At 45.5% G+C, this 66,836-nt stretch overlaps 2 protein-coding genes and 1 pseudogene across 2 annotated transcripts; 2 read left to right on the top strand and 1 right to left on the bottom strand.

Moving 5' to 3' along the window:
* The first annotated feature begins 9,555 nt into the window (after positions 1–9,555).
* Apmap (adipocyte plasma membrane associated protein) lies at positions 9,556–34,544 on the top strand. The gene is made up of 9 exons (XM_006985531.4): positions 9,556–9,739; positions 17,632–17,748; positions 22,278–22,393; positions 27,118–27,210; positions 28,316–28,432; positions 29,515–29,689; positions 30,179–30,313; positions 30,668–30,860; positions 33,448–34,544. The coding sequence occupies exons 1-9, from the start codon at positions 9,648–9,650 to the stop codon at positions 33,655–33,657; spliced, it is 1,248 nt and encodes a 415-aa protein (XP_006985593.1). The 5' UTR covers positions 9,556–9,647; the 3' UTR covers positions 33,658–34,544.
* Positions 9,746–17,625, top strand: LOC143273021 (small ribosomal subunit protein eS19 pseudogene; annotated as a pseudogene).
* Positions 34,545–37,462: 2,918 nt separating the features above from the next.
* Cst7 (cystatin F) lies at positions 37,463–46,856 on the bottom strand. The gene is made up of 4 exons (XM_006985532.4): positions 46,696–46,856; positions 40,547–40,719; positions 38,665–38,781; positions 37,463–37,973 (listed from the first exon to the last, which is right to left on the bottom strand). The coding sequence occupies exons 1-4, from the start codon at positions 46,784–46,786 to the stop codon at positions 37,896–37,898; spliced, it is 459 nt and encodes a 152-aa protein (XP_006985594.2). The 5' UTR covers positions 46,787–46,856; the 3' UTR covers positions 37,463–37,895.
* Between the last annotated feature and the right edge of the window lie 19,980 nt (positions 46,857–66,836).

The raw sequence follows: 66,836 nt of genomic DNA, 5'->3' as shown, positions 1-66,836 counted from the left end.
CATTTGCCTCTGCCTTCTGAGGGCTGGGATTAAAGGTGTACACTACCATGCTCCTGCTTGTTCTGTGTTATTAGTTTTCTCTTTGTCCTTTAAACACACTATTTTTTTGCCGTAAAGTATATTTTGTATGATATTAGTATAGTCATGGTTTGCTTTGTTAACATTTTTAGGAAGTTTTCCATGCTGTTAATTTTTTTTTTTTTTTTTCGAGACAGGATTTCTCTGTGTAGCTTTGTGCCTCTCCTGGAACTCACTTGGTAGCCCAGTCTGGCCTCGAACTCACAGAGATCCACCTGGCTCTGCCTCCCAAGTGCTGGGATTAAAGGCGTGCGCCACCACCGCCCGGCCCATGCTGTTAATTTTAATCTTTTTTATATTCTTACATTTTCATATGTCTCTTTGAGGCAACATGTAGTCACACATTTTTGTTTATTTGCTGTGTTAGTTTTTGGTGGTACTGGGGATTAAACTCAGGGCCTTATGTGTTAGGCATGTGTTCTACCATGGAGCTATATCCCCAGCCAATCGTTTTATTTTTAAACCACTCTGATAATCTTTGCTATTTAAATAATATATTTAGTCCATTCATATCTAATGTAACTATTTGAGTTAAAATCTGCTGTCTTACTTAAAGCCTTCTGTTTCTCTTGCCTAATTAATATTTCAGTTTTTGACTTTATAGTGACTATTTTCATTAATACTGTGTCTTTTCCTCTCCCCATTACCTTGAAACTACAGATGCTTACTAATTATAAACTGTTACTCTAGGTTACAAGTTACACTCTTGATTTATCAAAGTCTGATTTTAATTACTACCTTTAAGGTTTTTTTGTTTTGTTTTGTTTTGTTTTTTTGAGACAGGGTTTCTCTGTGAAGTTTTGGAGCCTGTCCTGGATCTGACTCTGTAGCTCAGGCTGGCCTTGAACTCACAGAGATCCACCTGGCTCTGCCTTTCAAGTGCTGGGATTAAAGGCATGCACCCCCCCCCCACCCCCCCAACTCGTTATTTGTATTTCTTTCCTTTATACATATCCACGCTTCTCTTCTTCCTGTCTGAATCTTTTATACCTTCTTTTAGCACTTATGTTTGGCAAAAACGTGCATTCAGTTTTTATCTACCTAGTAGTAACTATTTACTCACACTCTTGAAAAGCATTCTCCCTGAAAGAATAACTTGGACCTGAAATTATTTTCTTCTAGCATTTTAAAGAGTCCATTATATTCCCTTAGTTCTTGTTGCCAGTTATCAGATGTCAATTAAAGGTAACCTACTTTTCTCTAGCTGCTAATATATTTTTATTTGTTTTTATCAGTTTTATTTTTATTAATTTTTAAAATTAAAAAATGACTAATCAACATACAGTCCAACCTAGATGAATATTTAAAAAATGATTTATTTTTATTTTATGTGTATATGTATTTTGTCTACAGGCATCTATGTGCACTGTGTGTAAGCCTGGGGCCTATGGGCCACAGGAAGGTGTTGGATTCCCCTGGAACTGGAATTACATATGGTTGTGAGCCACCATATAGGTGCTGGGACTTGAACCCAGGGTCTCTGGAAGAACAGTGCTCTTAGTCACTGATCTCTACAGCCTTTTGATTCCTCTTGATTTACTCTGCCTAGGCTTTGGGTTTCTTGGACCTCCAGCTTGATATCTGTGTGTGTCAGTTTTGGGAATGTCTGAATACAGTCATTGCCAATTCTCTCCGGTTTTTTGTTTTTTTTTTTTAGGACTCTTGATATCCCATAGCTGGAAAGACTCACATTCTATTTTCTCTATCTCTTTCTGCCCTGAAAACAGATTCTGAGATAAAGGGGTAAGTAATTTAAGAATACATTCCAGGAACAAGTATGACACATGGCAGAGGGGGATAGGGAGGGTTCAGAGCAGGCCAGGGCTTGTGGATTGGAAGAGAAAACCTAACTAAGGCTCCAGCTTGCTAGACTCAGGATCTTATCAAGTGTATCTCAAAACTCACTCTCTCATAACTAGCTGTTGGGACCCTCAGGGCGAAGGTGGTTCCAAACAACAGGCCTGTCCCAGATCCTAGTCTGATTATGGCCACTTTACGGTTTTTCTGATATCTTTAAACAAATGCTTAAAATATTTTGTTCATCACATGACTCTGGATTATCTGTTCTCTGTCATCTAAGGAGAAGGTATTACTAACATGGACTTTTTATTCCTTTTGAGGTTTTACACTGGAGCTCAGGCAGGCCTGAAATTACTAAAGCAGCCGAGGCTGGCCTCAAATTTGCAGGACTTATCCAGCCTCAACCTCCCAAAAGTTAGGCTCACTGTAAAGCAGCCATCAGCTGTCCAGAAGGTTATTATTCACCAGTGAGAAGATGGAAGAGGATAAGTTTCCAGATCATGACTTTTCTCTCCCGTTTTCCATCTAAACCATTGGATGGAGATTTCTGCTTTAAGTCATTAAAACACTGATGCTAAATTAGTTCCATTTCCTTCCCAAACTAGCTCTAACTCAGCTATTCGATGATTGCTACTCTCAGAGTTACAGGCATTTAGGGCCCATGGGCTTTTCAAGGCCAAAGTCCCTTACTTGGTCCTGAAGGGCCTGCTGTCTTTGGAGCTCGTAGAAGTTCCTAGGGATCATATGAGATCCCCTGTCTCCCCAAGAGAACACAGTTCCTGGATTTATTCTAGTCGCCAAGACTGAATCTCACAAGGCTGGGTCTCGAAGTCTGTGCTTTTAATGACTGTTCAGTGAATTACACAGTGGGAGACCAGCTTTTGATGACCACCTATGAAGCTCAACAAGACGTTGGTTTCCTTCCATTTTTAAGACAGTGACCCTAATGAAGAGAACTGGGGTCATATGACAATGCAAGGGGAACCACATGAGAGAACAGGGCAGACATGTGAAGGTCACAACAGTTGGGCCAAAGCTCTGTAGCTACATGACACCAAAGCCTTCCTGTCTACTTCATCAGCTCCAAAGGGGGGTCCGAATGTCCTCACCAGCCTTGTTCTCTCGAGGGCAAAGGGGAAACAGGGAAGGAGCCTCAGTTTCTTTCTCTAGGTTAGGGATAAGAGCCACTGCTTTGATAGATGTTGGGCTTCCTCGTCCCCCTTTACTAAGGATGTGGGGAGACTCAGGGAACCCCAGGCTTGTTCCCCAATGAATCTGCTGGAGGCATGCTGTCACCCTCCACACTGGCCATGTGCAGATCTCTGAGTGTGCTTCTGGTTTTGTCACACTGGCTGTACTCTTTCTGTGCCATCATAGAAATGCTAGTGAAAGCACAGTAGTGATTCTGGAACTTGGGGCACGGGTGTCAACATTGGCCAAGGAGGTTCTCTTCCTCTCTTCCTATAAATCTGTGATAGTTTTGTCACCATTTCCTTTCTTTCCTAAAGATAGACATTACTTAACCTAAACCATGTATCTCTTTATCCCTGGGAGTCACAGAAACAATGGACTCTTACAAATGTCAATCAGTTGCTTCAACAAAAGACTAAAAGGCAGGATAGTAATCATCAAAATAAAAATGATCGCTTGCTTTTAAGAAGTCTCTAAGCCAGGCATGGTGGCACATGCCTCAAATCCCAGCACTCAGGAGGCGGAAGCAGAGGGATCTCTGTGAGTTTGAGGCCACGGTGGTCTATAGAGTGAGTTCTAGGACAGCCAAAGCTACACAGAGAGATTCTGTTTCCAAACAACAAACAACAACAACAACAACAACAACAACAACAACAACAGAACAGAACACGGCTTCCAGGGCCTGAGGATATGGCTCAAGGGTACAGCTTGGGTTCCCGGCACTGTGGGAAACAAATTATAAAACACAAAACCAAAATGGTTTCTTGGTGTAATTTAACACAAGTAATGAGGAAGTGGTGCCACTCAAAACCTGTCAGCGCTAAGGGAACAATGGGGCTGCTCAAGCTCACTTCCAGATGGACGAGGGAACAAACAAACATAAATACCCACTCCACTGGGAGGCATCACCTGCTGAATGTGCTAAGCCTCTGGCTGCTGAGGCTGGACGGACTGAAAGACTAGAGGACAATTACAGCAATTTTCTTTCTTGGCAGCCCATTTTCAGTCATGCTCTTGTTCCCTCTGGTTGCTCGGGGGAGCATTCATCACTCAGCATGCCGGTCTAGCCCTGCCTGCATCGGCAGCGTCTTGTCTGCTCTCTGGGTTTTTCATTGCATGTTCTGTGGGCCACAGAATCCTACTGGATGCTGCAAAACAAGATGTTCTGCCCAGGAATATGGGCTCGGGCAGAGACTTGTGGGATACATGAAATGGAGAGCCTCGGAAAGCTAGATTTGAAGCCATGTAAAGGGTGTTGGTGTGTCAGACGGTATGTTCTCAGGGGCAGCGTGAATGTCTCTGTTGACTGGCTTAGACATCAGGGACCATTTTCCTCAGCTGGCAAGGAACCTAGAGTTGGTGACGCAGGCACTGGGTTGGTATTCCTTGGGTCTTTCTGTTCTCAATGATGTTGGTCCCATTTGTCTCTCTCCCTCTTTTTTTTAATCAACAAAGCAAAATTATTGCTTTTAAGAAGGACTCCCACACCTCTCTATTATTTCATGGCACGATCTGTGCCCGTGGCCCCATTCCTGCCACAGACAAGAATGGCAGCAGTTGAGATTTCACTACTTCACAATGGAAGGAGAGGAGCCGAACCGCAGGCTTTGCCAAGGAAGCTTGGGGCAAATGCAAAGGTCAGAGCTACTGGGGCTTGGCAGTGAGTCGGGAAGAGGAACTTTGCTCTTGGTCATCGATGTTGTCTCCTCCACCTCCTCTTTCTCCTTCTTTTCTTCCTCCCTCCTCCTCCTCCTCCTCCTCCTCCTCCTCCTCCTCCTCCTCCTCCTCCTCCTCCTCCTCCAATTCTTCACATCCCCTTCCAGTCCCATGAGACTTGGCTACTCTTTCTATGTCCAGGTTCCATAGCATCTCCCCTTGTCCTGCTACTCAAGGCTTCCTGATTGTCTTTTGGTATTTATGTTTGAGATGGCCTTTGATGTGTTGCCCAACCTGGACTCAAAACTCCCAGGCTTCAGTGACTTTCCTGCCTCAGCCTCCTGACTAGTTGGGAATACATTAGTGTATCATCATGCCTAGCCTTCCTTCCTCTTAATCTGGCTCATGTGGCTGTCTGTTTCTGTCAACTGAGTGTAAGTTCTGTGTTCTGGAGCCTCATACTCTCTTCTGCCCTATCTGCACTGAAACCAGAGCTTCTTATGACATGGGAACTTACCTGGAAGCTCTTTCTCACTAGGCCACTGCTATTTCCACTTAAATGTTATTTATTTAAGCTTGACTGTGGTGGCACATGCCTTAAATCCCAACACTTGGGAGGCAGAGGCAAGTGGATTTCTGTGAGTTCAAGGCAAGCCTGGTCTATAAAGTGAGTTCCAGAACAGCCAGGATTGTTACACAGAGAAACCATGTCTTGAAAAAAAATGATGTATTTAATGTGAGTGGTTTGTCTTCATGTATGTATGTGTACATATGTGTGCCTGGTGCCCAGAGACTAGAAAAGTGCTTTGGATCCTCTGTAAACTGCCATGTGGGTGCTGGGAAGTGAACCCAGGTCCTCTTCAAGAGCAGCAAGTGCGCTTAACCATTGAGTAATCCCTCTAGGCCCCTCTTCCCACTTTCTAATCATTTGTTGTCCCTTTCAGACTGTTTTTCTTTGATCAGTCAGTGACCCTGAAGCCTAGCCTTGGCCATCATCCCCTTGTTCACCCATCTCGGGGCTCCTCAAACCCTCCTACTTTGTCTCTTACCCTTCTCTATCCTCCCAGCTCACTAACCGGAATCTTACGTATGCAGAGTTGGTGCACAAGCTCCTCTGGGTATTCCTCTCTGCCAGCACAGCTTCTGCCTGAAGGCAGCAGTCCTTTAAAATCCTCTATAACAGTTACCACGCTTTCTAGCATCCCTCCCCATTCACGACAGTGAATATTGGTTCATCTTGGGCCCTTTGTTTGTAACAGCACTTGAGACCCGGCGGGCTTGGGAAGTATCTGTATAAGGAATTGAAACAGTGTGGGATTAGGGGGAGAAAGCCTAGGACTAGAATTCAGGTTTGTTTTTTATTTTAGTTTCTTTTTTCCAGTTTAGCACACGGGGAGCTGGCTGTTCTAGACCATGTACTTCTTCTTCCATGCTGGGATAGCCCCATTTTGTTGAGATAACTGCTGTCTGTGTCGGCCAGTGCTTCGGCGGATGTAGGCTGCATCTGAAGTCCCAGGATGGGGAGTGGTCTCACCCAGTGTTTCTCAACCAAGGGCTATTTTGTCCCTTAGAGGACATTTGCCAAGGTTTAAAGACATTAAAAAAATTATCATGTGTTTGTAAGCTCTTGTCACTAGAACAAATACTCAGACAATCAACTTATACAGAGAAAAGATTTAGTTTGGCTCAGGGTTTTAGAGGTTTCAGCCCATCATCAGCTGGCCATAACTGCCTTGGGTCTGCGGTGGTACATTATGGGAGAGGGATATGGTGGAGCAATTGCTACCCCAATGTGGAGAAATGAAAAAGTGAAAGAAAAAAGGATAAGGTTCCATATTTTTCATCAAGAGCATGCCTCACCAGGCAGAGATGGCGCACGCCTTTAATCCCAGCACTCGGGAGGCAGAGCCAGGCAGATCTCTGTGAGTTCAAGGCCAGCCTGGTCTACAGAGCAAGATCCAGGACAGGCACCAAAACTACCTGGAGAAACCCTGTTTCAAAAAACCATTAAAAAAAAAAAAAAAAAAAAAAAAAGAGCATGCTTCAGTGACCTGAAGACCTTCCAGTAGGGACAATTTCCTAACACAATGATCACCTCCCAGTATCACCCACACTGAGGACCAAACTTTAACAACACACACTAGGTGGGGTGCTCCTAGCATCTAGAGGGTAAAGGCTAGCAGTGGTGCTAAACATCCTCTACTGTGCATGACAACCCCCACCCCACTTCTACAACAAAGGATTATCTAGTCCGAAATGTAAACAGTGCTGAAGTTGAGAAACCTGACCCAACCAGGCATGGCGCTTCCATTCCTCTTTGTGCAAATAGTTGTCACAGTGAGACAGTGAAGCTGACTGGCTGCAGGGCTGGAGGGTAGTATGGGACAATAGAGCATGAAAACAAGACGCAACAAGTAAAATGGACTTTTCCGAGACTTGCAAAAAGAAAACCTCCTAAGCTGTGTTGCATAACATAACACAAATGATCGAAGCTCAGCCTGTTCTAACCATGGCTCAGTCAGACTCATGTGCTCCAAGATAAGGCTGTGAGTGTATCCCCCAGTAACTCTTTGTGGACTCATGGGTTTCAGAGATATGGCCACAGGCTTTTACAAACAAGGGCTTGTGGCTCTTACAAACAAGAGCTCTTACAAAACTTACAGACACCTGATAATTTTTTCAACGTCTTTAAACCTTGGCAAATGTCCTCTAAGGGACAAAAACAGCCCTTGGTTGAGCAACACTGGGTGAGACCTCTCCCCATCCTGGGATTTCAGATGCAGTCTACTTCCACTGAAACACTGGCCCACACAGGTTTGTAACATGAATCTTAAAAGGTCTTATAATAAAAAACCCAGAGCCAGATATTGGGGTGAAAGCTGAAAGATCAGAGAAGCAGAAGAGCCAGCCATTAGCTTACCTCTATGAAGTCCTCAGCCTCAAGAGAGCGAGTTCCTGTTTTTTTCACACCATATATACCTTTCTGTGTCCTGCTATATCACTTCCTGGAATTAAAGGCATGTGTCACCACTGCCTCGTTCTGTTTTCTCATGTAGTCCAGTGTGGTTTTGAACTCACAGAGATACAGATGGATCTCTGGCTCCCAAGTGATAGGATTAAGGGTGTGTGCCACCATTGCCTGACCTCTATGTCTAATTTAGTGGCTAGCTCTGTCCTCTGATCCCCAGGAAAGCTTTATTGGAGTACACAATATATCACCACACTGGCTCTTCCAGATGCTCTCCTGGTTTATGTATTCTAACCAATCCCTTTCAAGACCATCTCTAACTTGAGCCCCAAATTTCATGAGCAGTCTTCCATAACTGCCCTCTTTTGAGGGGGCTCACGGTTCCTCTGGTGAATGCCTTTATGCAGCCAGTTCAGTGTATTCAATTCTTATTATTTTCAGTGTGTATGTTCCTGGTTGTTTTGTTCATGTGGTTTCACTTCACACTGGGCATGGGATACACATAACTGAATAGGCTTCTTGTGACAGTTCAGGAATATTCAAAGAGACTCCTAGAGAGGAAGATACTCGGGGGACTGAAGACGAGATTTTCAGCAATAATACTTGAAGTGGATTCTGGATGATAAAAATGGCTTAGGTGAAGGTGAAAGAAAAATGTATCATAAGGAAAAAAAGAATAATACTCCAAGGTGAGAGACATGGAATCAGAAATGGCAAGCCTTCCAGGCAAGCAGGAAGGTGCCAGACCACATCGCATTTGTTAAAATTACAGACAGTATAAGATATTTATACTGTCTGTCTTCAATGATGGAATCAAGTACAATGGTGCCAGGGCCTGAATTATATAACCCTGGATCTCTACAGAACCGGGTAAATGTAAGAAATCTTCACTTCCCTCAAGCTCCCTCAAACGGGAAGAAAATAGAACATTAAGATGACATTCTACCGCCATCTAGTGCTGAAAAGATAATTGCATGTCTGTTTCTGCAAAACCTCCAAGAGCAGCGAGGAAACTTAAGTGACTGCACTTTGAACATGTGTAGTATCCTAGAGAGCATTCCCAGGGCCCTAAGGAACAGGACTTGGTTTCTGCTGCCTGAAGGGGGTTCTTCCCCTTGCCTTTTCCTCCCAATCCTGCCCCCATGTCCTATTCCTTCAGTGGTCAAATGCTTCCACAAAGTCAAGTTTCTTTCTTTAGAAGCCATCACTGTATTAAATTTTACATTTACTGAAGTCATGGCTCCCATTGGTTCCAGAAAGGAGGGGCTTTACCTGTGGTCTGCTGACCTCCACTCCTGGAGTATGTTTGACTCGTTGTAATACTGTGGAAGCACCACCTGCTGCTTCCTTCATGATCCCTACAGTTTTGCCACTAGTGGTCTTTTCTACTTGGGCCTGTCTTTACCTAAAGGTAACTCCTTTTAGATTTTTATTTTTTATTTTTCAAATGTCTGTTGTATAGCCACCCGAAGATCTAGTAGTCAACATTTGATCTCGACCAAAAGGAAACATTTTGAATTTTTCCGGAAATCACGATCTCAGAAAAGAACGATTTTCAGGCGGGGATGATTGCACTGCAAGGGGATGAACGCGTAATTTTTCACACAGTTCGTTAAGAATCAGTGGCAGCCTCTCTTTGCACGCGTGTTACCGCAGACATCACCGCCGGCGCAAAGAGGTGAGGCAGACCCCGGCTGCGGCCTCAGCATCCAGACTTGGTGGGGTGAGGGAGGCCTCCCCCCCATTCCCCAGCGGCCGTTCGCGGAGGCCGGGGGTGGTGCCGTACCGCTGTGCCAATCTCCCGAAGTGGGAGGGGCCGGCATGCAGCTCGGTCGCCAGGCATACGTCATTTCCGCGCGCCGGGGCGCGGGGGCGGTGCGGGGTGGGGGGCGGTCCTGGAACTCGTGCGACTCAGTGCCGACTGAGGCGGTGGAGCCCGTGGTGCGGCTGCAAGATGAACGAGGCAGATGGGCTGCGGCAGCGCCGGCCCCTGCGGCCGCAGGTCGTCACGGACGAGGGCCAGGCCCCGGAGGCCAAGGAGGGCAGGTAGGCCGAACCTGGACTGGGACCCTCCTCTCCGTGGACGAGAACCCTCTTGGTTAACCCCACTTTGACCGAGGACCCGGGTTCTGACCTGCAGGACGCATCTGCCCGGCGAGGGCTCGCGCGCACCCGGGCTGTCAGTGCTCGCGGGCCTTCCCCGTCCCTTCTTACACCCCAGCCGCTGGAGCCATCGCCTTTTGGCATCTTCCCGACATGTCCTTGCTGGATCCTCTGATACTCCTGGGACAGCCACCTGGCCACTGCCCTGCCTGCCACTTTTGTGTTCCCGTTTTTCCTTTTCTTGAAGGGAAGTCAGAAAAGATGCGGGATCTTCCTTCTGCGAAGAGCCTCTTCTGCACCTACTGCCGCCGCGCAGTCTGAAGTCCTCACCACGGAGTAGAGAACCGACATGACATTGTTGGCAGTTTTTCTGATAGGGACAGTAGTTACTGACGATTAGTATATCTCTAAAGGGTCCCCCCTCCCCCCAGTCTTCCTGTATTTAAGAATGTTCTATTGGCCAAAAGCTGAAGCATGCTCCTTAAACCCTAATATAAGACATTTAAAATTCACTTTTCAGTTTTGTGATGTGGATTTTATATTTTGAATTTCTAGATCAGCCTTAAAAGTGGTGGAATTAACTTACGTGATAGAAAAATTGGAAGTATGTATTTGGTCACTAGCAGTGTCATGAGGGGTGTGGTACATACTGGATGAGAGACAGTTTTTGCTTCTGATGGTCAGCTTTATTGACTAATGATAATAAGATAAACACAAAACATGCTTTGGCTTTGGAAAGGAGTTTGTGAAAGAACCAGAAAGTGATAGTATGGGTCTTGACTAAGGAGACCAGCCATCTTAGGTTGCCATTATCTAGGACGCGCTTTACTAAGTGTGTGTAGCTTTGGGACAAATTGTTCACCATGCTTGTTGTGGATATTGCGAATTAATTACTAATTAATGGTGAATCTTTAGGATGGATAAGCAAGGAGTGGCCAAACCTGACTGCAGAAACTAGGAGAAAAAGGATGGAGTAGAGTACCCTGGTACTCTGAGAGGTACGGTGCTTTGAAGCCTGGCGCACCCTGTACCTGGGGGCCCTTGGTAGATGGGCCTACTATCTAGAACAGCTGCTGTGACATTTGTGGCCTCCAGGCAAAGGGACATATTTAATTATCTTGATTTTATTTTTAAGGTTCTCTGTGGGGATATCTTCCTTTCTGACTACAAATTAGATGCAAATTGTCTCTTTCCACCTGATCTTGTCTAGCGTCTTCCATTTGTGCTTACACTGTTTGACTTTCTGTTTGTAAATATGTTTCTTAGTATTTTTTCTCTTTCATTAGTGATCCTTAATGGTTGCTTCTAAAGTGAGTTCTTGTCAGCCACCTTCCTTTCTGCCCTTACTATTATAACATTCCTGTTTTCAGCAGCAGCAGCTCTGTATTTTTGTAGTAATGTCTGGTAGTTTGTCCAGTTATCATCTTGATTACTGTAAGGGTCTAGGGTTGAATGTGAGTCAGAGAAGTTTTGTGAAGTAAAGAAATCTGGAAGTTGGGAGCTCATAGGTAGGACGCTTATCTAGTTCACCTAAGGTCATGTGTTTGTCTTTTAGTGCAGAAAATAAAGACAGCAAGGAATCTGAAGAAAGTATAAGCAAACAGAAAGTTAGAGCAAACTTCAGACTTGCAAAAACCTGCAAGCCTAACGCAAAATTATGAACTGACCTAAAACATTAGGAGATTTCTTTCTTTCTTTCTTTTTTTTTTTAAGTTTGATTACACAGTTGAGTGTGATCTGCAGATGAAAATGAGGGATTGCAATGTTAAAATGCTAGACATGCCTCGGAATGGAGTGGTGGAAACTTGACTGTTGAGTTGTCAGAATAGAAGAAGGAAAACAGATGTAATAGTGGAGGGGCCCTGCGCAGTACTTTGGAAAGTTTCCCGGCTTGCAGGAAAAGCAGCATTGCCATTTGACTGGAGCGGTTGTTGAGGTCACTGTGAGTGAGATGGTATGAACGAAGTTACAGTAACGAAGGGTGGAGCTGGCAGTTGGACAGTGACTGAGAAGCATCTTTTAGAACCATGCCTTCAGAGTGGGCTTTGGTGTTAAGGCTTCTGAATATCTGAATGAGCTACACATCGGAATTTGATTGTTCAGCCCTTTTATTCAGTGTGGGACACAGATGAGTGAGGCATTTCCCATGCTGCTGCCCTTCAGAATCACTGTTTGACATTGGTTCCCCAAATGCTTCAGGAACTGTGTTGAAAAAGTGATCCTTACACTATGAAATTATCTTTTGAAACACCCTTCTATCAAGGAAGAGAAGGCCTTAGTTTTTAATGCATGTACCCAGGAGTGAAGGATTCATTCAGAATTTGACAACAGTGTTTTCAGTAAGCTTCTGAGGCCTTTTAGAGTAAAAGTGTCTGTCAGGCCTAATTCCCGTTTTCCAGTTTAAGACTGAGAACAGGGGAGTTGGGGGAGATGATGATGTTTTCATCCCAGCATTGCCCGAGTGTGTCTTCAAATGGGTCTTCTAACTTATTTTTCTTAATTGCTCAATTAAGGCATTAATTTCTTGCTTTTTAATGAAAAAATGATTCTAGGAGGAAGGAATGTGAAAAATGAGCAAATTTGAGGTTTCATCACTTTAAAAGATGAGACTTGTTGCTATTTGGCTTTTGAGCTTCCTTGGCACCCAAGGTTGCTCGAACCCCATGGATTTGGAGCCTATAGATTTTTTTCTGCAGAGTTCACAGTTCATTCTTGGATTCTTGGTGTCTTTTTATCTGATGGTGGCCTGGTGTGCACATACAGGGAGAGTTAGAGAATACCCTTCAAATTGAGTGGGTGAAATGGCAGAGGATTTTGTAAGTTATCCAAACTGGTTGCATCACGGTGACTGTGCCCTTTCCCATAGAGACTGCAGGCAATTCAGGATGCCCATGTCCTCAAGGGAGAAGGCATTGCTCTAGGCTCTTCTTAAGAGATTTGGACAAACAAGTAGGTTGCTCAAGCTGCACTTGGAAAATAAGTTGCTAGCTTTTCTGATTATGTGATTATAGGCTGGAAGTGTGTAAGTGAAAACAGAGATGAAGAGTGTAGTTCTTTCTTTAGGCTAAAGTTATGCAGGTGCACAGTTTGAGGAAAGCCAACATGGAGAAAACATGGAGGGCTGGAAGTGGACTGAATTCCCAGGATCAGTAGTGGGGATATCTGGTCAAAAGTTAATCTTAGGTTACAGTAAGTGTGTGCAGAATAAGAGTGCAAGAGCAGGTTGCCTCATTTATGTGACAAGCTCTCTCCATCTCAAGTGCTTCGTAGCTATGCCTCGTTAGTGTCTACTTTATTTTCATCGTGGTGCTCAGAGTTTTCTTAAAACTTGACCAGCACAATTACTAGTAGAAGCTGGATAATAAAGTCCAGGAGGAAGTTGGATAAGATTAGTGGTGTCCAACTGTTTATCAGGAACAACTGAGGGAAAAATGGGTTTCCAGGCCCACTCTGGCCCCATAGACCAGAATCTCCAGGCATTGTTTAAAGCGGTAAATATGTCAGGTGCATGCCTTTCATCCCAGCACTCTGGAGGCAGAGGCAGGTGAATCTCTGTGCGGTTGAGGCCAGCCTGGTCTATCTATTGTGTTCCAGGACAGCCAGAGCTACATAATGGAGAAGCCCTGTATCAAAACAAGCAAACAAACAACCCCCCCAATCTCCCACCAAAACCAAACCAAACCAACCAAACAAACAAAACTGTGAAGATTGTCTTCATTGAGGAGTTCAGTTGGGAACACCCAACAGGGGACTTCTAACTTCTCCAGTTTTGATCCTATTAACTGTAAGACACTGGCAGTACCAGATCCCAGCAAGTCTTGTCAAGGGGCTGGTGATGTCACTCAGTGGTAAGAGTGTTGGCCTAACATGTAAGAGGTCCTGGGTTCCATCACTAGGACAACAGAAAGAAAATAATAGAAGGTGCTTGCCCAGATCCTGACAAGGTGGGAGATGTGGGACACTCATTGTGTGTCATCTCTGGAAGTTTGGCTATTTTTCCAGCTGTAAGCCCGGGTGTGTTGAGTCCTGGCTGAACTTACTTTGGACACAATTGAACCTTTTGCCATGATGTGAAGGGACAGTGACCCAAGCATATTGTCACATACTCCGAATCAGGTCACTAAGTTAAGAGTTTTGAAATGTAAGATACAGGACTGGAAATGTACCTTAATGGGACAGTGCATGCTTAGCATGTGCATGGCTCTGGGCTCCATTCCTAACACCCTTCTTCCCATGCTAGGAGCAGTGTGGTAAAGGAGTTCGTGTAAGTCAGACACAGATTAGGAGAATTTGTTTTGTTAGGCAGTGAAAAAAAGAGACTGTACTTTGTTAGATTTTCATGCTTATTGTGGTTAATGCCAACCAAAAACCACAGATCTGGGATTATAGTGTTCCCCCGCTGTTTCAGATGAAGTAGAGGATTGCATCAGCATCCTTTAAAGGACAAGAAGAATATCCTGGTTGGACTGTATCGTGTTCCCTGGGTGCTTTGAATGTGTTTGTCTCTCTTTGGGACTCTTGTTTTTAACAGCCGTTTTTTCTGTCATTGGTACTTGTAACCAGCCCTACTTTTTTGAACAGATACCTCAGTTTATTTCTATTGTGGTAAAAAGCTTTAGGCCGCTTCAAGAAAATCACTTTGATACAGTGCTCCAGGCTTTGGTATGGGTTTTGCATAGAGAAGTCACTGATTTTTAGTTTCTTTTCCTTTAGTGGGAACAAATCATGTTTACTTAAAATCTCTAATTTAGTGTTTTTTGTCTTATAAAGTGATGGAGTTTTGCAACAATTTACCACTGTATAAATTTACATCTTTTTTGTTGAGATGTAATTCATGAAACACACAAGTAACCATTTTAATGTGTGAAGCTCAGTGGATTTACAGTGTTTGCAGTGTTGGTCAGTTACTTTCATCATCCCGTTAAGACACCTTTTATCCAATAAGTAGTCACAGTTACACTATGTGAAAGAACCCATTTCCCCATTCACTCACAGATGTCCATAAGTGAATGAGTATAACACCAATTGCTAAAATGGTCTTATAAAAAACCTGGAGCCAGATATTGGGGTAAATGCTGAAAGATCAGAGAGACAAAGGAACAAGTCACAGCTACTTCTCACCTCGCCAGCTCCACGAACCCTCTGTTTGAAAGCCTCTGAGTCTTCAGCCGAAAAAGCTCTCTAGCCAAAAGAGCTTCAGACGAAAAGGGCTTCATTGGAAAGCCTCTAGTTGAAAGGACTTCTGCCAAAAAGACCTTAGTTCCTGTCTCCTCACGCCTTATATACCTTTCTCCACCCAGCCATATTACTTCCTTCCTAATGCTGGGATTAAAGGTATGTGATTCCCAAGTGCTGGGATTAAAGGTGTGTGCCACCACTGCCTGGCTTTGTTTCTCTCCTAGACTAAGTCAATCTCATGTAATCCAGGGTGACTTTGAACTCACAGAGATACAGATGGATCTCTGCCTTCCGAGTACTAGGATTAAAGGTGTGTGCCACCACTGCCTGGCCTCTATGTTTAACCTAGTGGCTTGTTCTGTTCTCTGATCTTTAGGCAAATTTTATTAGGGTACACAATTTATCATCACAGATGAGTAGATAAGCATGTTTGGTACATACACACATACTGGAAGGTGGGTTGTCTTATACCAGTAAAAACAAAAAAAGGGGGTAATACTGATATATTGTATAACATGAGTACATGAATGAACCTGAAAGATCTTATGCCAAGTAATAGAAGTTGTCCCTTTCCCCTAATGGGCAGCACAGAGACTCCATGATGCCTCGTGTTACTGTAGAAGAGTTAAACCAGAAGGAGTTCATCAGACCCCTGATAGCTTTCCTCCAAAGGTCTGGGAAACTAAAGGTCCCTGAAGAGTGGACACAGGCAGTCTGATCAAACATAAAGATCATGCTCTGAGAACTGGTTTTACACACAAGCTGCTTCCACACTGCAGCACCTGTAACTCTGGGCTGGTGATAGCGTTGGCTCTAGGACCAAGATCTATGGAGGACTTAAGAGAAATAGCATCAGGCCCAGCCACATCAGTAGAGGCTTCAAGAGTGTGGCCTGTCTAGTCCTTCAACCCCTGGAGCGGCTGATAGTGGTGGAAAAGGACCAACATGGGGACTGCAAGCTGACGCCTCAGAAACCGAGAGAGCTGTACAGAATTGCTGGACAACTGGCGGCTGCTAACAAGAAACCATAGAATGAAGGATTCTGGGTTAAAGTTGCCTCATTGCAGGTCAGAGAGGGAGGCTGGTTACTAAAAGTCACACGTTGTGTGGTTAACATGACTCTTGAAGAGATATAGCGTCATGACCTTTTACAATGTTTTAAACCCTAAGGGCTCTGGGTCCAGGCATCTTCCACTCTGCTAATTGCTAATGGTGAAAGCAGGCCTAAAGTCCTTTCTGCTCTGCTGATGTCCTTCCAGTTTGGCAGTGGACATTGCTTGTCAAAGCCAAAACCCTTCCTTTCAATCTGTTCTATTAAGTAGGACTCCTCATTTTTCTTTTTAAGTCTACATTTAAATTTTACAGATAGAAACTTTCTAATAAGCTCATGATTTTAGTTTTTTTAAATTTGCTCAATTTAATCTTTTAAAAAAGAATGTGGGGCCAGGTGGTGGTGGCCCACGCCTTTAATCCCAGCACTCAGGAGGCAGAGGCAGGCGGATCTCTGTGAGTTTGAGGCCAACCTGGACTACCAAGTGAGCCCCAGGAAAGGCGCAAAGCTACACAGAGAAACCCTGTCTTGAAAAAGCAAAAAAAAAAAAAAAAAGTGTGTGTGTGTGTGTGTGAATGAGTATAGGTATGTAGGCATGCATGCCACAGTGTACATGCAGTTCTCTCTTTCTGCCCTGCGGGTTCTGGGGATTGAACTCAGGTTTTCAGCCTTGGCAGCAAGAGCCTTTACACACTATATTGCCACCCCTTTTAAGTTAACCTTGATGTCAAGTGTTTAATAAAATTACAATGTAATTTATATAAGCAGATAATGATTCTATGAGGTTTATGTAGCAAGAAGCTGAAGATTGTCACTTTTTAAAAACCAGATAAGAATGACAATGTGTGTGAGGAGTTCTAGTTATTGCTGTCATTTGTCTTAAAGCTACCCAGATTCCAAAAGCACCTCTTAGACTGGTAAATAGCTTTTTGGAATTTTAACTGCATAATCTATATGAATTCCCCAGGAACATCTACCAAATTCCACCAAAGGAAGAGCAAGGATTTTCTTTGATTCCTAAAATGGGGTGGTGCAAAATGTGCCAGATATTAGGGGCTCAGAGAGTTGGCAGGACTCCTGTTCCCTTCATGAAAATCTCAGTCCACCCTCCTCTCTCTCTTTGCTCATCTTCTCTATATGTGACTATGTCCATCACATCACTGAAAGTCTTTTCTCCTATCTTTTCTGAGTCAGGATCTTGTAGTCCTGCTGGCCTTCAGCTTATAACCCTCCTTTGTTGGACTTCTAAGTGTGACCTGGGATTACAGTTTTGTGGGCTGTGCTGGCTCTCCCATTTACATTTTGTATTCGTCAATTTTTTGAGTTTTTCCTTGAAATTCTACTAGAAGAAAGAATATCTGGACTATAAATGACCAGAGTGTTTCACAGAGCTGCAGGATTTTGCACAAAGAAATAGTCATGTCTGCCAAGGTTGACAAACCACTCAAGTTTAACCATGCATCACAAAGTCAGTGACCTTGCAGTGGAAAACTTGGTGAGCAGAGGAACTGGGTGAGCGGTTTGCTTCGGAGCAGGCATCCAGAGTTGACAGGTTTGTCACCGTGTGTGGCTGTGCTCACTGCCACTCTTGTTTTCTTTCTGACAGCTCCTTCAGTGGCAGAGTTTTCCGAACCACCTTCCTGATGCTGGCTCTTTCCCTTGCCATTCCCCTGCTTGGAGCTGTGATGCTCTTGGAGTCCCCTATAGATCCTCAGAGTATCAGGTAAGTGCCCAGCAGTCTTGGGAAGGGTTCCCCTACCAGTGGGGGTGTACAGTAGATCAGTGTGGTCTGGAACTTGGTTATGAGTAGGAGAGCTCTACTTCTTTAGTATTTGGGTTTCATGTTGAATTAGCTATAACTCAATACCTGTGAAATCGTCCCTGCCATTGTGACAGAAACCAGCTATAGAAATCAGAATTAAAGAAGCTGAAGTGTTAGAAATAACTGGCCTTAGTTCATTTGAAGTAGTAGAGGCACACTGCAGTGATTTAAATCCGTTATGTAATTTTTGTTAATAATTAATTTTTAAGATCTGTAATTAGTATTCTGTTTTTGCTAAGTTATAATTCACCAGTGGAGGTCTGTGAGGAATCAGTCTATTGTAACTTGGAAACCCCTTAACCCCTTACTCATGTTTGTAGTCAGAGCAGGACAGAGTCAGGCTTTTATTGGTGTTTGCTGATGTTGAACTTGGGCTGGTTGTAGAATGGTTGTGTGGTTTGGCCTGGAAAAAATGGAAGGAGGTAGGTTGAGCTTTTTGTGAAGGAGCTCTCTCAACTCCCTTAGCCTCTAATTTCCTAATCATTTTGTATCTCCCACCTTTAGAAATCAAAGGAAATCTTAGCTCTTCCATTTGGTTGAGTAAGTTTGACAAATTCACATAGGAAATTCACACAGATTCTGCAGTAACAAAACTCCAAGTCATCATGCCAAAGCCTTTGGAGATGCTAGTGGGAGTGAAGCCATCTGTAAATTATTTTAGATGAGTTAGTACTTCTTGTAAAGCTTTCAAAAGGACTTCATACAAGAACTTTGTCTAACTATGGAGCAAAGATAATATATACAACTGAATAATGTGTTGGTGTTTTATATATAAAAATTAAGATTTTATAGTGGATTCAACTCACTAAGAATATGTTCAGCAGCTAAGGTAGGTGTCTACCAGATTTCTGAGATGAGGGAGGACACAGTTTGATCTTAGATGAACATGTGGGCAAGAGTTACCTTGTTTATTGGATTTAGAATTGCCAAACTTTAGTAACTAAAGGGCCTGGGGGATATGGATAGAGTACTTACCTAGCAAGTGCAAAGACCCTTGATTTGGTCCCCCACACTTGTAAAAACCAAAAACCCAAGTAATCACTGACTACAAATAAAGGTGCATAGTGCTATGGAAATGGGATTAGCTTGTATCTTACGATCCAGGAGGAATGCTGACCTAGTCAGCTTGAGGGGTTGGTTCTAATTATCTGTATGCCGGGGGTACTCTTCCACATTTCCTGTTTGAGCCTCGGGCCTGAGGACATCTGGTAGTCTTCTCAAAAGCCCTTCTTAACGTGTAGAAAACTGTCTCAATCTCCTCCCAGCAGAACTGACCCAGGTCTCCTTGAGTAAGGTAGGGAAGTAAACAGTGTGTATCGCTGGTAGTCAGAAGCCAGGTTAGATTCAGTCTTGTGAAGGGGAGACGTGCTGTGGGATGTTAATGTATGTCCTGTGGGAGCCCTTCTTGGGTTCCTTGTGGCGTTACTCAGCAGGTTTGCATAGAGGATGATTAGCACCATGGGCCTGAGTGCAGGTGTCTGAGATGGTCTGCACTTGGCTGTACTGGGGGATGGTCTGTATGTCAAGTTGCTCTGATTGGTCAATAAATAAAACCTGATTGGTCGTGGCTAGGCAGGAAGTATAGGCGGGACTAACAGAGGAGAAATAAAAGAACAGGAAGGCAGAAGGAGACGCTGCCAGCCACTGCCAGGACAAGCAGCATGTGAAGATGCTGGTAAGCCACGAGCCACGTAGCAAGGTATAGATTTGTAGAAATGCGTTACTTTAAGATATAAGAACAGTTAACAAGAAGCCTGCCATGGCCATACAGTTTGTAAGCAATATAAGTCTCTGTGTTTACTTGGTTGGGTCTGAGCGGCTGTGGGACTGGTGGGTGACAGAGATTTGTCCTGACTGTGGGCAAGGCAGGAAAACTCTAGCTACAGAGACGCACACAGCAGCTGAAGATGTGAGTTTGGAGTTGACTGAAATCCTTTGATCTCAGGGAGGGCCAGTTTGTGTGTGGAAATAATGGTGATGAAACTTAGCTGAAAAGGGGTGTGTGACCATGGCAAACAGAAAAACAGCTCAGTGAGGATTTGAAGTTGTACAGGGTGAGCACTGGTTGTACTGTAGGGGAGCCTAATGAGGCAAGAAGGGTTCAGATGCAGCTAAGAATATTTTTAAAATGCCTAGAAACGCTCATATCCTTCTGTGGAAAACAGTCCTCTTGTTCCTTTCTGAGTAGAAATGCAATTGCTTTCCCAGGCCCTGTGAGATGTAAATTGGAGTGGAGTCTAAGATGGCATGCCCCAGGACTGTGTCCTGACATGGACATATGTGTGAGACAGACTCAGCACACTTAAGAGTTGACAGAGCTAGCAAAGGGGTGTAGGAAGCTTGGTCTCAGAGGAAAGAGCAAAACATGATCCTGGCTGAAAAACTGCAATAACAACAACAACAACAACAACAAGATAAATAAGTGGACGTAAGCAGTACAGCCACAGAGTCAGCAAGGGTGAACTAGTGTCACTGGCTTAGGCGAGGCCTCAAGACATGATCTGATTTGGGCTTCCTGGTGGCTTTCCTCTGCTGCCAACTACTGCCATGGGGACCTTGCTTGCCTGCCCTTTGCCTCTTTGCACCCAAGTCTTCCTGTCCCTGTCCCCGTCCCGTCCCCCCCCCCCCCCCTTGAGACAAGGTCTCCCTTTGCAGCCCAGGTTGGCCTCACGCTTGTGGCAATCTTCCAGCTTCAGCCTCCTGAGTCCTGGGATAATAGGCATGAGCTACTATGCCTGGCTTTAAATTTTCTTGGTATTTCCCTACTGAGATTGTCCTCAGGTTATCTGTGGGCAGGGACAAGCACACAATTGCTTCTTGAGAACTTCCTGAGTGGAAGGACTTAAGCCAGTTGGGGAGGTTTTGAGCATCTGTGGTCTTGGCTTTATGCTCGTACATGGTTTGCTTTGCAAGCTCAGCTTGGTGGTTGGGCCTGTCAGGGTCAGAACTGAACTCTTGGCCAAAGCAGGCAGGCTACTTCCTGTCTGCTCCTTTGGCCCTGAAACTTTCTGGTTAAGCTGAAAGGATTTGCCTTTATGGCTGGTAGAAAGTCATGGTTGAGAGCCAGGGCAGAGGGAAGAAAGACAATTTAATCCGGGTGTGGTGCTGACTCAGAAGTGGCAACAGGGAGTAAAGTACACTATTGTGAACAATCGTTGTGTTGCAGAATAGAGAGCTTTTTATCCCTCACATTCTCAGCCACCCTCAGGCCCCTGTCTCCCCTCCACGGTGAGCAGGCCAGGAAACAGCCTCGCTGAATGGCAAGGTTGAGGGCAGGATGGGAAATACTCCTCTTCCTCCTCCTCAGCAGTGTGTGTTGGGAACTCCCTGTCTGTCAGGTTCTTGAGATACAGCAGAGGGAAGCAGGAAGGGATCTCTGGTCCACATAACATCCCTTCTAGTGGGGCCAGAGAGGCAAACACCCCAGAAAAGCAAATCCAAAAGTACATGAGAAGATGGTAAGTACAATGGAAAGATTAGAGCAGGTATGGGCCAGGCCCAGGGGGGTGGCCAGTTTTAAATTGGGTGCTAAGAATAGGCTTCACCAAGGAAAGAGGAGTTTATGAGAGTTAATGTACTCAAGGTCCTACAAAGGGGGCCTGGTATGGGGAACAGAAGAAACAACAAGGTAACAGGTCACAGGGCCAGACGGGGCAGCATAAGAAGTCACTCCGAGGGCTTTGGTTTGAGTGGGATGGGGTATTTGCAGGGATCAGCAGACAGATGCTGTGATGTGAAGTGGGCTGCTTGATTGAGAATAGACTGTAGGATGAGAGAGAAGAGGCAGAAGATACTGTCCAGGGCAGAGTGGCAGCAGAGGACCTGGGAGGACCGTCAATCATGTCTCTTTAAAAGTGGCCTCAGCACTAGCTGGGAGCCATGGCACTTTTGTCTGTGGATGGGAATGAGTTTGGAGGGAAGTTGCTGGAGTTACTCTGTGGGAGGGGAGGATGCTCTGGGGTTCAGTAGAATGTACCTGTGTGATGTCATGAGCCCTGGATGTTGTTCCATGGCTGGCTCCCTCCCTTCCCTTACATGAAGCAAGAAGCTAGTCAGCTGTGGAAGGTCAACAGAGCCCTCCCCAGTCAGGTAGACAGTAATAGCTATAGATAGATACTAGCTACAGGGCTGTCTGTATCAGAGGGTGTGAGAGAGTCTGTCTTGAGGCCCTGGATGGTGATGAGATCCTTGGGACGTTTGGGGTATGGGGACATACAATATTTGTATTTTCATAATTATTTCCTACTATAATCTTTTTTGATATCCTTGAATTTTCCCTCTTAATCTTTATTTTTCTGGTGTTCAAGGGTGTTTTGGGAATGTATTCTGTGTGTTAGAACAGGGAGATAGACATGCCATAGGTCCTCAGAAAATGTTTTCCTTCATGGATATTTTTATATACAAATCCTTGCAATTGTATTGTCTTACAGCTTCAAAGAACCCCCTCTTTTGTTTGGTGTTCTGCAACCAAATACCAAGTTGCGACAAGCAGAAAGGCTATTTGAAAACCAACTTAGTGGGCCAGAGTCCCTGGTAAATATCGGGGGTAAGTAAACGGATCTGTGGAGTGTGGATTTCCAGGAGGCTGTTGCCCAGGGTGGGTGGGTTCAGTGGGAGCAGCAGCAGTGGCATTAGGGAGCTGCGGGCTTGTGTTTCAGCTGTGAACATCTCAAGGAACAGCCCTCTCTTCTCTCTGTCTGGTTTGCATTCCATTTTTGTATGTTTTATTTGTTTGTTTTTCAAGACCTAGTGTCTCTGAGTATCCCTGGCTGTCCTGGATCTCATTCTGTAGACCAGGCTGGCACTCATAGATCTGTCTCCCTCTGCCTCCTGAGTGCTAGGACTAAAGGTGCATACCACTGTGCTGGGCTGCATGGGGCGATTTGGAGCTAATTTCCACAGAGTACTTGGATACTTGGTTGTGCAGAGGTGGAAGGCAGATGCCGACACTGACATTGAATTCATTTGTTTAGTTAGGTAGGTGTTACTTGATAGCACCCAGTTCTGTGCTCACTTTGTCTTTGTATTGCATAGGTTTTATTTTGAAGTGAAGAGGAGTAGTTCTCAGTATTTCCACGAGTCTATCCATCTCAGGATGGATTTCCTGAGAACAAGAATTGGGCCTGATAATGAATTTGACTCTAGCAACCAGACAGTAGGTTTTTCTTTTTCCTTTTCTTTTCTTTTCTTTTCTTTTTTTTTTGTCTGTTGGGGTGAGAATTAAGATTAGTATTGAAAGGACACAGTTAATGAGATGTGACTGGTGTGAAGATTTCTGAGTAGCAGCTTTGAAATGCTGCAGCCCTGTGTCTATTACATTACCTGGGCAGTGGCTATGGACATTGTGTGCTGTGCACCTAGGTTTAGTTTCTCAGCCTGCCAGGGCCATTGCTGTGCAAGTGTTTGATAAACTCTTGTCCTGCCCGTGCCTTGTCCATAGTGACCCAGAAGCTGCCCATTTCTGCAGTTATTGCTTTATTATATGGCTGGCAGAGTAAACATTTTTTTCAGTAAGAGTAAATACTTTATGGTAGAACTTCCGTTTCTCTTGAAAGGTCTTGGCATCTGTTAGTAAGTTCCATCAGTTCTGGCCAAACACTGTCATTTCAGCTAGAATTTGTGTTGCTTGGAGGTCTTTGCTGCCTTATGAGTGCACCTGTCCGCCTTCTCCATTCTCCATATTGAGGAGCTGAGTATACTGGGTGCCAGATCTGGTGTGGACCCAAGGGGACCTCTCTGCTTCTATTCCTGTGGATGTGAGCTACAAGTTGGAATCCAGACACCTGCTGCTGCTGCTGCAGCTTCATTTGGAGGGTATCCTGGGAGAGAGTGGCAGGTGCTGACTGCCTCGGGACAGGTGCTAGAGGAGAGCAACCACCAATTAGCATACTTTATTTCATGTTTTTAAGTGATCCTGTTCTTGCAGCACTTATGCCCAGCTGGCAGCTACTTGTGGTTACACAATTAAAAGGTTATGGACATGGGTACATTGCTCTAAGGACAACAATATTTGAACCCGAACAATTCTTTCCTGTCGGTAAGATATGCTGTAATATAGTTCCCTCGCCTACAGGAGGGTCCTACTTACCTCATTCTCTCTCTAGAGGGCAGACTTTGATGAGGCACTCTTTTCCCATCCCACCATACCATTCTTCTACCAATGTAAGCTCCTGTGTATGGTAAAGGTGGATCTGTCCATTCTACCTTTCGTATTGCATTTTTTTCCTCTTGGAGCATACCAGATCCTACCATTGATTCTATATGCTTGGTGTCCAGGGAACTTAACTTCAACAGTTGGTGCTATGTATATCCCTAAGGGTTTTTCCCCTTTCTTTGTATGCATCACCTTAATCTCCTTCCCCAAACTGTGAGACATGGTTAATGTTCCAGGTGTTGTTTCCTTATATGTACCCATTATTTCCAGCCAGTACCTTTCTCTGAGTCCCCCTCTCCACAGGTGGTGCTATCTACCTTTTCATTAGAACAATTATGAAAGCATGACCCGATAATTTTAACTGCCTCTGTTGAGTTAGAAAAGTTCCCTGGATTGGGAATTGCAGTTAGTAATTCCAGATAAGAAATTTGAGAAGCATAGCCCCCTGCTAAATCTTAGGGGAAAACATTCGAGGAGGATTTGAAATTCCAGGGAAAATTACAGCTGTCTCATATGTGACTGACAAAGTGAAACTAAAAACTGCCCAAAGAATCAACAACATAGTGAAAGAGAAAAGAGCCTTCAATCTAAGCGAATCTAGCAGTGTCCTGCACTACCCCAAGTCTACGGGTCCTTGCCAAGTGAGAAACCATTTCCAAGGGTCTTGCTTTGCAGAATCCCATTGGATAGGCATTCATACACTGATCTGAGGCTAGGCTGTAGGATGAATCTTAAAGAGTCTTATTAATAAGAACAAACCCAGAGCTAGGTATTGGAGTGAATGCTGAATGATCAGATAAACAGAACAAGCCACAGCCACCTCACCTTGCCAATTCCTCAGCTGATCCTGTTTCCTCAGACTGGAAGCCTCTGAGTCCTCATCCAAATGGATCTCAGCTGAACTGCTGCTAAAAGTTTAACCAGGTTCTAGTTCTTGGTCCTCACGCCTTATATACCTTTCTGCTTCTTGCCATCACTTCCTGGGATTAAAGATGTGTGTCACCATGCCTGGTGGTTTCCAGTGTGGCTTTGAACTCACAGAGCTCCAGACGGATCTCTGCCTCCTGAATACTAGGATTAAAGGCATGTATGCCACCGTTTTCTGGCCTCTATGTCTGTCTACTGGCTGTTCTGTTTTCTGACCCCCAGATAAGTTTATTGGGGTGCACAATATATCAACCACACTAGGCTGCATGGATCCCAACATTTATAAAACCTACTTTGTTTATTCTCTGTCAAAAATGCCCAAAATGGTTTCAGTTTTGTATATTTATTTGTTATTATTTTTAAAATAATTTCAAGCATATATATGTATCTATATACATATATGTGTACACACACACACACACACACACACACACACACACAAGCACATATATAATATTGGTCATTTTCACCCCTCTTACCCTCTTTCTCCTGTTTTCACTCCCTCTGAATGTCTTGTTCTTCCCAACAAGTTGTCTATTTTCACATCTTTCTGTTTGTGTTTTTATTATTTTTTTCAATGGCCCACTGAGCTTAACTAGGGTTGCTTGCAAAAAGAGTTGGGCAGGGGCTGTTTACTAGAGAGAGCATTGGCAGCATAACAGAGGCTGCTGTATCACTGAAGAAAACTACTCCCCTCCCTCAGCAGCCTCTAATTGCAGTATCTCCTCAGGGGATTCTCGTGAGTCCCTCCCTGGTCCATGATGAAATGTTGACAGGCCCCATCGTGTGCAGGTAACCTTAGCTTCTGAGTTCATGAATGTAACAGCCAGGCCACATGCAGAAGACAACATTTCACAGCATTCGTCCCCATCCTGTGTCTTTTACAGTCCTTCTGACCCCTCTTCCGGGGTGTTTCCTGAGTGTGGGTGCTATGGATGTCTTTTGAGGGCTGAGCACTCAGCAGTCACTTGTCCTCAGCAGTCTGACCAGTTAAGAGTCTGTATTAGCCATCACCCACTGCAAAGAAAGGCTCTGACCAAGGCTGAGGGCAGCACTAATCTGTGCGTATAAACGTGTATATGTAGAAGGCAGTTTGACACCTTTTCTATTGAGCAAATCAACAGTAGGTTCTGTCTAGGATTTGTGACTAGCTCCCCAGCCTTCTGCCTTTGACCAGAGCAAACTTTTAAGATCTGTTTTAGGCTTCAGCAATGGAACAGAAAGTAGAGAATGGGTGCTGGGTTCGGCACACAGGTCCAGCCTTCCCACTGTTGCCACCTCCTGCCATAGTTGGGTTATCATCTCCACTGTCTGTTCTAAGTAGGGTTCACCCTTGGCATTGTGTACTCTGGATTTGTAATGCCATCATAGAGGATATTCTCTCCGTCCTAAAATTCACCTGTGTTCTCTTCCCCTCTTTAACTCTCAGCTACTAGTGACTTAAATTTCCGCATTGGTCTCCTCTTCCAGAATGTTGTAGCATTAGAGTCATACAGTCTCTTCAGGGTGCCTCTTGCATCTGTGTGAGATACTGCTCTGTAGTTTCTCTTCATGTCTTTGTTAGGGCAATGCAGAAGTTGTAATTCATAGAATGAGTTAAGAGGTATTATTTCAGTGTCTGTCTCCTGAAGCAAATTTTAGAGATTTGGCTGTAATTTTTTAAGGTAGAATTCACCAGTGATCCAGCTGATTAGGGGCTGATTGCTTTCTGTCTTGCAGGATTATTAATTATTTATCAGTTTCTTTGACACACATAAGTCTGTTCATACTGCCTCTGTGCAGACTTTGTACAGCTCTGGACAGTTGTATCCTTTGAGGAAGCCCCCATAGTTTTGTTACTTTCAATTTTTGTTTTGTTTTATTTTTTCAAGACAGGGTTACTCGGTGTAGCCCTGGCTGTCCTGGAACTCACTCTGTAGATCAGGCTGGCCTTGAACTCACAGAGAATCACTTGCCACTGCCTCCTGAGTGCTGGGATTAAAGGCATGCGCCACCACTGCCTGGCTTGTTACTTTAAAATTTAAGGATTTAAAATTTTCCCGTACATCATTTCTCCATCATCTTCAGAGTTGTCGTTTCCTTTCTGGCTGTTAAAATATAACCCAACTGCTTCCCTTATAGAAGAGACAGTGGCCACAGCTCTTAGGCCAAGCCTTTAATGACCCTTCCCCTTTTGTTTTCGTAAACAGATGCGATGTTCACTGGCACATCGGATGGCAGAGTTGTGAAACTTGAAAACGGGGAAATAGAGACCATCGCCCGGTTTGGTTCAGGCCCTTGCAGTAAGTTGGTGATGCCTCATTCGGAAAGTTGTCCCTTTCCCCCGGATGTCACTTTCACTGTTGGAGAACTGCTGACCATCTGGCAGACAGGACACGCTGTGGTGTCACCTTGGTTTCTTATTGCTGGGTGGTCATCTGGCCTTGGAGTGCCCAGCCCGTGGTTGTCACTCTGATGTCTTTGCTTTCCAGTTGGGCATTGGTCATGTGACTGAGTAGTTCTGGTGCTGTGTCCCCTCATCATCCCATTCAGTCTCTGGTTGCCCTGTGGGAACTTAATCTCTGTGGGTGGTGCTGCTTTATATAAAGACAGGGGCTTTGTGACTGTTGGGGGCTTACGAGTGATTCCTTAGTAGCTCCTCAGGGATTTCAGTTGTGTTACTCAAGTCTGAGAACCCTTAAATCATTTAGACTTTGGAAGCATAAGCAGACAGTCACACTGTTTAAAACCTGGACCACAGGATTCTTATTTTTTAAAATTAATTAACTTACTGTAAATTTTTATTTTTTGTGGTATTTTGGGTGGATTCCAGGACTCCTGATTACCAGGCAAGTGTTCTACCACTTCAATACACAGACTAGTTACCATTTTTGATAACTGGGCACGTTTTATAAGAATGATGCATTTTCATTTCAAAATAAAAGCAGCATAAACATACAAAATCAAAATAAAGACTTAGGGTCTTCTGACTGTGCCAGCATTTGAATGAGTACCTTTCTAGGAAGCTTTGCATTCATGGACACCCATGCTCATACTCTGTATTAGCTTCTTCAGCCTGCCCTTTCCACTCTACACGCAACACCTGTACTCAGCACCTACATTGAGCACTGGACAGTGAACACCCCTTGTGGTGCAGTAGCACTTGCAGGAAGCACCTTAATGCATACATTCTGTAAGTATATGCTGTGGTAGCACCCACAGTAAGCACCCAGGTTGAGCTCCTTGCAGTGAGTCTCTGCAGAGGCAGGTCCATTTCTAACACTGTGGTTTTTTGCTCTGTACAGCATGGTGTCTGTTTAGGGAGTTATGGAAGAGATACTTGGATACTGAAGAGGGCACAGGTAGAATCTTGGAGCGGCCACTGATTCCTATTGTTTATCTTCCTAGAAACCCGAGATGATGAACCTACCTGTGGGAGACCGCTGGGCATCCGGGCAGGGCCCAATGGGACTCTTTTTGTGGTTGATGCATACAAGGGATTATTCGAAGTAAATCCTCAGAAACGTATGTGACAACTTGTTTCTTTGATATTTTCAGCTCTTTTAAACAGTATACAAATAAAGCATATTTAATAAGATTGTTAAATGTAGTCTACAGGCAACTACAATGTTTTCTTACTAAATAATAGCACAGGTATTGCCTGCAGATACTTGTGTTGGCCACCAGAGAACTCCCTTTCTGAGACTGCCTTGGTCCTAGCCCAGTTTTTCTCTGTCTCTGTGTTTTAGCCACTGGCTCTCAGAAGGGATGTGTTGTAAACATTTACTCCTCATCCTCCTGTCTGAGAATCTTTTTTTCCTCCTTAGACAGTTCCTTCTCCTTTCTCTCTTATGACTGCACGTGATATAACCAGAACTGGTATTATAATATGTGCTGTGTGCTCTCTCTATGGAGGATCTATGCATGGGGCTTGACCATGGGTATTGCAGACTGGCCTCTGCTTTCTGGTGGTTATGACTGGGGAGGTTACATAGCCTCTTTGTTCCTGTTTTTCATATAGTAGGAACGATTCATAGTGGACCTTGCCTATGGATTCTTGCACAGGGTTAAATAATAGTGTACATAGGAAGCTTGGCACTCAATTTATGTCCTTTATGTTATTTGAGTTTTGAGCTGGGGGTCTCATTGTATTCCCAAGCTGGCCTCCAAGTACTGAGTTCAAGCCCTCCTCCAACCTCTACCTCTCCTACCCAGGACTGCAGTGTGTCCCTCATTCCTGGCTAGTTTTAAAAACTCACTATTGTTGCTTAATGTAAAAGCAGATGAATGGAAGATTTGATTTTTCTTCTCTCCAGCTAAAAGATAGTAATAGATTTTTTTTTGCTCTTACTAGTTTTTTTTTTTTTTTTTAATTTGTTGATATCAATTAAAAAATGTGTTCTCCATCTTCGTAATTCTGCCTTTGGTAAAGTTTAGTCTAAAAAAAAAAGATTGTCACCTAATGGTTGATAACTGCTCTCACTGGGGGTTTGAAAAGCTCATTTTAGCTTTTTGTCTTGACATCAGCTGGCTTGATAAACATTGTGAAATTATTAAGAAACAAGTTCCTAAAATGAGAGCGAATCTTTCATGTTTTGTGACTTCAGGTGCAGTGAAACTGCTGCTGTCCTCAGAGACGCCCATTGAGGGCAAGAAAATGTCCTTTGTGAATGATCTCACTGTCACTCGCGACGGGAGGAAGATTTATTTCACGGATTCCAGCAGCAAGTGGCAGAGACGGGACTACCTGCTCCTGGTGATGGAGGGCACTGATGATGGGCGGCAAGTGCTCCTTTCAGGCCTTCCCCTCAATGAGTAGATTAGCCCCAGGGGACGGGCAGCAGACCTGTTTCTGCTGGAAGCCGCAGTAGGGTCTCAGTACAGGGTGTCAGTGTCTAGGAACACGACTCTGGAGTCATGTGATGGCTCAGTATGATCTCCCTTCCTCAGAGCAAATGAAGTCTGTCTATCCGAGGGGGTTCTAGACAGAATGGGTGAGGCCCCCCAGCAGGCCTAGGTTTCAGGTCATGCCTCTAAAGGCCGGTGTGCTGGCCTTCATTGTGCTGACCTAGTTCTCTAGTCAGTAAGGGGATGCTGGATCTGGTGTGGACAGGGAGGGCCCTTACTAGCCAGCTTGGGACCAGGCTCATACGGATCCCTGACATGGGTTCTATCCCCCCAGTGGGAGGCTGAGTCACTTTCCCTTGCCCCAAGCCCACAGGAGGTCTTGGGCTCTTCCCCTGTGTGACTGCTGTGTTGGGCCTTCCACAGCCTGCTGGAGTACGACACTGTGACGAAAGAAGTGAAGGTTTTGTTGGACCAGTTGCGGTTCCCCAATGGAGTTCAGCTGTCTCCTGAGGAAGACTTTGTTCTGGTGGCAGAGACATCCATGGCCAGGATACGAAGGTAGGTGTGTGTGTGTGTGTGTGTGTGTGTGTGTGTGTGTGTGTGTGTGTGTGTGTGTGGTGTGAACAGAGCTGTCAGTCAGGGCCTGTGGTGGGATAGAAACAAGGGGAATGGATGTCTTGAGTTCATGCCTTCTGTATAGCCGGCAGTCTGTTCCCCTGTAAGGTGGACTTTGGCTCTTCCTGCTTGTGTGGTCCTCAAGATGTGTATCAGCAGCTCTGCTTGCGTTCACGACAGACACATGAATAGTATTTTCTGTACAGATACTTGAACTAAAACCAGTTTTGTGCCTGGCTAAAAGTTTTACCTTAATTTTTGTCTACTTTGCATCGCCTGCTTGGGCATGTTTTTCAGAGTCTATGTGTCTGGCCTGATGAAAGGAGGGGCAGATATGTTTGTGGAGAACATGCCTGGATTTCCTGACAATATCCGGCCCAGCAGCTCCGGCGGGTACTGGGTTGCTGCTGCGACAATTCGTGCTAACCCCGGGTTTTCCATGTTGGATTTCTTATCTGAGAAGCCTTTTATTAAGAGACTGATTTTTAAGGTAATTATGAAAACCGATTCCAAAAAGCAAGATGGAGATGAGTCTAATGGTCTGTTTCCATTGGCCTGATTAGCGCTCAGACCTCAGTTCCAGTTAGAATATTGGTACCTGTCACACCTACTTTTAAGCACATGTGTGTTCATGCTTAGGCGTGTGCATGTGTGTGAAGGCTAGATGTCAACCATAGGGTCAGTCCTCTGGAACTGTCTACCTTCTTTTGTGAAACAGGGTCTCTCATCTGAGGTTCAGCAGGTGGGCAAGGCTGGCCAGCCTTTGAGCCTCAGGGATCTGCCTGTTTGCACATCCCCAGCACCGGGTGTGTGCTGCCACTTTTGGCTTTTTACCTGGGTGCCTGAGTGGTAAGCACTTGCTGGCGAAGGGACTCCCCTAGTACTGTAAACAGGTTTTGTTCTTTAGCCAAAAATACAGTTGAAACACTTGAGTCTCCCTCCTCTCTTTCTTTGTTTTCCTTGCTTCTGAGTATTTCTGTCACTTTACCTTCTTGACTTCAGAGGCCACCTTACCTGGTAGTCCTGCCGCTCTCTGTCTACGGTGGCTCTTTCGACCTGCTTCTGCCCTCCTTCACACCCTGTGAGTCTCATGACTCCTTGGTTTGGATCTTAGGAGCCCCTCTCCCCTCCCCAGGAGGAAAAGTTTCAGTTCTGAGGAAATGAACACATCCATATTGCATTTCCCCTGCTCTGGAATTGGCCTTTTCTTTGGGGGAGTACTTGGGCTTCTGGGTGCCAGTGCTCATTCTTTTGGTCAGCACTGTTCATTGGTTCCTCAGGAGCAAAGCTAGGAAGTGCAAGCATATGCTTACACCTGCATTTCTTGATCATACTAGTTCAAAATTTAAAGCTGTAGTGTATGCAGACTACCTGTAGCATAACTGAACTCATGGCTTTATTCTAGTTTTCTTAGCTCCCCTTGTCTTTGTACCTCCCTTGTCTCACTGTAGTGAGATGCCTGGGTCACCTTGTCTTGCATATATTTCCTTTGTTTTTGAGACAGGATTTTACTACATAACTGCCTAGATTTGACTAGAACTCGCTTTCTGCCAGCCTCTGCCCCTCCCGTGCTGGGGTTATAGGTGGTTGCCACCATGCATAGACATGTTCACTGTTTAATAAGTTCCTCCAAGTACAACCATGGTGTAGCCGTCGCTCCTATCTGAGAAAGAAGACTCAGGCCTGGTTCTAAACTCAACACAAGTTGCTCTTTTCCACTGTCTTTCTCCATTGCCAGAAATCGTGTCCCTCCATGGGATTTCTCTGCTTAAACTTTCTATGAGCCCCACAAGGCTACATCTGTTTGTAGCTGTGCTCACGGGTACCCAGCTCAGCACTCTGTACAGGGGCACACCCACAGGGACTGCAGACCAAGTTTCAAGGAAGACGGCAAAATGGGCTTGTTCAGAGGTGATACCATAGGATGGACTTGCTCTCTTAAACCTCCCAGCCCTTTTGTGACCGTGAAAGGCTTTTTAAACTCTCGTCATTTGCCTCTTACATTTCTTGAGTGTGAGACTTGTGGTTAAGCTGTACTGATTTTGACCCAGTGTTCTGGTGGACAGAGATGGTTTTCAGCTTGACTTCAGTGCAGTGATCTCTTGGCATGTGATCTTGCATTTTTCTGTGGTTAGCTAAGTCATCACTGTCCCTATGCAGGCTTGGCCTCCTTGGTCTGATCTGCATGGGAGTGGGGAACATGATTTTTGCCCCTGCACTATGGGACCTCCCTCTCCCCAGGATGCTGGGCTACTCTTAGATGATGAGAAGTTGTATGATCAGTTTGCTCCCAGTCAGAAGGTAAGCTCTCATCCATGACCAGGCCCCAGGTGGAGCTCCAGGAGACCAATTGACAAAAGAGAGCAGGGATTAAATGAGCAAGAGATATTGAGATCATGATTGGAAAAAGCACAGGGACAAATAGACAAACTAGTGGAAACACATAAACTATGAACTAATAGCTGAGGAGCCACCATGGAACTCGATCAGGCTCTCTGGATAAGTGAGACAGTCGATTAGCTTGAACTATTTAGGAGGACCCCAGGAAGTAGGACCGGGTCCTGACCTTAGTGCATGAGCTGGCTTTTTGGAACCTAAGGTCAATGCTGGGGCACTCTGCTCAGCCTAGGTGAAGGGAGGAGGGGACTGGACCTGCCTCAACTGAATCTACCAGGCTGAGCTGAGTCCCCAGGGGAGTCCTTGCCCTGGAGGAAATGGGAATGGGGAGTGGATTGGGGCGAGGGCAGAGATGGGGTTCGGGAGGAGGGAGGACAGGGGAATCCATGGCTGATATGTAAAATTAAATTAATTATGAAATAAAAAATAAGTGTAAGCCGGGCGGTGGTGGCGCACGCCTTTAATCCCAGCACTTGGGAGGCAGAGCCAGGCGGATCTCTGTGAGTTCGAGGCCAGCCTGGGCTACCAAGTGAGCTCCAGGAAAGGCGCAAAGCTACACAGAGAAACCCTGTCTCGAAAAACCAAAAAAAAAAAAAAAAAAAAAAAAAAAAAGTGTATTAGGCTCTAAAAAAAAAAAAAAAAAAGAAGGTAAGCTCTCATCTCTGATACTTCCTTTCCAGCTGTTCAGCCAGGAGACGGTGATGAAGTTTGTGCCACGGTATAGCCTGGTCCTAGAACTCAGTGACAGTGGTGCCTTCCGGAGAAGCCTGCATGATCCTGATGGACTGGTGGTCACCTATGTGAGTGAGGCACATGAACATGATGGACATCTGTACCTGGGTTCCTTCAGATCGCCCTTCATCTGCAAACTCAGCCTCCAGTCTATTTAGTCAGCCCAGCAGCTGCTCCCACTGTGCATGCCAGGAATCATCACACTCAGCTACCATAGGTCTGGAAGGATCCATGGACATAGCTTTGTCCTTCTGTTCCTGTTAGTCCTTGGAAGTGTGGGAGTAGCTGCTGCAACCTGGAGAAGGTGTGGGTCTCCAAGAGGTGCCTCCCACCTGGACTTGATGTCACTTTTAGAGGGAAACAGTTTATCTGCTGTGGGAAAGACAGTTCACAGAAAGCCATTTCTCTTTAACAAAATTTCATGCTAAGTACACAAAATCTCCAGGACTTGGAGAATTTCCTACACTTGTCCCAGGGCTCAGGGTTTGATTAGAATATGGGATTAGCTATGCAGGGACCTTTCTGTTGCAGTCGGCTCTTTCTGCCACGTTCAGTGTCTTCATTCTAAAGTGGGGTCAGGCTTGTTGGGGATGGCGTGGAAGTGCCAGTGCAGGTGTGTTGAGGTTGCTGGCTGGGATCGTGCAAGCTGAAACTTTGTTCTCAGGGTCATGTGAGATGTGTGGGAATACCTGGACTCTTCCTCCATAGTAAAGGGTGTCCTCCCAACCTCTACATGCTGTGGCTCAGCCTCTTTTCATGCCAGAGGGTTTTCAAGACTCCTGTTTCAGTGGCCAAGAGGATTTCATTGGGCTTCTTGCTGTGACTACCTCCTCCACTAGAATTGGGTGACCCAGTGAGTCTGTACCTGCAGTGTGCTTTAGAAATGCCCTTTTTATGGCTTGGTTCATTACCTTTCTACCTACAGATGTGAGTAGCGACCTGTTGATGTTTGTGCTAATGTAATAAGCTCAGAGTTGCTTATTTCTTGGCAAGTCTGTTTATACACTGGTCTTAATTTTGATGATAATAAATAATATAAAACCCACTTTTCTGTTGGTTACTCTTTTTGATGAAGTGGCCTGGGAGTTTCTTCTCTACTTTAATTATTTTATTTTTCTGCTTTAATTGCTTAACAGTGTCAGTGTGAAAACTTTTGGTAAGGGTATTTTAGGACCAAACAGCCATCCGGTTGGTTTGCTTAGAAGTGAAGCTAAGGGGACCTCTTAGGGCGCCCAGGGTCCTCTAGTAGTGTCTCCCAGTTTTGATTGATCCCAGGTAAGTTGATGTTGGCCTTTGCTCCTGTTTGTGTCCTCTGCTGTTGGTACCTGTTTCTTTTCTCCTTGGGTGTGAGAATGCTGAAAAGATTGTGTCTCTGGAAGTGTTTGAAATAATTTGACAGAAAAGTAATTTGAATAGTTAACAATATAAAAATTGAAAAACGTCAATAGCTGCGGTGAGAACCCCTGGCCGGCCCCTCCCTCCCCGACTGCTCAGGTGCAGCTGGAGAAGTGGCTGGAGTCTGAGGAGTCGTCTTTCCCAATCTTGTGTCACCTCCTTGGGACTGGTTTGTAGAAATGAAGCAACAGTAGATTTGTGGTGAGATGGGCTGCAGACCGGTGAGTGCAACCCGTGTTTCATCAGCTCAACAACTGTCAGTGCTGTTTCTGGAACTTACAGGGAAGGAAACCGCACAGTATGTAACACAGTGGTGTGTCCTGTCAGGGATGCGTGAATACCTGGGTAACACGAGTGAGTCTAGAAGAACTAGAGAGTTTGGCCTTCAGGGCTGAATTCTCCCTGGTGAAGTGATCCTTTTTGTGAACTTTTAGCAAAGGACTCTGGCTTTTGACTCAGCTGGTGCTTTCAGCTCCCAGGCGTCATTTCCTATGTTTATCTGGTTATTTCGTGCCAAAGACGGTTGTCTTAGGAGCTTCACATATATGGCATGCTTTTCCTGTAAACATAAAAGGAATCTTCTCTAATATGGGTTATTAATATGCCCATAAGATTAATCAGGTAATTAATAATTTGTCTCAATACTGTTTCAAAACTCTGTTAAGAGTCAGCTTTTTGCCGGCGGTGGTGGCGCATGCACTGGGGAGGCAGAGGCAGGCAGATCTCTGTGAGTTCGAGGCCAGCCTGGGCTACAGAGTGAGTTCCAGGACAGGCTTCAAAGCTACACTGAGAAACCCTGTCTCGAAAAACCAAAAAAAAAAAAAAAAAAAAGAGTCAGTTTTTGCCTGACATTGCAATGAAATGCCTTTTGAGATTTTTACGGTCAACATATACTTATAGAGTGGTTATGTGTAATTTTGGAAGTTTTTCACATATATTGTCTTTCCAATTTTTTTGAGATAGTCTTGCTACATTGTACAGGCCGGTCTTGGATTCATGGGCCATTCTTCAGTCTCAGCTCCTGAGTAGCTAAAGCTTATGTGCCATACCCAGCTTGCATGTGTGGAATTAGTGATGCAGGGATGGATGGCCTTGTATGGATGAGAACTGAGGCCCAAGGGTTAGTGACTGCTCAGTGTCACAGCCAGAACATGCCTGAGCTGGAGTCCTTGTTCTAGTAAATGAGGAATGTTCTGTAAGGCTGGGCAGGAGGCAAGTGGCCTTCCCAAGGCTGTGGAGGCAGTGGCTGCTGCAGTTTTCAGGTCATGGGCTTGGGCCAGGACCTTGGTGGTATAGCAGAGTCCCTCAAGATGCCTTAGAGCGTGTATGGTGGCCTGGGCAACAGTGGTGTGAGGAGTTCCCATGGGCAGGGGTGAGAGGGATGTGTTTTGGAGCAGTAATTGTAGGTCAGCTCACTTTGCCCCGTGCATGGGTCGCTAACTCAGCAGAAGCAGATATTTGAAGGTTCAGTCATGGAGCTGGCACAATGTATCTGGTGAGGAATGTGTGGCAAGGGTATGGCTGGAGAAAGCTCTAGAACATCAGAGTTGAGCTCTGTCAGGATTCTGGATGGCTAAGGGGAAGCAGGTAGACCATACCTTAATGTGCTGTCATTGATACTTAGGAAAACGAGGATAGTGGACCCTTCACCTACTGCTTTGTCATAGACATCAAACAGCTGCATCCTGAAGACGCTGGCTGTGCACCCTGTGACTCTGGTTATATGTGGAGTCAAGGACTTTCCTCAAGAATTTGCTTCAGTGGCTCCACAAATTGCCAAGTGAAGTCAGTGTCTTGTGGCATCACTGCTATCACTGTTCTGAGTTAAAATACCCTGGAGGTAGTCAGGACAAAAATAAGGTGGAATTTGAAGGACGCCAAGGCAGATCACTGTGCTGTCCTGTTGGGAGGGTTTCAGCAGTTACATTGCCATGCACATTTACTTGTTATCAAGTCTGTATTGCTTCCAGGTGCCCGCATCTTTCTGCTTTGTATTCATAGTTTGAGGAGAGCCCAGAGAGAAGAAGTCCACCCTTGTACTCCTTAGTACTCAGTCTGGGTTCCCTCAGAATGAGGGCTCTGAGACCCGGCTGCCTGCCCATTCTGGGTTTACCCTCTGCTCTGTCCCTGTGCATCTTCCTGCTCAAGCTCCATTGATGTCTTTCCCAAGTTACCAGTGCCCTGCAACTCTCGCTTGCCTCTTCCTTCTTCCAGGGCCCCACACAGCCTGTCCATCCCCACCCCAGCCCCTTCATCCAGGCTCCATATGTGCTCTGTCTCCAGTGGATGGCTTTGAGGGGTCCCATCATTTACCCTCCTCTGTGTTGAGCACTCCCAAACTATTAGCCTTCAAGGCAGCAGAGAACTTGGGTGGAGGCCCTGTTCCTTCAGAAATGCTTCCTCTCTATTCTCTGGGTGTGTTACCCTGTTGATGAGAAGGTCTGGGCCAGTTGCTTAGGTCTTCAGCACACTTGTGCTTATAGCTTATCACCTCATGAAGCCTCCTGAGGCTAAATTCACCAGGCTGCCCACATTCCTGGGTTTCTATAAAGGGGAACATACACAGTATTGCTTTGAGATGATCAGTTTTTTATTTATGATAAACCACTCCCATCAACAGTGGTCTGATGTTAATAGTAGACAAGAGATGGATACAGAGTCTGTTCAGTCAGTTATCAGGAAGCCTTCCACACTACTACTGTCTTGTTGACTGTATCTGCTTTGCTCTACCCATGCTCCAGTAATGCCATCAAAGGATTCTGTCTGTGCCCACATCCTGAATCTGGGTGTGCAGCACCAGAAGAATTAATTTTAGAAGACAATGTGAATACAGTTAATCTGGCCAGGAGGGCACTATATTCTCCCAGTCTCATCACCTGATGACCCACTGGCATTTCCATCCGCTCACTGGTAAGAAGGTCCTGAGGATCAAGATGTCCAGGCTGGGGTGGAAAGGAGGGAGTAGGGGGGCACAGCCCTGGTATTGCTGAAGAGGCAGAAGTCAGTGGCAGCGGAGAACAGGTACTTCAACGCTGTGGAGCCAGGGTATGACCCAGACTTCAGAGTAGCAGTTCAGAGTCTGAAACAATAAAAAAAAGGGCTCATCTGAGAACCCCAGCTGCCACAGAGACCCTGTCCACCCAGGGCAGCTCTTTGAGTACCCCTCGTGCATGCCAGGCATCTGGGAGCTGTGTGTGTGCATGTGCATGCATATACATGTATTCCCTGCTGGGGCAGTCTCTCCCTTACCCACCTTCAGTTTTTATTTTGAAAATCTTCAAACCTACTAAAAGTTGGAGTGATTCAAGAGTATATATTTCTCATCTATAGTTATGAATTGTTAAAATTTCCCACATTGCTTTTGCTTTCTCTGTAGAGAGATAATACATAGTAATACAGCACATGATATGTATATTATAATACGTACCATGTCCTATGTATGTAGGTATTGCATATGATTTCTGAAATATTTGAAAACTTTACCTGCTGTAATGTCCCTATCCCAAATTCAGATTATTACTTTGCAAAGAGGCCTCAGGAAGTGAAAGTCAGGTGGTATAGGTCATGTGAGGGGTGGGAGGATGCTGCCTTTCAACCCTGTGCCCCTTGAGAGCGTGCCTAACCCCTGCTGTCATGTGTTCTTGGTTGGGAGGGAGCATCTCCTTGGGAATGAGGTGTGGAGATGTGTTGCCAGCGAGGGACTGCAGTCCTGAAAGGGGAGCTGGGTGACTGGGGGTGGGCAGGGCCCAGCAGACAGACTTTTATCATACCCGCTTCAAGGCAGGGTTGGTTTGGAAGTCACAGTTGTCCAGATTGGGGTGCATGGTCTTCCTGCATGTAGTTCTGCCGATTTCCAGCTCCAGCATGTATTTCAGACCCTTCACCACCTGAAGAAACCAAAGACCCAAGAACTAGATTACTTGGCATAGGATGTATGAGGGTCACTGCCTCCCCAGCTGGTGAGGAGTGAGGGGAGGAGAGTCCCGTGGAGCTGGGCACAGGGGAGGCAAGCCTTGGGCTTGCCGGGCGCGCGCGGCTCTGGGTGAGCAGGCCCAGCTTCAGCCGAATCTCTTCCCTGCCTGCTCTCAGTGTCCTAGAGCCCCTGCTTAGAGAACTGCATTCTGGAGCAACAGGGTGGGGTTGCCATAGCGACAGGTAAAGACTTGCCCTCTCTCTCTTGGCTGTCACCTCAGCTACCCAACAGCTCCCATTGACCCGCAGTGGTGTTTAAATGGGTGGCAAGCCCGCTGACTTCCATACTGCTTGTTGGCATGCATAGTACCCGCTGGCTTCTCCACTCTGGTGGGAACGGATTTATTTTGAGTTTCAAAATAGCCCTCTCCACTTGGACACGGCCCATGACTTAGTCCTTTTTCTTGTTTGTGGTTTCTGTATAGTTGGAGGAAAGTTCCTCAACTTTTAGTCCCAGTCTTAACCAAGTATCATGTGAAATAGTCTCCAACATCATGAGGTACTGTAGTGGGTAGCTGTTCCAGCTTTGACCTGGAAGTACCACCCCCTTTGAGGCTTCTGTAACTGTCACGCCTACAAGACGGAGCTGAGAGAGGACCCCTGAAGACCCGAGATCCAGATGGGGGAGCTCTCTTGGTTCCTGGACCCTGGACGCTGGAGGTAGACCGAGCAGAGTTCTCCAGAGAACACTGCCGGACTGCGTCATACCTTTCCCAGACCCTGTTACCTATCCCTTCCTTGTAAGTTACCCCACAAAATAAACCTCCCTTTTAACTACGTGGAGTGGCCTTAATAATTTCACCAATAGAGTACAGAGGGAGAATGCTCATCTCCCTTATGGGGGACTTTGGGCAGACTCTGATTGTCTGAGGCTGGTCCTTGGATAGTTCTACACACCAGAGTGTTCCTAGTACATCCTTTCTGACACATTACACTCTTAAAGAGTTTATAGTTGTCAAAAGAAGACTAGAGGAGCCGCCCTGACCCTGTGGCCCAGAACAAACATGAATGCGGTGAAACCATCATCCTCAGCAGGCCTTTCTGTAGCCCTTTCCCTGCAGGCCCCAGCACATTCTCCTAAAGCCAGGCCCACATGTCTGCAGAGTGCTGCACGGGGCCTCTCCTCCTGTCATGTCAACACTTGTTTTTGGGACACAAGGATTAGCAAGGCTGGCTGTGCCCCCTAGGGTCCCCAGGGAAGGAAGTTCTGAGTGGATGTGATCGGTCACTAAAAAGGCTGGCTTGGGATGGTGACCCTTGAGAGCAGGCTGGAGGAAGAGTGCGTTTGTGGGTCTGCAAAGGGAGCGGGGCCAGTTCTAGGAGGAAAATGAATGGGTCCAGAGGGAAAATAGTCCAATGGCTTTGTGGGCTGTGGCTGTGGGTGAGGGATGAAGACAGGAGGTGACCAGACCCTGGGCCCTGGTGGGGCAGCTCCGACTAGTACTGCTGTGCCCTCCCTGCTGGGCTGTCAGCCTCAGCACACCACCGCAGGACCCGTATTCCTCCGCTCCCATTTCTTGTTGCCACTGAGGGACTCTTGCCCCGGCTGTCATGCCCAGCTCTGGGCGACACGGGTCTCAGCTTCAGCACATCTCTGCTCTGATGCCTGATGCTGTAGGTAATGTGGCCCAGCTTCCCGGGCAGGGCTGTCCCGAGGTGCCCGCTAGTGGTCCTCCGCACCTGTACCAGGGCTTTGTTGACCCGGGACTCCTTGAACAGGAAGATGTCATTCGTGCAGTTGTTGAACTTTTCCACGCTGTGCCTGGCCGCCTTAAGCACTCCTGGGTTATTGGTCTTTATTGGTTTGGGAAATCCTGGTCTCACACTGGAGTTTAAATCTTTGGAGCAAAAATCTGAAAGAAACCAAAGAACCAGAAAAAAACGCTGATGCCAGTGGAGTGGAATACTGGATCCGTGGGTCGGGCCTCATCCCCGGTGGCACCCAAGTTCTCTCAGCTGTGTGGGCCTAGCTCCCCCTCCACCGTCGCCTGTGTGCCTACCTCCTGTTTACTCCGACACCTGAATATTGTGCGTCCTTATTTGTTCTTTACTTGACGTTGAGGGCAGATGCCATGGACTGTCCAATAGTATAATTCCTGTCCCCTAGTCCCTGCTCACACGGCCTTTTTTTTTTTTTTTTTTTTTTTTTTTTTTTTTTTTTTTGGTTTTTCGAGACAGGGTTTCTCTGTGTAGCTTTGCGCCTTTCCTGGGACTCACTTGGTAGTCCAGGCTGGCCTCGAACTCACAGAGATCCACCTGGCTCTGCCTCCCAAGTGCTGGGATTAAAGGCGTGCGCCACCACCGCCCGGCTAATAATAACCACAATTTCTTTTTTTTTTTTTTTTTTTTTTTTTTTTTTTTTGGTTTTTCGAGACAGGGTTTCTCTGTGTAGCTTTGCGCCTTTCCTGGAACTCACTTGGTAGCCCAGGCTGGCCTCGAACTCACAGAGATCCGCCTGCCTCTGCCTCCCGAGTGCTGGGATTAAAGGCGTGCGCCACCACCGCCCGGCCACACACGGCCTTTTTTAGAACCCAGGTTTATTCTCAACATGGGGCCCCCGGCAGTAGAACTCCAGACAGGAATTGTGTTAATTTGCCCAGACTGGTTTTTGAGGCTGGCTGTACTCCCCACAGAATCCCTCCTGCACTCTCTCACCTCGTCAGAGTGGCCGTCCGTGTCTGCTCAGGCACACTTTAAACCCAGCCTGTGACTCCTGAGGTGCTGATATACACCTCCTCTCCCTCCCAGTGAATGTTATCCCTTGAGTTTTGGGTCCCGAGCCTGGTGTGCTGTGGGGGTGAGAGGGTGGTCAGCTGGTTTCCACCTAGACCTGTTTTCCTGTACCAAGGAGTTCATATTTGTGTGTAAAAATGAAGGGAACAATATGAGGGGCATCTGTCTTACAGCCAGGTAGAACTTGGAATCCTAGCTTTCCACTTGGGCCTCCCTGCTCCCGGAGGCATGGGGCTAAGTGATCCTTAAGAGCCACCTCACTGGAGACCCTGATTCAGTCTCTTGCCCAGCTCATTCATGGGCTCAGTTCCCAGGATCCCAGAGGCAGGGTAGCTGCAGCGAGGGGAACAGGGCTTGGCCAGGTGTTCGTATTTAGCTTCAGAGTCTGGACTTTTTTTTTTTACTAGGAAAATAAAAGAATCAGTGAACCAGTTGGTTCCCTACAGCAGAAAGTGGCTTGTGGTTCTTAATGTCTTGAATTTGGGTTTCTCTTTATTTTGAACTTTGTCGTCAGTGGTCAGGGATGAGTTGCATATGAAAATGAAAAAGGGCTGAGGAAACGGCTCACTGGGTAAAGGTGCTTGCTGCTGAGCCTGATGACCTGAGTTCGATCCCAGTGGAAGGCGAGAACCTGCTCTCAAGTTGTTCTCTGGCCTCAGGAGTCTTCCACATGTGCTCACACACCAAAATAAGTGAGTGAAAATGAAAATGCAATAAAATGAAAAGCTTGAGGCTAGTGGGGGGTGGGATAGAGGGCTTTAGATCAGCAAACTTATCTTTTTAAGACCTTGCTGAGGTATTAGTGTGCTGGTGACTGCCTGGAGCTAGACACCGAGAGGCAAGTGCTGGCTGTTGTGGCTGTGTTGTTATAGCAACCGTAGATCCCAAGTTCCCTCTGAGGACAAGATGCTCCCCCATCCCAGTGACTGAGTAGGTGGTCATTAAGGCCCAGTGGAAGTGGAGGGAGAAATGCCTTTTGCCTTGACCTGGGAGTTAGGAATGAATACTGTAGGTAGATGACACGTCAGAATCAGAAGGCAGGAGGCTTCCGTGGAGCTTTTGTGGGGAAGGTTTCAGCATCTAAGGCCAGGGAAGGAGTCGGCCTTTATATTAAACATGGTCTATAAAGCAGTCTGTCTGTCTGTTGGCCGCTAGAATCGTGATACCCAGAGTGGGGTGGTCAGGCCTGTTGGTAATCTCCAGTCACACCGGATGTGAGAGGTGGAGATAGGTCAGCAGGGAGGTCTTTCCTGGATGTCAGTGATCTGTCAGAGAACCTTAAGTGAAGCACTACAGAAGGCTGTTTCCATTGCTTCTTAGAACCTGAATGAGGGGAGCCAGCCAGCAGGGCGAGCATCATCTATAGTCCGCTATCTACAGCCCACTACAGGTCTTCTTATGTGGGCCAAGGGGAGGGTGGTAAAGTAGAAAAGTCATGGTCTATTGGACACCTGTCTTTGGGGCATCCCATTGTGTGATCAAGCAGGGTCTCCTGGCAAAAGGCTCCCAAGCTAGAGACACAAGATTCAGTTACAGCTTATCATTGCTTCCAGGCTTCCTCGGCACGGGCCACTAAAGCCCTTTATCCTAAGAAAATAACATGCTGCTAGTGTTCTTGTTCAATAGGGCTTTGGGACTGGGTCTGGTCTGTAGATTGCTCATAGCTGGATCCTACCCAGTGACCTCTGGACTGTCAGCATGCTCTCCAGCCCTTTATGATGTTCCCACAGAAGCCAGAGGAAGTCTGAGGACTGGGATGGTGGTGGAGTAAATGCCAGGCTCTGCTCAGCTGCAGGTGAGTCACCCATACTCTGTACCTCTTAAGCTCCCTCATTCATATCAGCAAACCCCCTCACGTCTATGTCTTTGCCATGAGTTCTGTGGGTCATGCTTATGCTTTGAGGCCCTGAGTTGTGAGGATGGGGTGGGCTTCTTTGAGGCAGTATTGTCTCCTCATGCATGGATGCTGATACTTGATAGGATTAATTCTGTCTTTACCAACTGGGACACACCCATGGTTAGAATTTTGGTTGTCCTTATTGGCTGTGCTGGCTTGTGCAAGCTGCTTAACCTTTTTGAGCCTCCATGTCCCATCTGTAATGGGGATGATGCTGACGCTGACCTCTCGGGGTAAGAAGAAAGGAGGAAGTTGGCATGAAGCAGTAGTGTAAGTATTAATCAGTACCATATCAGGTACAATATGGCCATGGTAAGGATCTCTGAGGACAAATGTATTCATTGAAAATCCTAGAACACAGGCTGGGCCAGTGGTCTGCTCAGGCCCAGACCCAGCCCGCACCAGCTTCCAGAGCCTTCTTGGGGAATCTGTCATACCCAGGCCTAGTTATGCTATGGGGAGCCCTTGCTATGGGGAGCAGGTGGCTGCATTGGCACATGTGGGTTTCTTGCTTTAGCAGACAAGTCTCCCGCAAGTCCGACTGGAGAGGGGCAGGGGATGAGGGAGAGGGTGGCCAGCAGCAGGGAACCTTGGAAGAGGTGACACATTGAGAAAGAAGGCTCCCCATTCTCACCAACAGCAACTGAATGTGGCAATTTCCTAAATTCTGAAGACTGGGGATCCTTCCCTGGGCCCCGCATGTGGGTATGGGCAGCTTAACTCCTGGGCACAGAGTGAAGCCATGTGCTCAGATCAGACATGGTCAGTCTCCCTGTTGCCCGTGCCTTGGGCTCACAGAAGGCTCTAGACTCCCACAGGAAGTAGGGAAGGTGGTGTGTGTGTGTGTGTGTGTGTGTGTGTGTGTGTGTGTGTGTGTGTGTGTGAGAGAGACAGAGAGAGAGAGAGAGAGAGGGGGGGGGAACCATCAGGGGCCCAGGTTCCCAGCTGTTTGAGTCCTGAGAGAGGGACCTGAGCTTCCCCCATATTTCGGCTGAGGCCCTTACTGGAAGCATGGTACCCCAGGAAGGGTGGCACCCCAGTGGGTGGAGGTGGGGTTCATTAGCATAGCAGAGAGAAGGCCTGGCCACAGACTTGCAGGCCAGGGTGGTACTGTCAGGAGTACCCCAGGCCTCCAAGCACTTTTGAATGTCATCACCAATCAGCTTTCACTAAGACTCTCGCTCGGGTCAGGAGCAGTTTACAGGCCATTTCAAAGGGCAGGCTGAAAGGTCAAGAGTCCTCAGCTGGTAGGTAGGGGGCCTGTGGTGGGGTTCTCAGGTTCCAGTGTGAGGGTGGTGTTTATTGGGTCTGGGGCAGAGAGGCCTGAAGGAGGTGACCCAGGGAAGCTGCTGTAGGCAGGAGGAATGGGGAGCACTCCTTTCAGTCTCATGCACTAGTGGGAAAATAACATGGTAGAGATGGGGAACTGACCGTTCTCAAACATCTCCCCCAAAGCCACTGGAGGTGGCTACTCTGTCCAGTTAGGCCCCAGAGGAGGCAAGTACAGCATCTTCCAAACACTGAGTCTAAACAATGAAACTCCAGGACAGGTGAGACACACCAGTGCCCTCCCCAGACCTCCCACGAAGGCTAAGAGGGCTTTGTAGAAGGAAGCCCCAGACTCTGCCTGTGTCTCTCCCTGGAAAACTGAGACAGAGGAACAGGAGGGAGGCAGGAAGGGCTTCCTGGCCAGCACTAAGGCTGCAGGGAGCAGTGTAGCATGAAACCCTAAAGGTCTTATTAATAAAAACAAACCCAGAGCCAGGTATTGGGGTGAATGCTGGAAGAACAAGCCACAGGCACCTCACCTCGACAGTTCCTCAGGTGATCCTGTTTCCTCAGACTGGAAGCCTCTGAGTCCTCATCCAGAATGAATCTCAGCTGTGCTGCTCAAAGCCTAAAAGCTTAACTAGCCTAAAAACTTAACCACTCTAGTTCCTGGTCATCACGACTTATATACCTTTCTGCTTTCTGCCATCACTTCCTGGGATGAAAGGCGTGAGTCACCATGCCTGGCTGTTTCCAGTGTGGCTTTAAACGCACAGAGATCCGGATGGATCTCTGCCTTCCAAGTGATAGGATTAAAGGTGTGTATGCCACCATTTTCTGGCCTCTATATCTAGTGGCTATTCTGTTCTCTGACCCCAGATCAGTTTATTAGGGTGTACAGTATTTTGAGGAACACAATAGCACCACAGAGCAGGACACAGGAAGGTATGATCCATGGCCTGACCTAGCCTGTCTCTCCTGCCAATGCTTCTAGCTACCTGTTTGCCAACCACCCCTTGGGCTGCTGTGGCTTGTCTTTATCTCAGAGCAGAAGCTGCCCCCCACCCACACCCCGTTCTTGTCTTATATTTATAGTGCCCAATTCACAGCAAACACATCAGGTCTTGGATTCTGAGGCTATGCACTCCATTGATACTACCACTGATTTCTTGGCACCCGATTTGCTGTGATGGGGAATCCCACATCCCTGGTGTCTCTTGGGTATTACCTTTCACTGTGTGTTCCACGAATCCTCTGCCTAATCCTCTGTGACTAGACCCATCCTCTTTCAAACAGGAAGAATGACAAAAGCCTTATGCCTAAGTGCTGTCCTCTTTTGGTGGGAGATGGTCAGTTATCAGCTTTCTTGTCCATTAGAGGCAAAGCCCTCAAACTTTATCTATGTGCTGAATCTGCTTGCAGGGGCAGATATCATCCGGCTCTCTGTGGGCAAACAGGCATTCATGGCTGGGCTAGCAAGTCAGCTAACCTTCCTGTGTCAGTTTCTCAACACAGGTGGCCTCCACCACTCACTGGCCACCAACATGCTGACTGTGGGTAGAATGAGTGTCTTATTGGGGTCCCTGCAATAAAGTCACAGGCAGGAGAGAAAAGCTTGTCAGATACAGGCTGTTTGGTCTGAGACTCTTGCCTCTGCCTCTGTCTGTCTCTGTGGTGGGCCCTAGCACAGAACGGAACAAAAATTGCTCTCCCTATCCCTGTGACTGCTGCCATGCTTAATCCCAGATGTCTGTTTGGCTTGGAAGTCGCTGCTGCCAGGATCCAGAGCCCCTAGCCCAGGGTCTTTCCCAGGGCTCCATGAGTGTCCTGGGAAAGTTGCAAGACTACCAGGCCAGGGCCCCCATGCCTCCACTACCACAACATGGTCAGGACAGCACCCCAAGATGGGACTGGATGACCCTTCTCTTACCTGGGGAGTGTGCCCCATGGGTGTCGGAAGTCAGGCAGCAGAGGGCAAGCAGAATGGTCGGCCACATGGCTGCCTGGGCTAAGGGCAGCATGTGGTGGGCCAAGTCTAACAGGGTAGACGTGCTCGGCAAGTAGAGCTCCAGGACCAGGGCAGGGTAATAGCCTCAGTGGGGGCGTGGTTTCTCGTTGAATCATTTTAACCAGAAGTGCTTCATCTCCAGGGCTGGGGGCCACAAGAACAACCACTTCCTTTAAACAAGTTTCCAAGCTGTGATCATTTGCAGGGGGAGGAAGAAGAGAAGTGAGACCCATGAGCAAAGCACCCTGCCTCCTGCCCGGGGGGGAGAGGCAGTTCTCTGCCACTCACCACACACAGGAGATGCTGATGTAAAGAAACCAGGGGATTTTCAGAAGCACAATCACTTGACCCTCCTTCCCTAAATTTACACCCTCCCTTGCCCCCTGTATCCTATCATTCCAAGTAGCCCTCCTCAAGAGACAAGAAACCCTGCTGCCTTTGGTGTGCATGATTTCACCTGCAGGGAAGCTATTCATACTTTCCAAAGTTCCTGAGGAGGAGCATTGGCATGTGGCTTCTGCACCTCTGAGAGAAGCCCAGCACCATGTGAGCTGAGTTATGGATCACGACACCACTGTAGCTCAGAGCCATCAAACGAGAGGAAATTGTGTGGACAGAGGTCTGATTCTGGCCGTCCCTCTACTTCCTGCCCAGGCCATGGTTTGGAGTAGGTGCCTGTCACTAGCTATCTAAATCTGAATCTAGGCTTTGCTTCTAACACCTGCTGTCATTAAACTAGGAACAACCTATGTGCCTCAGTTACCTCCTGGAAATTGTGAAACACTGGGAGCTTCCTTAGCATAAAGGCCCAGAGCAGGAGTAGAGCAAGCTCTAACTGGCCTCAGTGTGGGAAGGTATATTCACTCAGAACTAGGCTAGAAAGATAGTGTGGAAGGATGCCTGGGTCTCATATATATATTAGATCCTAGGGGCCCAGGGGGGAGCTCTGCTCCAGGTGCGTCCTGTGGGGTCCTACTGAATTGCAAACAGAATAGTCAGGGTCTGTGGGACATGGACTAGCTATGTAGTCTGAGGTCCCAGTAGGTTTCTGGGTGCTTTGAGGTTTGTTGTTTGGGTAGTTTTGTATTTAGTACTGTGCATAGTGGGTGGTATTCAGTAAGTGGTGGCTGTTATGACAGCCTCCATGGTCCTTCCCTGAGTGGCCTTGGGATCCTCAGTTTTGGCTGCTAGGGTCTGGAACATGAGGTCTCTAGTATATATGGGATTCACTGTTAGTGTTAGCTTCAGTTTTGGACATCAGTTTCAGGTTGTATGTCAGAACACAGGCCCCAAAGATAGGAGAGGGCTGTTGTATTTCCAGTAGTAACCAGAGCATCAGTAGTCTAGGAGGGAGCTGGCAGTAGATCAAGCAAGGTTGGCTGCTTGATCCTTACATTGCTGGACAGTGTGATGTGGTAAAAGGACAAATTCATGGATCTGAATTCCCAGATCATGTGCTGCATAAAGGACCAGAAAGCTTCTGTGGAGACCTAGAGGAGAATGATGTCTCCTGTAGCTGCAAAGCTAAGATTGCTGAAAACCAAATGCAGAATCTTATTCTTCAGTTGTCTGGATAGAAATTCTAGCCTTGCAGGAAGCTTTTGAAATGAGAATTTCAAAAGAATGGGATCCTGTAAGTTGAGATGGAGGATATAGGAAGATTCCAGTGAAGCAGGGATAGTGAGCCCATGAATTCTGATGGGTCTTCTTTGTCAGTGAAAGAGGTGGCATTCTCAGTGGGCCAACCCTGGATATTGAACCTGTATTAAGGTCAGCCTCTGTGAAGTCCCTGAGATATTAGGCCTGTCCTTAGGTCAGCATGAAGACAGTCTCTTGGGTATTAAGCCTGTATTCTGATGGGCTGTATTCTGATTTGCAGCTTTCTCCTGGATACCAGGCCTCACATGGGGGACAGTGTTCTAGTGACTCCCACATAAGGTACCTGCCCTAAATTCAGCAAGGAGTCAGACCCTGTAGGTACTGGATCACCTTGAAGGCAGATGTGGATAACCCTCTCAGTACTGGGTCTGTCCTAGGATTCATGTGAGGTCAACAGCATTGTTACCAATCCTCACTGTTTCCAGCTTGAGAGCAGCTGTGAGGTAAGCACAGAAGCCTTCTGAGTACTGACCCTACATTAGGAAGCAGCCTGTTTGTGGCCCCCTGGATAGTGACACTTCCATGAGCATTATGAGAGACACATTTTGGTAAAAGGCTTGCTCTGGGGAGCTGTGTTAAAGCAGTTCCCTGGATACTGGGCCTGTCCTTGGGTTCTTGTGTGGGCAGCTCCCAGAGAACTGGACCTATACTGGGGGCATTATGGGGGATGCCCTTGAGTACTAGGAATGTCCTTGGGATGTTATGTAATATTCCTTTACGCTATGTGAAGATATGTCACTGTGATTGGTTTAGCAAAATGCTAGGCAGGATTTTGGTGGCAGAGAGAATGCTGGGAAGAAGAAGGGTTGGAGAAGCCAGACAGACACAGAACGAACCAGACATACAAAATGGGATAGAGGTAAAAGCCTCATGGTAGAAGTAGATTAATAAAAATATGGGTTAATTTAAGTTATAAGAGCTAGTTAAGGAACTATTGGCTGAGATTTTATATTTAATAAGTTTTTGTATGGTTATTTGGGATCTGGCTGGCAGGACAGAAAAGTCTTCCTACAAATGATGCCCAATGTCTGGCCACATATATCCATATAAAACCTGAGAAGGCTTGAAAAAGGCTTCCTTGTGTTTCTCATGCTGGCCACAGTACAGAGACATGTATCCCAGCAGCTGTCTGCATGCTTGAGCCACAGTGTGCCATGAGCTAAGCCACATGGTAGGTTTAAGGTTTTTCTCATGCAGATGAAATAGGTTACAGATCTGCAGTAAAACAGATTCAGATGGAAAAAACTTCTAAACAGGTTACAGAGTGTTTAACAATGTGTGTAGGCTTAAAAAAGAAAAGAGAAGGAACAGAGTATAGATAGTTATAAAAATAATAGTTTAAAATAAAGTTTTAAAAGAAAGAGTAAAGTAAAAAAAGGATAAGCTAAATAGAGATGGGAAATACACAGGGAGTCTGGATCTTGTATATAACATATGTTGTCTTTGAATTTTTTGATTGCTGTTGAACAAATGGTAGCTGCAGATAGACATTGGATTATAGAAACTGCTAAATTAAACCAACCTATATATTTTTAAGATATCTTAACTTCAAAATGGAATTCAAAAAATATGTTGTATTGGAAAAGAGATTATGCTTTTGTTTCCACAGAAAACAAAACAAAAGCCTGTGGATTCCTTCAAGGTTAAAAAGGATCAGGTTTGAGGAAGATCCCTTGAAAATCCTGGCTATAGGCATAAAGAAATAAACCTAAAAAAACCCTACAAGACAAGTGACATATATTTTACCTGCTGAAACATAAAACAAAAAATCAGCTTTAACTGACTTGTGCACACTACATATTCCATACTTGTGTTAATGCAAGTATGCATGTTACCTTTGAAAGTTTATGTGTTTTCAGAACAAGGGGACCAGACACCAATAAAAACAGGTGGCCCAGGTGATCCAGTCTCTCTCTCAGAGAGCCTCTGTTGCGGTTTCCTTAGAGTTCTGCATCCAGAGTAGCTTCAAGGCTGCTGATCGAGATGGTCCAGCCTCACAGACTATTCCAGCCAGGATTTGACCACTATCTCAATTTTCTCAGGGTCCCATAAAGATGTCAGCATCCCCAGACACCAGGAAGCAGTCTAGAGAACACCATGCCTACATTCCAAAAAAGTGGGATGGGTGGTTTTTGGTCATTCAGTGGGTTATGGATGTTTGTCATCATTTAGGGGGGTTGGTTACAAAATTGTTATTGGTCATGGTCAGAAAAAAACTGAACAAAGGAGATTAGATTCAGGGATCTCTTTCTGAAGAGAAAAAGGGGGATATAGTAGAAAAATGATGGGATAAAAGGATGGATTGTTGAGTCTGCTTTTGTACAGCCACTAGTCTCAAATATGGTATGGAATTTTATGTATTGATACAAATTTAAGGTTATTTTTGTTATACTGTATATATTTATGTTTCTATTCTTGTTTAAGTCATTGTACTTATGCACCTCATTTAAAAATGTAAAATTTTAGTCCTTGAAAGCTACTTAGGATAATAATCTATAACAATCAAACTTATAGTCATGTTAGGTATTTTTTTAAGGTCACACAAAGATATATTTTTAGATAGATAGATGGTCTCAAACACTTCAAAAACCCATAGCATATGGCATTTAAAATGTTTTGTTAACATAGGGCTTTTCATGACAATGAGACATGTCTGCTCCTGGCAGCACCAATCTACTTCATAAAAGGATGATGGGTATCAAAGAAACCCCATATGGAGTTTGCTTTCAGTGTGGCAAAATGAGCCATTTGGGCAAGAAATTGCTTTTGTCTTGACTGCTGACAGTATGCTGTACAAACTGGATAAGCAGGACACACACAAAAGACTATTGGACTTTGCCAAGGTGGGACAGTCCTTCAAAATTCCTGCTTCATAGAAAAGTGTGTCAGATATTCTAGGCCTGTAGGCCAAAGATTGGATGCCCCAACATTGTAGAGGAACTTTGGGTGACTGTCCAGGCAGCCAGATATCTCTATTATTTATATAGTTTTGGAATTGGCTTGTATTGCACTTCCTGTTTACTCAGGTAATATTATATCCTTCTGGGGTCCTTGATGAAGTTAAAGACTATATGGCTAGTTATACTTTTCCTTAGTTACAATAAAAGGTAAATTAGGCACAGAGCTTTTGACTCATCAAGATAGAGAAAATAATGGAGTATTTTCTCTGAATACAAATGGAGTGGACATTGTAAATGTAATTCTTGCCTGATAAATTGTTCTTATTGTTTATAGTTTTATTATGTTAGAGTTAAAACCTTTCCTTTTTTATTTAGACAAAAAGGGGGAAATATTGTGAAATATTCCTTTACACTGTGTGAAGATATATCACTGTGATTGATTTAATAAAAAACTAAACAGCCAGTAGTTAGGTAGCATTTTTGGAGCAGAGAGAATCCTGGGAAGAAGAAGGGTGGAGAAGCCAGAGAGACAAAGAATGAGATGGACACACAAAATGGGATAGAGGTAAAAGCCATGTGGTAGAATATAGATTAATAAAAATATGGGTTAATTTAGGTTATAAGAGCTATTTAGGAACAAGCCTAAGATATTGGCTGAACTTGCATAATTAATAAAAAGTCTCTGTGTTGTTATTTGAGAGCTAGCTGGTTGGACAGAAAAATCTACCTACACTTGGGGTATCATTGTAGGCAGCTGCCTTGGTATTGTTCCTGCACTTAGGACAGCAAGAAGGATGTCACATGGGTATGGATCTGACTCCGTCCAGCAACCTAAGGGGTGTCTCTATGGTGGGTTAGGAGCCCAGAGACCTAACCCACAGGTGGCAGGTAGTCTAGGCACCCAGGTAATCCTCTACTGCACTGTGGATCTTTTGTGATGGGCCACTGGACTTTCCAGGTTGTATTGCTTCGTTTCAACTACTACAGGTTGTTTCCCTTTTTGTTTTGATTCCTCACATTGTCCTGAAGTGGACAGGAGTGGTGGTGGTAGTGGTTTCTTTGAGTTTGACAGAGACTTTCTCTCTCCATTCAGGTGGACTTAAAGCAAGCTCACGGTCATATGAAACTTCCCATGGTGCCAAGTTCTTCTGTGACTTTGGAGAATGAAATTCATGGATGAGGCAAGTTGTAGAAAGGAGTTTTATTACTGGGTGCTTAGGAGAAAGAAGGCAGAGCTCCTGGCTGGCAGGAGCAGGTTCCAGGAAGTAGTACCACCAAACATCTGCTAGTCTGGCAGCTTCTCATAGCATCAATAGCAGGAACTGGGATGAGGCATGGGGAATTCACACAGTTGGCACACCTATCAAATGCCTGGTCACACCGAGAGGAGTGGAGATGACAGGAAACCAGGACTTCCTCCTGGTATTACTGGCAAGGACAGAACTACTGATGGGGTCATAGACCTTCTTGGAAATGATGCTTCTCGGGGTCTTGCCCTAAAACTGCCTGGCCGGTTTTTGCTTCATGTTCTCATCATCTCTCAGACCAACCTTCTGAAGGGGAATTTGGGTGATGGCTGATCTTACTGTTTCCTGTTTGAGTGGAGTTGTTGGGTGCCAGGGGCTGTGCCAGAGGACAGCAGGTGGTAACTGAACTTTGGGAAGTTGACCCACCAGGAAGCAAACCACTGACGGGTGAATCTTGGATAGGCAAGGTCTTGGCTTTGGCTCCAGAATGTCTCTTGCTACTGCTGTGCCTTTACATGTTTGCCGCTGCCATTTTTCTCTGGTATCTGGCATGGTGTAAATGGGTGTGGGAGGATCCCCACTGCCTTTAATGTAGTGTGATTATCTCATGGAAACATCCCATTCTACTGGGCATTTTTACCTGTGGATTATTATGAAAATGATTTTCTCTTAAGTTGTACTGTTTAACTGAAGTAATGATTTTATACAATAATAGTGTTAGCTTAAATAGAATCTTGATGATTAATGGTTTTTAACAAATGTAGTAAGGGATTATTATGGAGGTTAGTGGAAAAATTAATATAGGTAAAGGTAGCATATAGTGTTTCTCCCACCCATGATAAGGCAGGAACAAGGAAGTGTCATGCAGTTAGGACTTTGAGTTTCTCTTGAGGAGCCATATAGACTGTGGCTTAGGTTAGTGATTAAGGAAAACAATTGAGTCCCAGAATCTAGGCTAGCTCAAGTTCTTTTTTTGTTTTTTGTTTTGTTTTTTGAGACAGGGTTTCTCTGTGTAGCTTTGCGCCTTTCCTGGAACTCACTTGGTAGCCCAGGCTGGCCTCAAACTTACAGAGATCCGCCTGCCTCCTGAGTGCTGGGATTAAAGGCGTGTGCCACCACCGCCCAGCTATTTATTTTTTGTTTTGTTTTGTTTTGTTTTTCGAGACAGGGTTTCTCTTTTTGAGACAGGGTTTCTCTAGCTCAAGTTCTTTTAATGTTGGGAGATGTGTTCATGGGTTTTGGTGTGCGTCATAGCTAAAATAAAACTTTAAATAAGACTTAAGGTTAGGTTAAGATTTTTTTTTTTTTTTTTTGAGACAGGGTTTATCTGTGTAGCTTTGCACCTTTCCTGGAACTCACTCTGTAGCCCAGGCTGATCTGGAACTCACAGAGTTCCACCTGCTTCTACCTCCTGAGTGCTGGAATTAAAGGCATGTGCCACCACCACCACCACCACCACCACCACCACCACCACCACCACCCAGCAAGATGTTTTTGTTAATGGCTTTGAGGTAGAAAATCTTGGAGAATAATTTAAAGTTTAGAAAGACACACTTTTAATAGTTGAGAGAGGGACTGTTGAGGTCGGAGACCAGAAACAATGGCAGCCTGGCTACTGCTGGCTGATGTGCATTTCTTGCTAGGATGGGTTGGTGATCAAAGGTGATTAATTCCTTGTATCCATTTCTGCCCTCAGCTTCCTGATACGACTTAATAAAAAACTGCTGATGAGTGGGTATGCACCCTGAGGACTTAAAGTAGAAATGACTGACTGTTTTTCATAATATAAAAGTTTAGATTTGTGATTCTTTTAAGATTTTTTTATAAGATCATCTTTTGAGATAAATAATACAGTGATTTGTCCTTTCCTTGTAACCACAAAATGTAGTCTGTCAGTAAAAGAACTGGCTGAGAAAAATACCTTGCTTGCTTACACTTTGTTAATCTATAACAAGTTGCTTGGGCATGAATTTATGTGGGTTCTTGGCGATAATTGGTTTTTCACCTGTAATACATAAAATGTTTAATCATGTAAGGGAAATGGAAAACATGCTATTTTTTGCTTATATTTATTGTAGTCATTCACTTGAAAAATAGGATGTAACCACAGTGTAATTTTTGTCCTGCTTGAAAGATTCTGCTGGGTGTATATCTGTAAGGAAAAAAAATAAAGTAGTGTAGAAGGAAGACATCAGAAAGTAGTGTAGAAGGAAGTCATCAAGAAACAGAAGGGAAACATCAGGGTAGAAGAACAGCACAGAAAAGAACTAGATATAACAAACAACAGAAAGAATAATAAAATGAAGAACTAAGCCTTGCCCCTCTGAAATATCCTTGTGTGTTTGTTTGTCCAGTAGTTTGCCTGCTTTGTATCTCCTCTTCAGTTTCTCTGACCTGTTGAAGGCTTGCCATTCATCAGCACCCTAGGTGAGATCCTGACATGTTGGAGGGGTGTGTGTGTGTGTGTGTGTGTGTGTGTGTGTGTGTGTGTGTGTGCCCCTTTTCCACCGGCTCCAGAGAATTAAGTTTTGCTCCCTCAGATAGAAAAGTCAATTGAGTTCCTGAGCTGCTGAAGGCTGGTCCTCACAGTAGCATTCCAGTTCTCTGAGAGCATCGAAGAAGGGACTATTACTCCTTTTATTTAGTTCTTTGATTTCTTTTATCAAAGTTTTATAGTTTTCCTAATAAAAGATCTTGGGTGTATTTTCTTATTTTTGAACATAATTTTTTTTATTGGTTCTTTGGGAATTTCACATCATGCATCCCAATTCTACTCATTTCCCAGTCCATTCATATGGGAATTTCACTCTTGTAGCATCTCCCTACCATCAAAGAAAATTTAAAAAGAAATAAAATAAAAATATCAATTACAAACAACAACAAAACACAACGACAACAAAAAGCAAAACAAAAACAAATGAATACTTTGCTTCTCCATTTTTCCCACCTCTCCATCATGCCTTTTATTTTTCTTAGTGGCACTGGGAGTTGCGGTGTGTCACACAGCAGACCCTTTTGTCAAAACAGCTTTATTTATAAATGTTTGTTGTGTAATAAGTTGTTGGTTAGGTTCAAGGCCTCTGGCTTCTGGCACACCATCGATACAGGACCCTCACCAACAGTCCTCTTGGATACCCTGTTGTCCTGAGTCATGGAGATCCTGAGGCTATGGTTCCACAAGACCAGTCAGTCCCTTTACATGCTCCAGCAGGTCATAGATGGGGTAGATGTCGGGATAGGCCAACTCAAAGCTCTGGGGATATGTGCCTGGGTGGTAGCTAAGTTGGTCAGTTAGGGCTGCTGGGACCATCACCCTCAGATGGGGGGTGGGTCCAACTTTCCTAAGTGTGGGGGCAAGCTCTTCTCTGAGGGCCAGGACCAGCTCTCCTGTGCCAGTATCATTGGGATCGGCTCTCCCAGAACCGATGAGGAGCAGGGCCAGCTCTCCCAGGACCAGTGAGTGAGGGGAGGGGCTGGCTCAGCATGACCCTCAGACTTCAACATGTATGGTTCACATGGACCTGTATGTTAACATGGGCAATCAATGGGCATCAACACAGACCTCAATTGCAGCAGGGCCATGGACCTAGATGTGGCCCTCAGCAGCAGTTTGGGTCTGGAGGTCACCATGGCCTTGGGTAGCAGTGCAGGCCACTCAGCTCTTTATGGGCCTGGAGGCAGCTTGGTCCCTGGAATCTAGCATGGTCTCAGGGGACAGTTCAGACTCCAGGCACAGCCTTCGGTGGTAACAGGAGTCATGGACATCAACACAGACCCTGGCTGAGGTAGGGCCATGGACCTAGACATGGCCCTCAGCAGCAGCTTGGGCCTGGATAATACTACAGCGCCCCATGGCAGCACTGGCCAGTCAGAGCAGCATGGCTCCAGCAGTGGCACAGTCCCCGGACACCAACATGGCCACAGGTGATGGCCCAGGTCCAGAGCACATGCACAACCTTCAGTGGTAACAGGATCCATGGACATCAACACAGCCCAGACATGGCCCCTAAAGGCAAGCAGGCCACCTACATCAGCCGGTTCCTCACCACCTTCACCTCTTCAGATCCCCCTCTCTCCACAGCACACAAACCATTCTGCTTCTCTCTCCCATTTCCCCACCCTATATTCGCTCACCACAAGGGGCTGGTGGTTGTCCTCCACCTGCCCAGGCCTAATGGTGCCAGGCAGGCCTGTGGGTGTCCTCTACCTGCCCAGGCCAAGCAGCACCAGGCAGGCCTGTGGGTGTCCTCCACCTGCCCAGGCCAAGCAGCACCAGGCAGGCCTGTGGGTGTCCTCCACCTGCCCAGGCCAAGCAGCACCAGGCAGGCCTGTGGGTGTCCTCCACCTGCCCAGGTCTACTGATGCCAGGTGGGCCCATGGTTATCTTCTTCCTGCCCAGGCCAAGTGGCACTGGGTAGGCCTTTGGTTGTCTTCTACCCACCCAGGCCAAGCTTCACCAGGTGGACATGTGGGTATCCTCTGCCTGCCCAGGCCCAGTGGTGCCAGTCAGGCCTGTGGGTGTCCTCCACCTGCCGGGGCCTAGTGGCCAGTACACACTTTGATAAAGAGAGAAAAGTCACAAATGAAAGAACCAAAAATAAAGAGCAGAATTTCCTACTCTGTAACTGTCGGACCCTAGTGACGCCTTAATGAACAGCTGGATCCTAAGTCCCAGGGCTGCTTGATGTCTCATGCCTAACAACCAGTTACAGAGAGGACCATGGTGGTACAAAATTATTACTTCAACATGTTGGGCTCCTGAATGCTACTTAAAAACTACCCTCCAAAAATGGCCCAAGAGACAAGGTCAGATAACATCTCAAATTTTTTAAAAAATAATTCTTTGAAAATGTCACATATGCATACAATGTATTTTAACCACCTTAACTACTATAAAAGGACTCCATTCCATATCAGGGTATGATTCCCTCACAGAATTTGTCAGCTATCTTTCTGTCAATTGTGTTTATTATTTATTGAGATTTTTTTTTTTATCAGGCATGGTAAATATCTTACCCCTGCCCCCTGGGCTCCTTGTCACAGCATGAAAGACAGAGTTTAGTTCTTCTCAGTACCGTGTGAGAACTCTAACACAGTGCCAGGATAGATCCAGAAAGCAGCCCTTGCTCCACTTGGACTCATTTTGTACCTTGGATCTTGACTTCCCAACTACCAGAAGCACAATATGTCAATGTCTGTTCTTTATAACTGTCCCGGTATCCGGCACTGTGCCTCAGAAAAGGAAGGCCTAGGGCACCTGCAAACATTCCACATCTGACTTCAGTGGAAAGGAGGCTTTTGGTCTCTAGGATTCTGGGATGACAGATTTTTTTTTTTTTCTGGGTCAGTTTGAATGTAAGATCCACAGACTTCTAATGTCCTGGGTTTCTGATGAGAATGCTAACGAGGCCTTTGAGGGAGGTTGGAGCGAAGCTCTCTTCCTAGTAGTCCTGTGCCTGTTGGTAAATGTCCCAGGGTGTCTTGGGAAATAAAATGTGTTCTTACAGCCTCACCATGCCAGTGAGGGGATGACATCCTTTTGATAGCAATCTGGGTTTTAAAAAAGAAATGAAGTGGGAAAAATGAGCGGTGGCTACAAATAAGAGAGATTGATACAGAAGAAGGAGAGAAGAGGGTAAAAAACATGATGATTGAAAAAGTCATAAGGAATATACCATTAACCATCTACCTAAAACTTTCTGTAATACATGTAAGTCACTGTATAAATACACACACATACTTGGAATGACAGTTTTTCCATCTGGGCTGACAGTGCTCTCCACAAATCATAGATCACGTAACAAAGACCCCCAGTACCGGCATGAGAAGCCCTCTTTTGTGTTATTGGTCAGGGTTGTTCAAGAGACTTCCAAAACATTACATCCAGGTGTGGTTGCCCCCCACACCTGGAGATGGAAAGTACATTCCTGTTGCTGAAGACACATACATTTCAGACTTAAGGCCCAGAGAAACCTGAGCTAGAACTGACCTGAATACCTTTTCCTTCAGGACTAGCTGTTGTGGTTTTTCTTTTTTTTTTTTCTTTCTCACTCTTTGCTTTTTGGGGGCCTGCCATTCAGCACCCAAATAAACAGATGAAGACTTATTCTCACTTATGAATTCCTGGCATTAGCTTGGCTTTTTTCTAGTCAGCTTTTCTTAAATTATCCCATCTAACTAACCTTTTGCCTCTGAGCTTAGCTATAAGAACAGAGAGACTGTGGGGGAGGCTCTGAGTGCCAGTGCTATGTAAGCCACCACATGGCCTGGCCGCCAGCTGCCCCCACCATGCCTTTCCTGCCCCCTGAAAGCATTAGCCAAAATAAAGCCCTTCTTCCTCACTGCTGCCGGTCATGTTGGTGGTCCCAGTGAAATGAAAATCAATTGCTAAAGATAGCCCATGGGGACAAGAAGTGGGTAAAACCACAGTGGGCTGTGCCAGCTGTGATTGGTCCACTGGTGCTCTGATCACACAAGGAGCCACGTCACTGTGAGGAATGACAGACAGCTGTCCATATACTGCACTGCTCGGGGCTGGTTTGTGTCCTGTGAAGAGAGCTGTTCGGTGATCTGGAGGTTGGTGGTTGGTTGGTAGATGGATTGTATCTGGACGTTGGTGATGGTTTGGACTTTGACATTGACAATCTGCCACATTTTGACATCATGAGTTTTTTCTTGACATTTTGTTGACACTCAGAGTCTTAGTTTTCTGGCTATGTGACTTTATGCATTTGGGAAGTTTGAATTCAGGTTTGTTTCCTTGTGATGTCATTTTGTCAAGTTAATTGTCTGTTTTAGTTTTTATGACTGCTTTTTTATTTTTATCACTTTAAAATTGTGCTTTCTTTCTTATTTTAGTTTTCCAGTGGTATGAATTAATTGTAAAAAGGAAGGAATTTCACTGACATTTGCACACATACACTCTGATCATGTAAGCCCAGTCTACTCTGGTACTGTCTATCCATCCAATCCCTCCTTTGATCTTCTTCCAAGTCCTTCATCCCTTAACTCAAGCCCACCTCTAAACCACCCAGATTCCTAGCATATGGAATAACATGACATTTGTCTTTGTTGCTTTGGGTAATTGTCAAATGCAGTGATCTCAATTTAGTCCACTTCTAGAAAATGACAAATTTTCATAACTGCTGTGTGCTTCTTGCCCTTGCTCCTGAGTAAATGCTGTATGTCAGTTTGTTTAGGTTGCATTCCGTGAATTCTCAGGTAAGCCCATCTTGATGCTGAACTGTGGACTTCTATGAGGTGTTGAATTTCAAGTGAAGTATTCAGTAAGAACTCTCCTTTGTGTTTGGGTGAGAATGTGCATTGCATGCGTATGTAGATATGAGGGTGTGCACAGGACCATGTAAGTGTACAAGGAGGCCAAAGGAGGATGCCCACTGTCTTCTTCTCTCACTCTCCACATTACCGTTTGACACAGGGTCTTTTACTGAGCCAGGAGATCACTGGTGTGCTACACTGGCTGGCTGGTGATCTCTGGGCATCTTTCAGTCTCTGCCCCTACCTACCCTCCTACCCTCCAGTGCTAGTTACAGCTATGTACCACCACATATGGTTTTTTATACAGATGCTGGGCGATCTGAACTCAGGGCCTTATGCTTCCCTAGAAGGCAATTTGGTGACTGACCCATCTCCCTAGCCTAGTGTTAAGGACTAGGCTTTTACACACACACACACACACACACACACACACACAGAGAGAGAGAAAGAGAGAGAGAGAGAGAGAGAGAGAGAGAGAGAGAGAGAGAGAGAGAATTTGATTATACTTTTTTCTTAATTGTGTCTTTATCCAGGTTTGTAGTCAGGATAATAATGGCAGCATGGAGTGAGTGGGGATGCCATCCTTCCCTTCTACTTCAAGGAGCAGCCTGAGAAGCATGGGTCACAGTTCTTTAAACCTTGGGGAGAATTCATGGTGTTTGCATCAGGTTTTGTGTTTCCTTTCTGGGGACATAGGGTTTTTTTTTTTTCCTGCATGAAGTTTGTTGGCTATTGTTTATCTTCTTAGGTGTTTTCTATCATCCTGATTTAATTTCAGTCAGCCCTATGAGTCTAGAAATTTACTGAGATTTTCCATCTGAGAGGACTATCAGTTTTATAAACATTGCTTAAGGAGCCTCTGGATTAGAGTGACATGTGACACAACATCACCCTTTCTTCTAATTTGATTGAACTTAGAGTCCACCCCTGTTGATGGGTTCCTTAGGTAACTGTGTCAAAGTTTTGCCCTTTGAAATAAGGATCTGCCTTTCCCTGACCTTTTGCCTATTTCCCTTTCTTTTCTGCTCTGACTTCCTTCTTTTCATCCACCGGGTTTGTCTGATTTGTTCTTGTTTTCCTGGGCCCTTGAAGTGTATCCTGACTGTTTTTGAGCTCTGATTTTTAAAGTTAGAGTTTATAGCTATAAATGTTCCTAGAGGTGATTTCTTGTCTTTGCCATCTTTATTTGTGGTCATTTCTACCAAGGGGAAGTGAAGTGTGATGCTGACAGGGGAGCCCAGGGCTGTTCATCATTCAAGCAAGTCAGGGCAGGAACTCAAGCAGGAAGGGACCCTGGAGGAGGAGCTGATTCACAGTCCTTGGAGGAGCGCTGCTTACTGGCTTTCCCCTTATGGCTTGCTCAGCCCACATTGTTACAGAACCTAGGACCACCATACTAGGGTTGTTTCCAGCCACAATGGGCAGGGGCATCCTTTACCAATTAAGAAGGTACCTTATAGGCTATATCATAGCCCTATCTTTTGGAGTCATTTTTTTCAATTGAAAGTCCCTCTTCCCAAATAATGTCAGCTTGTGACAATGAGAAAAAAACACCACCACCACCACCACCACCACCACCACCACCACCACCACCACCACAACAACAACAACAACAACAACAAAACTGCAAGGACACATGGCGAGGCCAGGTCCATTGTCACCTACTGGTGGGAACATTTCTTCACTATTGGCTCAGGTAAAGTTACTCTGTAGATAATAGGTACATGATAATGAACTCACAAAGAATGAAACCAGTAACATCAGATGAGCTCACACACCTCAGAGAGACTATTCAGAGGGCCAGCTATCTGATCAGTGAGTTCCCACAGGTTGGAGAGAGTCTAGCTTTCAGCCCCATAGGTGGGTGGGAGACAGAGCAGGGTCCAAATCCCGAGTACCCATCCAGTCTGCAAGGTGTCTTCTGGATTCCATGCTCTTGGCTGTCAAACATTCAGGGAGTGCTTTCTCTCTTTTCCTTCCACACCCTGTTCTGTCCCCTCTCCTGCTTTGGAATGTATTCAGAAGAACTTAGTGGCCTGTTCCAGGCCCAGTGACACCAGGGGGCTCACTAGCTGACATCTCAGATTCTGAAGCCTCTCTGTGGCAGTCATGGTGACCTTGGCAATAGGCTTCCAGGTAGGAAAGACATCCTGGTCATAACCTGTATCCGCACAGATGGGGCCTGTGCTCGGAAATGCTACTGCTCTGTGTGTGTAGAACTTGTGAAAGAAATAGATGGAGTGTCAGCCTCTGAGATCTAAACATGAAGTAAAACAAAACAACCAAAGCACAGATGAACTGTGAGAGTGCCAGCCTGAGTGACTGCCAGAGATAACTGAGGGAGGCAGGCAGGGCTCTCCAGGATTAGAAGAGGGACAATCAGTGGCACACAGTAGGCTGTGCATATCAGTGCTTACCCACAACCTGACTGGCAGCTTCGTTATTGCAGCTTGTGTGATCCGCACCAGGCAGATGACCTCTAATAACCATGTCTTTGTTGAGGGCCTGTTGTCAAGATTGTGGAAGGAACTTCATGTGAAATCTCACTTCATCACTTGTCACAAATGGTAGTGGTTGCTCTCCACAAAACTCCACAGTGGTCGTTTGCTCACTCCCGGGGCAATACCACAAGCATCAATGTATCCAGCAAATATTCGTTAGATGGGATGCACTGTTCTGGCTGCAGGAAATCACAGTGTTTTTTTTTTTTCCTAAAGTGTACATTTAAAAAAATGTATTTTTATATTACATGTATATGTGTGTCCCTGAATGTATGTGTGTGTACTTGTGTACCTGTACATGCAAGTGCCCTTGGAGCCCAGAAAAGGGTGTCACTTCCCTGGGGACTGTCAGTTACAGTCAGTGTGAACTGTCTAATGTGAGTGTTGGGGACTAAGCCCATGTCTTTTGCAAGAGCAGTATGTTCTCTTAGTCATTTAACATTTCTTTGTGTGTGTGTGTGTGTGTGTGTGTGTGTGTGTGTGTGTGTTTCATGAGAGGATTTATGGAACAAGGTTTTATTTTACCATGCCAGGTATAATAAATCTCATTTTCTAACTGAATCATCTCTTCTGTAGAGCACATAGAAGACATCACACACTCACAGGCACAAGCATGTGCATACAATAACAAAAACTAAATCTTGGAAAGTGGTTCACATGGTGGGTGAACCATCAGACTCCCATGCCAGCTTTCCTGATCCCTTCAGCACTCTATGCCTCAGTTTCTTCACATGTATGAGGGAAATAATGAGGGTGCTGCCTGTGATATTGTGGTTTATAATTACAATTATAAACTATTATATACAATTACAATTACAAGCACTTGTTCGATCTTTGTTAATTTCCTTTCTAGGTTTTTTGACAGTTGTAGTCTATGAAGTAGCTTGGCAACATACAGATTAATAGGGGAATATAAGTTTAATTACTTATCAAGAAAGGAAAGAAAAATGGAGAAGCATTTTGGGTGCTTAAAACAATCCTGGGAGTCTCTTCTTCAATCAGGCTTTAGGCATGCATGCCCCTTCAAGATGAGCTTTTAATTTGTTTCCTTGTTGTTGTTGTTTTATCATGTTCTCAGGGAGTAGCCCAGGCTTGCCTCAAACACACAAACCTCCTTCATCTTCTCCCAAGATCTGTGATGCCGATCCAAGATCCAAAATCCCATGCCTGGCTGAATTGGACTTGTCTCCTGGGCTACAGACATACCTACCTTCAGGTGTGGCCTGGTGTTTAGATCAGGCTGACCACAGCTGGAGACACTGTTAGATCTCACCATCTGTGCCAAGGATCCCTTCCCCCCATCACACAGAGAGTTCGCTTCACCTGTTGTGCCCCTGATGCAGACCCCCAAGCAAGACCACCTTGCCAGTATCCGATGCAGTACAAAGGGGTTTATTGAAACTAGCAAGCCTGGGCTTGGTCCACGTCCAACACACTGGCTAGTCAGGTGAGGGAGGATGGCTCTGAGCTCTCAGAGTGCAGGGTTTTTAAAGGGGGAAACCACAAGCTACGGAGTACAAGCCTTTGCATTTCGGGGTCATACTTCAGTTAACAGGAACATTTAGCCAAGAGAAGAACTACAGAAGACAAAGTACATTTGGAGAGTCTCCCAGTACTATTGGAGACTTTGATGAATTAAGCCTTTGTTTTAGCTTCATAACTGTTTCTTGGCCAGCAGCCTACCTACCTTGGGTGCGGGGTGTGTGTGTGTGTGTGTGTGGTGTGGTGTGTGTGTCTGCCTTGACCAGAGTCTTAGCTGGGTGTCTGTGTCTCTGGAACTTGGTTCAGCTTCTATCTTAGTGCTGTTAGGAAAAAATGGAGTTTGTCTTGCTCTCTCACACCAACCACATTCTTATAAAACAGCTTAATTTATCTAATACCCAAAATGGACTCTTGATTTAGAGTTTATAGAGAGCTGCCGTTTTCTTTGAGTCTCAGAACACAGTTCAAAGCTGCTTAAATCACTGTCTCCCTGGTTAAAACTCTAATTACAACTCCTTTGTTTTTGTCTAGACGGACATGCCTCCAGTGGGTCACATGGATATGGCATGAGACTCAACAGTGATTCGTGATTGCAAACAAACTCAAAAACAGCTGATGCTGCTAGAGAGAGGAAATAAGATGCGATGTCTATTCTTGGTTGTCAACTTGACTATAGCTACAATTTACTAAGTCACTGGGTACACCTATTAGGAATTTATTTCTTAATTAGATCATTTGAAGTGGGAAGATCTACTTCTAATCCAGATTTTTTGAGGTGAGAAGATTCACCTTTAATCTGGGTCACACCTTTTGCTGGCAGCCTATTTAAAGGACCTGGAAGAAGGAACCCTCTCTCTCTTGTCTGTTTGCTCTCTCTGGCGAGTTCATTCCTTCAGGGCTTTGGAACCTACTTCTTCAGGATCATGGTGTGATATCTAGCCTGTAAGTCATTCTAGTAAATCCCATATATATTCATTGTTTAAATTCTGTTACTCAAGAAAGCCCCGAGTAATATAGAAGGAAAGAGGAAGACACTACAGTGAAGATCTCACTCTGAAGATAAGGTCCCCAGGGTGGCAGCCACCAGGCCACCTGTGTTACCTATGTCTGGACAGGTGTCACATGTCCATCCCTCATTCCTGGGAAATGAACATTCCCATGGGGATGAGAGAGCTCAGAGAACCCCATTCAGATTGCTGTTTACTTCTGTTGCAGATACAAGTCCTGTCTTCCCAGTCTATTCCTACAGAAACTCAAGATCAAGTGAGCCTGTGCCCTTCTGCTCCATGGGAGGCTTCTGTCCTCCCAGTTGAAGTCATTGGTTCAACCCGCTGGACTTTGGTGGTTCCCTGACTATCATCTGCTGTCTGTTCCCTCTCTGCAGGAAGTCAGTCTTTGCTCAAGTCTCCCCTGGAGTAGTGTCACATGTCACACAACACACACCTAGTGGCTTTTTCTCTTCATCTGTTAGGTAGCTTTGGGATGTTCGCTCATACATGCCTGGCCTTCGACTTCTCTGCAAGAGCTTCATGGCTTCTTCTTCTTTTTTTTAATTTAAAAGCTGCAACATTGTCATTTTCAGGGAAGCCCTGACATCTAGTGGCTGTTGTTGTTACGGTAAAACACAGCTCATGCTCCATAAAGAGCAACAGTTTGTTTGAAGCCAAATGTGAGTGACTCTGCCAGGGAGCATGGATTCAGATTGCGCCAAGTGACCAGGATCCTCCCATGGTTACATAACATTTGTAGTTACAGAAAAAGAAAAAAAAAGAGTCAAAGCTGGGTGGTGGTGGAGCATGCCTTTAATCTCAGCACTTGGGAGACAGAACCAGGCTGATCTCTGTGAGTTTGAGGCCAGCCTGGTCTACAGACCAAGAGCCAGGACAGGCATCAAAACTACACAGAGAAACCCTGTCTCAAAAAAAAAAAAAAAAAAAAGAGTCAAAAGTCAATGAAGTTATGAGATATATTTGGTAAACGGGATATAGCAGAGTGGGGAAGACTCTGCTACAGACAGGTTTCACATGCTATCGTACAGCAAGAGGACTTTAAGGTTGGTGACAGCTGGTAGTTTCCCCATCCACTGCAAATATTTGACCTAATTGTCACAAAGATACTCAGGTACACACAAAGGAGGGTCATTGATGTCCATGGAAAGGACTGACGATGGCCAAAGACGCTTTTGGCTTTCAACTGTAACATACCACTTCTCAAGAATCATCACATTTTAACCAGTCAGTGTGCAGACTCTTCAAGACAGATGTGACATTTCCAGAGAACTTAGTCTCACAGCAGATGAGGAGGTCATCCTATAAAGCCAGAGCCACAGCAGTGTTTCAGGCAAAGACTCCATGGTAACAAGGGACCTACATCAGTCCTTCCTAAAGATGCCACTGATTGACTTAATCTTGTCCTAGTGGATTCCATCTCTCAAAAGTCTGAGTGTCTCTGCATTGCCATGCTGGGGTCTATCTAGGTTTCCAGCACTTGGAGCTTTGCAAGCTGTATTCTCAAACCACCTCCAAACATAAGGACCACTTCATAAAACATGGGCAGCTGTCCTTCAGCTAGCCTAGCTACTGAACTGTTTCAAAGGAGGGCTTTACTCAGATGACTGAAAGACCTTACTGTTCATTGTTTTAAAGTCATGACACTTGGAAACACATGAAAGAGGGCAGCTCAGGCACTTGAGATGTTCACACTGAGGAAACTAAAAATTAAAGGCCATGGGCTCTCAGTACTTTTGGAAGGCTAGAGACACAGCATAGTCTTCTCTGTATCTGCCCGTCCCTTCCTAAGTGTGACCTCCATGTGCTGCACAAGAGTACGTGTCTTTCTGTGGTCATCCTGAACTCCTGGAAGACCCATCTTGAAAGTTCTTCCTGCCTGCACAGTAGGGTCAGGTTTCCTGAAAGAGCACACTTCGTCCAACCTCCAGCTGCAAAAGCTCTCAACATAGCATCTGGGAGAGAAGCAGCTTTCTGTGAAAAAACATC

This window comes from Peromyscus maniculatus, chromosome 4 (assembly GCF_049852395.1).
Source record: "Peromyscus maniculatus bairdii isolate BWxNUB_F1_BW_parent chromosome 4, HU_Pman_BW_mat_3.1, whole genome shotgun sequence".
Taxonomy (NCBI): Eukaryota; Metazoa; Chordata; class Mammalia; order Rodentia; family Cricetidae; genus Peromyscus; species Peromyscus maniculatus.
Note: the sequence above shows the minus strand (reverse complement) of the source record. Positions and strands in the feature narration are given on the sequence as shown.

Excerpts from the sequence above, each read along its gene's own strand:
- Apmap (XM_006985531.4), top strand. The coding sequence starts at position 9,648 with ATGAACGAGGCAGATGGGCTGCGGCAGCGCCGGCCCCTGCGGCCGCAG. Across the intron at positions 22,394-27,117 it reads GTCCCTGGTAAATATCGGGG|ATGCGATGTTCACTGGCACA; the intron begins GTAAGTAAACGG and ends TTTCGTAAACAG. Across the intron at positions 29,690-30,178 it reads GAGGGCACTGATGATGGGCG|CCTGCTGGAGTACGACACTG; the intron begins GCAAGTGCTCCT and ends GGCCTTCCACAG.
- Cst7 (XM_006985532.4), bottom strand. The coding sequence starts at position 46,786 with ATGCTGCCCTTAGCCCAGGCAGCCATGTGGCCGACCATTCTGCTTGCC. Across the intron at positions 40,720-46,695 it reads CCATGGGGCACACTCCCCAG|ATTTTTGCTCCAAAGATTTA; the intron begins GTAAGAGAAGGG and ends GGTTTCTTTCAG. Across the intron at positions 37,974-38,664 it reads CCAACCCTGCCTTGAAGCGG|ACTCTGAACTGCTACTCTGA; the intron begins GTATGATAAAAG and ends TTATTGTTTCAG.